General features: G+C 40.0%; 2 protein-coding genes across 3 annotated transcripts in view; both read left to right on the forward strand.

Moving 5' to 3' along the window:
- The first annotated feature begins 11336 nt into the window (after positions 1–11336).
- gje1a (gap junction protein epsilon 1a) lies at positions 11337–30252 on the forward strand. Its single transcript, XM_051919534.1, has 3 exons — positions 11337–11539; positions 18764–18946; positions 29682–30252. The coding sequence occupies exons 1-3, from the start codon at positions 11501–11503 to the stop codon at positions 30075–30077; spliced, it is 618 nt and encodes a 205-aa protein (XP_051775494.1). The 5' UTR covers positions 11337–11500; the 3' UTR covers positions 30078–30252.
- Positions 30253–36777: 6525 nt separating this feature from the next.
- vta1 (vesicle (multivesicular body) trafficking 1) overlaps positions 36778–72089 on the forward strand; it is a 106432-nt gene continuing 71120 nt past the window's right edge. Inside the window, exons 1-2 of one of the 2 annotated variants that reach the window (XM_028820307.2) lie at positions 36778–36994; positions 58570–58664. In XM_028820307.2, the coding sequence (XP_028676140.1) occupies positions 36898–36994; positions 58570–58664 (192 nt within the window). In that variant the 5' untranslated portion in view covers positions 36778–36897. The remainder of the gene's footprint in view (positions 36995–58569; positions 58665–72089) is intronic. The other variant, XM_028820306.2, reaches the window with a different exon arrangement.

Here is a 72089-nt window from a genome sequence, read left to right on the forward strand (position 1 = left end):
AGCTGGACAAAGGTTACACATTTTTCAATGAGGAACTCCTTCATAATTACCAAGGTAAGTTGTCTAATATTCTGTATGCCAGTATCAGCTAACCTCTTTTTTTCTTTTTGTTTTTTACATTTTTATTTAATTTTACCTTACTCAGTTTCAGAAGTATCTTCTGATATAATACGCTACCGTGGCTGTTCATTTGTCTGTCCAGGACACCTGTAGCTCGCAAAACCATTTGTCCTATTAACCTGAAATTTGGTACACATATACTACGTGACGTCTATTGTCCGCTATCGGGATGATGATTGACCTCCAAGGTTATTCCTCTTTTTATTTTTATTTTATTTTATTGTAGAATCAACTCTCGGCAGCAGCCAGCAGGGCGGCCGTGCGGCACATGCGTACGGGTGCCGTTCTCATCCCTACTACCTTTGCCATCACTTCCCCTACCTCTTCATATCTTAAATCATTCCTGAGGCAGATTAAAGACGAAGTGCCAGCTAAAGTGAAAAATTAAGGAAAACGTACTAAGTTAGTGCAACACAAACACTGACTTGATCAGTTTTAACATGAAAAGATGCCAACGAAAGAAGAGAAGAAGCAGCAAGTGCATCAATCTCTGAGCAAACGAATGGTAAACGTACAGAGAAAAAGGAGGATGAAAACTAGGAATGCTCAAGTCAAGTGTATTCACTGCACGTTATTGTGCAGTGCGCTGTTACTGGTTTTTTAATATAAGTAAGTAAACAAGATGAATTTGCTGTAATCTTATGTAATATCTAGGTGGTTCCCCCCTTTTCTGTGCTATGCACCAGCCACTTCGTGTCTCTGCCACTCGTGTTGTGAAGAGGAGGGCTGAATGCACCCCAAGGAGACGCGGCCGCTCCTCCGAAACCCCCTCTTAAACGGTGATACAATGGTTTTTACCTCCTCTTTGCTCGTTCAGCTGCTGGCTTGCTGCTGCTGCTGCCGTGCCGTGTGATCTGCATTTTGCATGGTCTGTGAACATTTAAAAGCCTGTACAGTAGCTGTCTTTGTCATCTACTCTTTGTCTTTTACTTCCGTGGTTAAATCTCTTGGCACAAAGTCTCGTCTCGCGGGATGTGATATTTTTTAGTTTATAATTTAAAAATGGAATACGAATCTGAAAATTTAACAACATCACATTAAAGTAAAAAAAATAAATTCTGAATAGAATGATACCAAACATATATACGTAGGTTTTAAAATAAGCCCGATTTAAAGCGTGGCAAAAAACGTGACATAAAAACATCACATAAAATCGTTACACTTTTAGGATAGGATTTTATATATATAGAGTAGATAAGAAGCAGAGAACATAAAGAGTTGCAGGTATTTCTGTAGAGAAACATCTTTTTAGATGCGACTGAGTCCATTGATTGACGAGATGCTGAGGCGTTGGCCTATTTAAGTGCTCCCATGGCGGAAGGGGTGGGTCCAAATCGTGACATCATTGGTTGTCATGCCAACAGTCTTCAGGTCTGAGGGGGAAAAAGGAACAGGAGAGGCAGTAAGTGGCAGCACCAACCCGTGGTCTGGGGTGGAATTTCCAACAGATGAGCCCTGAAGTTGCCTTCCTATCGTGAGTGTGTGACACTGAATTTAATTTATGTTTATTATACAGGGAGATTCACTTGAAGGAAGCCCCGAATATTCTGTAGTAACTCCTGTTAGGATGAAGAAATCTGAACCAAAAAAAATACACTATACCCCTTCACGTATGTGTAATCGATCGCATTACGTGCGATGCTGGAAGTGGTTTGTGTTTTCTGCCAGACACATTTCGACACGGCGTGCCATGTTCCTGAATGTATCATCAAGCGTCTCAGGGGAATACCAGCCATTTCACATTGGATGTTTTCCTTCAAATCTTCCACAGTGCAAGGCTTGTTCCGATAGACTTTTCCTTTGAGCAGACCCCAAAGGAAGAAGTCTGGTGACGTCAGATCTGATGACCGTGGTGGCCAAAGCCCCTTTGAAATTACCCTGTTGCAGAAGAAGGACTCAATTTCTGCCATGCTCCTTGCCGATGTGTGACATCTTGCTGGAAGTAACCTTCTGTTAACTCGCAATCATCCAGTTGATTCTGACATTGCTTAAATGAATTGGTGACCCAATAGGTTTGCACCATGAAGATGCACTGCTCAATACTGTACACTACCATCCTGATGAGAAGTCGAGTGACTGAGTGACGGGGTAAGGGAGGTAGGCACCCAGACCTTGCAAACGGAGGTTAAACGTTACAACGCCTACCTCATCGCTCCGATGCAGGGGCATCCTGGCTTGTTCGAAGCTCCATATACTGAGGAACACATTGCATGCTGTTTAGTTCAGATTGCTTTGTCCTATCAAGAGATATTACAGAATATTTGGGGCATCTTTCAAGTGAATCTCCCTGTACAACCCCAGTTCCAAAAACATTGGGCCAGTAGGGAAAATGTTAATAAATGCAAAACAGGAGTGATTTATAAATTTTGTTCACCCTGAAAACTGAACTGAAAACACTACACGCATGAATTTATGTGAATTTAATTACTTTTTGAAAATATAAACCTGCTGATTACCATGCACTCCAAAACAGTTGGGACAGTCCGTTTTTCCCCACCATGTCACATTACCATTCCTATTCTCAGCATTTATTCATCATTTTCTGAACTGAAGACACAAGTTGGTTTGGTTTAGCAAGTGGAATCCCCCCCCCAACCCCATCTCCACTCCATTCATTATGCAGGATCTTCAGCTGTGTAATTGTAAGGAGCCTTTGCTTTCCATACTTTGTTCTTCATGATGCGCCACACAGGATGGGGCTGCAGGGAGGCCGATCTCTCTGCTTACACAGCCACGCATTTGTATTCCAAGTAGAATGTGGAAAACGCAGGGACGTGCCTGGAAAAGACGGCGTCTGGATGGCAGCATATGTTGCTGTAACATTTGTACATATCTTTCAGCATGCCGTGGGTACTGACACTCCCCCCCCCCCCACCCCCACCATACCATGGCAGATGTTGGCTTTGGGATCTGACGCTGATTACAGCTTGGATGGTTCTTTTCCTCTTTGGCAATGAGAACATGACGGCTGTTTATTTAAAAAAAAAAATGTCTCGTAGGATCAAAAAAGACAACCATATTGTGCAACTTTCCATCCAAGATGAGAATGAGCCCAGGGAAGTAGTGGGGCTTCTGGACAGTGTTGATGTGTGGCTTCTGTTTTGCACAGTAAAGCTTTAACTTGCATCTGTGCAGGGCAGCGGTGAATGGTGTAGACTGGTAAAGGTTTACTAAAATATTCCCGAGACCATGTTATGATATCCATTACAGACACATGATGGTTTTTAAGACGGTGGTGATTGACAGGTGGCCCTGCCCCTTGGGGAGCCACCCACAAAACACAATGGACAAAACCAAAATAAACCAAATAAACAGTAATACAAATAAATGGCATAAAATAACAAGAAACAAAGTTGGGACAGTCGGGTTTTTCCCCATCACCACTTCTCTTCTTAGCACTTACTCAGCATTTGTGCACTGAAGTCACAAGTTGGGAATCCCCCCAACTCCATCTCCACCCTGTCCTTTATGCAGATCTTCAGCAGTGCAATGGTATGGGGCCTTTGTTTCGATATTTTATGCTTCATAATGCGCCACACAGGATAGGACTGTGGGCAGGCCAATCTCATACCCACACTCTCTGCTTACACAGACACACATTTGTATTCCAGACAGAATGTGGAAAACACAAGGACCTTCCAGGAAAAGGCGGCATTCTGGTTGGCAGCAAATCAAAAGGTGAGAAGGCGAAAGGCACAGCAATATAAGAAACTCTCCACTCCAAGCGCGTTCAACGAACTGCCGGGAACCATGGGAGGCCCTCCGTTAAATGGGATGGAGGGGCCGTTCCTGGCGGTGATTGGTAGGTGGCCCCGCCCCTTGGGTAGCCACCCACAAAACACAAAGGACATAACCAAGGACAAATGAAAACAAAGAAAATGTCCATAAAAAAACCAAATAAACAGTAATACAAATAAATGGCATAAAATCACATGAAACAAAGTTGGGACAGTCAGGTTTTTTCCCATCATGTCACATCACCATTTCACTTCTTAGCATTTACTCAGCATTTGTGTACTGAAGGCACAAGCTGGGAATCCCCCCAACCACATTTCCACCCCAGCCATTATGCAGATCTTCAGCTGTGTAATTGTAAGGGGCCTTTGTTTTCTATATTTTGTTCTTCATAATGCGCCACACAGGATAGGACTGCAGGGAGGCCAATCTCTCTGCTTACACAGCCTCACTTTTGTATTCCAGGCAGAATGTGGAAAACACAGGGACGTTCCTGGAAAAGACGACATTCTGGTTGGCAAGAAGGCAAAAGGCAGAGCAATACAAGCAACTCTCCAATCTGAGCACATTCAATGAACTGCCAGGAACCATGGGAGGCTCTCCCTGAAACGGGATGGAAGGGCCGTTCCTGGCAGTGATTGGCAGATTGGGGAGCCACCCACAAAACACATGGGACATACACCAAAGACAAATGAACACAAAGAAGAATGTCCATAATAGATAGATAGATAGATAGATAGATAGATAGATAGATAGATAGATAGATAGATAGATAGATAGATAGATAGATAGATAGATAGATAGATAGATAGATAGATAGATAGATAGATAGATAGATAGATAGATAGATAGATACTTTATTAATCCCAATGGGAAATTCACATTCTTCAGCAGCAGCATTCTGATACAATAAATAATATTAAATTAAAGAATGATAATAATACAGGTGAAAAAAAACAGATAATAATAAACCAAATAAACAGTAATACAAATAAACGGCATAAAATCACAATTTTGAACACCAGCCAGGGGGAATATGCTGGCTGAAGCAGGACACTAGGCAGCTGTCTATACCAACTACGAGACTGGCTGTGCATTCTGGGAAGGTTTCATGTGTTTGGTTCTTTGGGCTTTGAAAAAGTTCCTAATATGTGAATAGTACTAGGGTGTTGTACCATGTTAGCCATTATGGATGTAGTGAGAAGTCAAGCAACATGTCCCCTTTTACTGGTGTAGCAGTAGGGGGCGCTACCGCTCCCTTGAACCCTCAGGTACCAAGCCAAACACCAGGTAAAAGTGTAATACTTATTATTTTTATTATAACAATGTGCACTAAGCACCCTTCACTCCACACTACTCATACAATATACAAACTCCAACTATAACACAATTCTCTCTCCTCCTCTCCCAGACACTTAGCCACCCTTCCTCCCAGCTCAGCTCAGTGTCTGGGCTTTCCCACAGTCCTTTTATATCCCCTGACCCGGAAGTGGTTCCAACCCTACAGTCCATGATTCGCTATCCCCTCCAAGTCAGGTAAAAAGTCCTTTTCTTCATCCCAGAAGCACGTCGTTCCTTCCGGTCATGTGATCAGGACGCACTTCCGGGTTATAGGGCACGTAGCTCTCTGCAAGCCTCCCTACAGCGGCTCCTGGTGGTCCCCATGGTACCCAGCAGGGCTGTTTATAAAAACTACAAGGTCCATAAGGCCCTGCTGGAATTCGGGGAATTTCCATGCTGCTAGGAGGGCTCCATCTGGTGGCCTGGAGGTGTGGGCTGGAATATTTGGCCGGCCATCCATCACAGTGGCTAACTAGAATGATTACAACATGCAAGCTTGAGAGGCAACTCAGGCCGCTTCTTCTTTTTTGGTCACATCTTGCCTGAAGAAGAGGCCTGAATGGCCTCGAAAGCTTGTATGTTGTAATCTTTTTAGTTAGCCAATAAAAGGGGTCATGTTGCTTCACTTCTCACTAATATGTAAACAAAACAGAAAAATGTAGGCTACCTAACAGGAGGCTAACAGATCAAGAAAACCCAAACTTAGCCTGTGTTATTGTGGATAGGAAAATCGGTTACCATCAGTTCATCGTTATTTATGAAACTTGTCATGGGTCTAAATAAAAGGTTCATGTGGAAGATTCATCTGCGAACCAAAAATGGTTCCCCGATGGCAGGGGTGGCCCACTCTGATCCTGGAGGGCTGCGGTGGCTTCGGGTTTTCATTCAAACCCTTTTCTTAATTAGTGACCAGCTTGTGCTGCTAATTATCTTCATTTAATTAACTCTTTGAGGGCTGAATACTATTTCCATAAATGCAGTTTTCTGAAAAGCAATGGTTTCACACATAAATCAGCATAAAATGTCTGTCGCTGCTGTCGGTGTTTGCTCGGCGTCTCTGACAGCAGCGATTGCACAGCGGCGGCCCGATGGCCAACAGGAATGCATGGTGGGCCGGCTGCCTGGCTGTCGTCACTGGCAAGGTGGGTGGCGGTGACAGCCACAGTGCGACACAATCTGGTTTGTACCTCTTGTCATCGTAAGTGGTGGTCGTCCCAGACGAACGTTGCTGTAGGCGCATCAGCTACACAAATGTGTTCAGCACCACAATCAGCTGGGAACTGATCAGCTGATGCTGGTACCTCACGCTAGTTTTCAATCTCCATCTCCAGATCACTTGCAGCAAAATCGGAGTCCGACAATCCGAAATCGGGATCAAATCAATGAAGCTAACTTTCCTTCTAGCACAAAGAGTCAAACTAAAACGTAATGGAGACTTTTATCGCAGTTTACAGCGCATTATCATCCTCTACCCCTGAATTTTGACAAAAGTCAACATCTGCCTGGATAGAGTTAAGACTCAGACCCTTTAAATCAGGGCTGAGCAACGTCGGTCCTGGAGGGCCGCAGAGGCTGCAGGTTTTCATACTAACCCTTTTCTTAAGGGTGGCACAGTGGTAGAGCTGCTGTCTTGCATTAAGAAAACCAGGATTCCCATCTCTGGTCCTCCCTGCCAGGAGTTTGCATGCTCTCCCCGTGTCTGTATGGCTTTCCTCCTGGAGCTCCAGTTTCCTCCCACAGAGTGAACTGGTGACGCAAAATTGACCCTAGTGTGTGGGGGTGTGTGTGTGTGCCCTGTGATAGACTGGCACTCTCTCCAGGGTTTGTCCGCTGCCTTGTGCCATATGGTAGCTGGGATAGGCACCATGACCCTGTTCAGGACACAGTGGGTTAGGAAATGACTGCCTGACTGCCCCTTTTTTAATTAGTGACCAGTTTTTGCTGCTAATTAACTTCATTGAATTGATTTCCTATATTTAAGACCCTTTAAATCAGGGCTGAACAATGCCGGGCCCTGGAGGGCAGCAGTGGCGGCAGGTTTTTGTGCCAACCCCCGAGAAGTAATTTATTGCTGATGAAGCAGATATTGCTCAAGTGCTTCATTGAAGTCGTCTCGCTTGTTAAGATTTTTGAAACCTTAATTGCTTATTAAAGTCTTAAACAGCTGCATTTGCTGTTTTTATTGACTCCTTATTAGCAATATGATGCAAATAACAAAGGAACCTGCAGTTCTCCATCTAGTGTGTCTCCATTTACAGTCAGTCAGTCATTGTCCAACTCGCTGTATCCTAACACGTGGTCTGCTGGAGTCAATCCCAGCCAGCACAGGGCGCAAGGCAGGAACAAACCCCAGGCAGGGCTCTAGCCCACCGCAGGGCACACACCCACACACTGGGGACAAGTTAGGATTGCCAATGCACCTAACCTGCATGTCTTTGGACTGTGGGAGGAAACCCATGCAGACACGGGGAGTATGATTACAGACTGTAAATAAATAACCAAATATTGGTTAAATATCGAAAAGACAATTTACAAACCCTGTAAAGAATGGGTGTCCAGAAGAGTGGTTTCCAAGGACTGAGCTTGGGAATCAGTGAACCCCACACCACCTCCAAAAAAGAAGAAAAGAAAAAGCTCAAACACTTGAAAGAAAACTGCCTTCTGTGGAATCCTGACACTTTTTATTTATGTTAACTTACAAGTGTATCCTCTACCTGCTGTCCTGCATTGCTTCAGACATCCCTGGTAGCCAACTGAGGTGAGATCCTTTTTAGTAAAAATGACAAGAATAAGTCAAGGAGTATCTACAGTACATTTATTAAAACTGGATCACCGAACAGTACAAAACATGGGCACAGTTGTTTTTCATAGTTTCCACACACCTTTAGAAAATTTTGGTTTTTGACCAGGTAGCATACAGTACGTGCACAGTTTGAGTCAAAGGATGACAATCGGTCAAACAGTGCTTATTAAAATTTGTTAGAGAGGGCTGGTTCTTACACTTTGTCTGTTACTGCTGAAATATGCTCTGGCTTTCTGTGTCCCCTCCATACATCCATCCATTATCCAAACTGCTATATCCCAACTACAGGGTCACGGGGGTCTGCTGGAGCCAATCCCAGCAAACACAGGGCGCAAGGCAATAAACAAACCCTGGGCAGGGTGCCAGCCCACCGCAGGGCACGCACACATCCACACACCAAGCACACACTAGGGACAATTTAGAATCACCAATGCACCTAACCTGCATGTCTTTGGACTGTGGGAGAAAACCCACACAGACACGGGGAGAACATGCAAACTCCATGCAGGGAGGACCTGGGAAGCGAACCCAGACGGGTCTCCTAACTGCGAGGTAGCAGCGCTACCACTGCACCATCGTGCCGCCCTCTGTGTCCCCTAAATATGCAAATAGTTAACATAAAAATTCCCTGAATGGAAAGGTGAATGAGACATAGCAGATTCCTTCCATCACAAAAATCCTCATTTGTCAAACCCACGCAGAGGACATGCAAACTCCACACAGGGAAGCGAACCCAGGTCTCCTTAGAGCAAGGCAGCAGCGCTACCACTGCGCCACCATGTCTCTATTTACACCTGTGGGAATTCTTCGCAATAATAATAAAGCACTCCGAAGGAAACAGAAAACAAAATGAAGGACTGAACATTACTCATCTGTTTGAGGCTTCAGATCATTTGGATGATATCATTAAAACGGAATAAACAAACAAACTGCAATTTAAGAATAACCGGACATGGCAGAGCGAAAACACTAACGAATAAGTCAGGATATTAAATAAAACCTGTTCTAGAGAAGAATTGTAATCTAATAAAGCAACTGGGCTGAAATCTGTAAATCCTTCAGGACAGGACCCATCAACGGCAGGAGCTTATAGCATGTCCGCGATCTTTTCGGATTCGCTTTTACGGCGAACTGCTACAGCGCTGGGAGACTGCGATTGTTTTGGGACGCTCTTCCGCGTGTCGTCCCGTTGGGTGGAATCCCACAAGAGTTTAGAAACTCACGCACACCAGCCATGATTCTTTTCAAAGGTAAAGTGCAGGTTAATTTGTTTTATGTATTTTTACTTTATATTTGAGAGAAAAGCCAAGCAAATTGACAAATCGTATTGGCGAAAAAAAAAGATTACAATATGCAAGCTTTCGAGGCAACTCAGGCCCCTTCTTCAGTACATCTCGCTTGAAGAAGGGGCCTGAGTTGCCTCGAAAGCTTGCATATTGTAATCTTTTCAGTTCGCCAATAAAAGGTGTCATTTTGCTTGGCTTTTCTCTACATTCATAATGGCTAACACGGTACAACACCCTAGTACTACTTTATATTTTGTATTAATCATTTTTGTATGAATAGTTTTGGGTTGTGGAACGAATCATCTGAGTTTCCATTATTTCTTATTGGGAAATTCACTTTGATATACGAGTGCTTTGGACTGCGAGCACGTTTCCAGAACGAATTATGCTCACAAACCGAGGTTCCACTGTACATTACTGCAATTTATTTTATCGCATATCTAGTATTTAAATTCTTAGGTACTAATAATTAGTTTAGATTATGTATTATGCATTTTATTGTTTTCTGGCCGTCGGCATGAGCGATAATTAATGGTTTTCAGCTGCGATTATTAGTATGATGAAATAAAGTTATAAAACACAGGACAGGAATTTTTCATATTAGGACAGAACATTTAGATAGATAGATAGATAGATAGATAGATAGATAGATAGATAGATAGATAGATAGATAGATAGATAGATAGATAGATAGATAGATAGATAGATAGTGTAGTTGGCAGGAATAGATAGATAGATAGATAGATAGATAGATAGATAGATAGATAGATAGATAGATAGATAGATAGATAGATAGATAGATAGATAGATAGATAGATAGATACTTTATTAATCCCAAGGGGAAATTCACATATATATCACATATAGTTTATCGTGGGCGGCGCAGTGGGTAGCGCTGCTGCCTTGCAGTTGGGAGATCTGGGGACCTGGGTTCGATTCCCGGGTCCTCCCTGCGTGGAGTTTGCATGTTCTCCCCGTGTCTGTGTGGGTTTTCTCCGGGCGCTCCGGTTTCCTCCCACATTCCAAAGACATGTGGATTGGTGGTTCTAAATTGGCCCTAGTGTGTGCTTGGTGTGTGGGTGTGTTTGTGTGTGTCCTGCGGTGGGTTGGCACCCTGCCCAGGATTGGTTCCTGCCTTGTGCCCTGTGTTGGCTGGGATTGGCTCCAGCAGACTCCCGTGTCCCTGTGTTCGGATTCAGCGGGTTGGAAAATGGATGGATGGATATAGTTTATCGTTAAGTTAATGGAACATTTCAATAATGTGAGGTTTTCATTATAACCCCGGTTATAATTTATTCATTGTAAATGAGCAGCTACTAGGGTAATGGCACTTGGACATGACGTTAACATTTGACATGTACTCTAATAACGCGTAACTAAATTTTTATTTTTCATTAAATTTTATTTCTAAGCATGTCGTCAAAGTTTAAGTTGTGTCTCTAAACAACAGTATACAGATTAAGTTTGGCAACAGTTTTGGATAGATTTCATATCATAGGCTCATAGCAAAGTAGCGAGCCGCGTATACTCATCACAAATTTTAAGAAAATGACAATGAATAATGGGCCGAGTGGGTCGACCTCGTCACCTCACTCGGTTTTGAGACCTAGTCCGCTCCTGCCTGAGAGTGTTGGGTTTACAAAAGTGGGACACATTGTTTTAGCCCAATCTGGATCCCCCAGTGGGCCTGTTAGGTGGGGGCGGAGAGTCCCACTCTAACATGCAGTAAACCCTTAGCCTCCACACTGGGCGGCACAACGCGTCACACTCTTTATAAGTATAAAAATATCTGTAAGATGAAGTAAATCGAGAAGGTCGCGCTTAACAAGTTGTAATATCATCTTGTTTACGTTTACCTTCTGAAAATAACGGTCCGATGAGCTGCGGCCAACCTGCCCAGCCGCTTTTGTTTTTTTGTTTTTTTTTTATCTTTTGATCCGCGCCAGGGCACCGCTAAGCGCGTGCGTTGGGTGACCACGTGCCCCGCCTGCCCGCACTTTGTTATCTTTATTCAGTTAATTGCCGCTAAAATTCCGCCTCGACATGGCACTTGATCCAGCGCGGTGACGACTTGCTTTCTTGTTCGGGCGCAGAAGTCCAACTTTTAATGTTAAAAAAAAAAAAAGAAGAAGCACGTCGATCATGGTACTCACCCCGCAGGTCTCTCACTCGGCGCTTAAGAGGGGCATGAGGACGGAACCCAGACTGTGATTGAATGGGGGGCATAAACAACTCTCCGCCAGGATTACGGTTGGTGTGTGGATTTCATTTTCATACACACTTGTCTTGGGAGCGTGAGGTTCGAGGGGGCTCGTGGTTTTCGCAGCAGCGCAGGAGGAAGCCGCAGATACGTGAATGAGCATCTACAAGTACTTGCACTGCAGGGTGTGTAAAAATGTGTTACGCTAACTCACGTGCTCTTTACAGAACTGAGGATTTAGAAAAGTAGGGAGAGACAGAGAGAGAGAGAGAGACTGCGCTTTATGTTAAGCTTAGGCATCATTTACTAAGACAACGTTTGGAGAGAGAGAGAGAATGTATTGACTAATTGAAATATTGCATGCTAAGTACCGTAATTATTATTTCAAAAAGCGCATCATGGTAATGCCAATTCGAAGTTTGATAGACTACGTGATTTCACGAATCACTACCATAGTATAAAAAATGTATTTTTCAAACATCGATCAATTAAAGGGGCACTATGCACCATAGATAGAAATCAAAGCGGTACCTGAGATGAATGGGCATCTAAAGGGCACCGAAGACACTCCGTTTATAGATAAATGACATATTTATGGAACTCGCATTCAAGGATCGCATTTCTAGGTCACACACACAACTCTATGTAGAGGATGCACTTAAGTCAGTTGGCTGCTGGTTATTGTATTTTGTTCCATGTTTTCTCGCTCCCTATTGTATTTTATCACAGAGGTCGTTTTCTGCTGACAGGGTTCAAACAGGATTATGGGCAGACCACATGTCCTCCGCTTTTGTTTTTGGCTTTTTGCTGTGTTTTTTTTTTTTGTCCCGCCCGAGTAAAATGGTTAAGGCTTCAGTGATAAAAAGAGAAATATGCATGGACAAGGGCTTTCTACAGCAAAGGGTCATTTGGAGCCGCGGAATCAGAGGCGAGTTTGCCTGATGCCAGCAGATTGGCAATGAAGGGCAGGCCGCTCCAAAATAATTGCTTGTGGACAGCTGCTGCCAAGCCATGTCTTTAAACTACATTAAGAATTTTTATGAAGGATGTGTAAGTATGAGATTGCTAAAAAAAAAAAACACACAATTGTCAGCTACACTGTTGATCAGCAGGTTATTGTTGTAACAAAAAAAGGAAGAGAACATTTTAATTGTGCAGTTAATCCTGTTTAATGAATGAATGTGTGTAGAAGCTACTAAAATTTCCATTCTATCCTTCAGGTTTGTATTTTAGCACTCTTCTGTTATTTGCTGGATATTTCATTGTATATGCTTGGAAAAGCTCACATTCAGGTAAATTATGTGTCATATTTGTGAAGAAACGTGTTTTGTTTTAATATATCTAATATTGTAACAGTTCACCTTATCTCATTTTATTATAATATACCCTTTTGTAGTTAATCTGTTGTAACCTGCGTTGTACACTGTGAAAAAAAAAATCCAATCAAAATACATTATATCAATTGTACATTTTAACAGAAAAAAAAAACTTTAGCACAATTAATGGTTTAAATAATGATAAAGATCTATCTATCTATTCTTAAACAGGACAAATGATTTATTCCTGCGAACGAGTATGTGGTAAACCTAGTGACACAGATCAGATCTAAGATCATTACGGTGCATTATTACTTTATTAAGAGCACGAAAGACACAAAAAACAAAAATGTGAGGAAAGTGCTATCTATCTATCTATCTATCTATCTATCTATCTATCTATCTATCTATCTATCTATCTATCTATCTATCTATCTATCTATCTATCTATCTATCTATCTATCTATCTATCTATCTATCTATCTATTATATTGCCTTTCCTATCTATCTATCTATCTATCTATCTATCTATCTATCTATCTATCTATCTATCTATCTATCTATCTATCTATCTATCTATCTATCTATCTATCTATCTATCTATCTATCTATCTATCTATTATATTGCCTTTCCTATCTATCTATCTATCTATCTATCTATCTATCTATCTATCTATCTATCTATCTATCTATCTATCTATCTATTATATTGCCTTTCCTATCTATCTATCTATCTATCTATCTATCTATCTATCTATCTATCTATCTATCTATCTATCTATCTATCTATCTATCTATCTATCTATCTATCTATCTATCTATCATAGAGCCTTCTCTATCTATCTATCTATCTATCTATCTATCTATCTATCTATCTATCTATCTATCTATCTATCTATCTATCTATCTATCTATCTGTTATATAGTGTTGTTCTTATCTATCTTATCTTGCCAACTACGCTATCTGTCTATCTATCTGTCATATACTACCTCTCCTATCTATCTATCTATCTATCTATCTATCTATCTATCTATCTATCTATCTATCTATCTATCTATCTATCTATCTATCTATCTATCTATCTATCTATCTATCTATCTGTTAAATAGTGCCTTATCTATCTATCTATCTATCTATCTATCTATCTATCTATCTATCTATCTATCTATCTATCTATCTATCTATCTATCTATTGTTTCAATGTACAAGACTATTTGATGAATAATTGTTGTGTTGCAGTAAACTCAGAATGGTACAGAATTCTAAATTTGCATAACGTGAGTATATTTGCATAAGGGAACACCCACTCTTCAGCAAAACTGTACATTTCTCCTTATAACCCTGATATGTTTGCACCGTGAGCAAAAATAAATTAATGATGGTTAGCAACACAATATTTTGGCATGTTTTGAATGTTTTTTTATGGTTTTGTGACTTAAGCTGTGTTATTCTTGATAAACTGGTAAAACTGTAGCACACCCTACATCAGAGAGGCGACTCTTCCTTCTCCAATGAACAACATAAATTTGCATTGCATTGCATCCAATGAGTATAGTAAAAAAAATTTAATGATAATAATTAGATGATGATGTAGGCAGTCAGTTAGTATATTTTGGTGTTGTTAAGTGATATTAGTTTCATGTAGGTAATAGGCCAGTGTGTAGGTCTATTTTAATTTAAACTGTTTAACTTGAGTTGGTTTGGTAATATGGTAAGATATAACTTAAAAATACAATGAAACCATTCAATTCACTATTCACGATGTAAGAGTGATCATTGTTGGCTGTGTTCATTTCGTAGAGACGAGCCTTTCGGCTGCTCTGTGCTCCTTGATGGTTCAACGACAGGCGGCTCCTCTTTACATTTTTCGACGGTGACCTCGTTCTTTTCACTGAAGCTTTGCTGGTGTCAGGTGACGCCTCAGAGTCAGGACTTTTGTGAAGCTCTTTCACTGAGGTACGCTTTATCAGCCCATGTTAAAGTCCTTGTTAGTGTTGATGACTATGAGGAATATTCACACTCTGTGAGGCTTTACATCAGTCTGGACCCACCCATACATTTTCATGTTTTTGATAGAAATTGATGCCTTTTTTATCAAGATAGCATTAAGTTGATTTAAAGTGACATTACTAGTGCTGCTAATGGCCATTACTGCTTGAAATAAGTTGATTTGTCATTTATTATTCACGCTTGACCGCAAAGCCCCACTGTCATTCCTTCAGCGTCCTAATGGTCAGCTCCCTTAGCTTATCCTGTGTGTTTGCCCCCCTGATGGACTGGCACCCTGTCTGAGGTTTGTTCCTGCCTGGGATAGGCTCCAGTACCCCCTGCCCAAGACCCTAGTCCGGATCATATGACTTACCGTGAATGGAAGTTTTCTATGCTACAGGTTATCAAGAAACTGAAGATTTCATACCATGGTGTCCATTACTGTCTTGAGACAAGAGGCAGAAGGGGAAGGCCCAGATACAGAACTGCACAAGAGGAGAAGAACATCCGAGTGTGTGGCGGGAGAAACAAACTCCTTTACGGCAGGGCCACCTTAACAGCGTTATAGGCCCCCGGGCAATGCAGTGCACTGGTAGGAATAAAAATGTAAATGGTCGATAAAATTAAACATATATTTATTGTATTGGTACTTCCAACAAAATCAATGTTTAAACTTTAAAAAACACGCCGAACAGTAAAAATTAATCAACACAAACGTTTGAGTCTTGAAAAACACAAAAATGTCAACTTATGAATGATAGTCAATTGGTAAACCGTACAGATGGAGATGGCCCAGTATGAAATGACAAGAATTATGAATCAAATGTTCACCACAAACATTTCTTTGCAGAGAATTGAGTTGAAGTGACGTCAACATGTACGCTTTTTACGTGATGTCGTGCGTGAGATCCGTAGATATACAGGCACGTGAGGTGGCAGAGGTGACCGTGATACTAAACCAGAGGCGAATGTCCACTTGTCATACAATAACAAATATCTACAGTTTAGTCTAGTAGAGTATTTTCTTATTGACCGCAAGTCACAACATACATAGATTAGCATGGAGCCCCCGGGGCGACTGCCCAGCGTCCCCATGCGTTATGACGGCCCTACCTTACAGGTCCTCGGTTGACTTCTTCCTTAAATATGTGCCAAACTCCATTGCTGTCCACAATGCAGAAGAAGGGGACTCCTGGACACTTTTCCAATGTCTGTGTTCTTTTGCCCATTTTCAATGTTCTCTTTATTTGCCGGTTTTAGAAATGGCGTTTTCTTTGAAACTCTACCTCTCAGAACCTGCATCCCGAAATCGTCTCCTGTTGCCAGTCCTATTTAAGGAAGAAGCCAAGTGAGGACCTTTAAGGTGTCTGTTTCTCAAAGCTACCGACTCTAAAGGAGCCCGAGTGGAGCGGTTCTTCAGAGAGAGTGGACATAGGGGGGAACCATTGTAGGCTCCTGAGAGACCCATCCACATGAAGGTTCCAGAAAGACCCTGCATTAATTTCAGTCCACACAGTAAAGCAACAGACTTGTGAAATACCAGTGGATCACAGTTTTCAAAGAATGCAACAACACAGGCCAGGCCCAGGTTTCCTTAATCTCTTAGTGTTCTTCTAGGTAGCCCACCATACATTACAGATTTCAGTTTGTTTGAAGCATATTAGGAAATTTTCCAAAGCACAAAGAACCAACATCCTATGCAAAGAAGCCGTCCCAGAATGAAATGATGCTTTATCACGCAATGGTTCCATGAGGAACCACACAACCCAGTAAAGAACCATCAAGTGCTCATTACAGAGCCAGCATTTCCAAGGGTCTACCTGCCCTGTCGTGCAGCTGGGCTTTCTGCTTCATTTTAAATCCACTTGGTCACCTTCCCTCAAGACAGTAAAAGGTATGACATCTTCAGTTTCTTGACCATCTGTCCGACGGAATACCTGTCATTCTGCAAGAAAATAAACGATAAGCAGTAGGCGGACATGTTTCTTGAGAAAGTTGTTTCACTTTGCCCATTTGAACTTTAGGTAATGCCTTTGAACTCAAGTCGCATTAGCACTGCTGTTCACTAGAAAGGTTTCTCTAATAACCAACGAGCATATTTACATGACATGTTAAAGATGAGTTAAGGGAGCTGACCATTAGGACCCTGAAGGATGGCTTCTGAAAATGGGGCTTTGCAGTCAAACGTGAATGATAAATTTAAAATCGTTTAGCAACACTAGGAATGCCTTGGCTGTATTTTTTAAATCGGTTTATTGGTATTGTGGCAGGCGGCCGGCATCCGTGCCCAGCCGGGACGCCCCTGCACTCTATATTCAGGGGGAGCAGCCCTGGACACTGCAATACCTCCCCCTGGATGCTAGATGGCTGCCCCCTTGGGGTGGAGCGGTGCCTCAAGGTTCCCGCAGGGCTCCCTGGGAATTGGAGTTGGGTCCCGGCAGGCACCGCCAGGGGTGGGCTGTGTTTGGGACTCCTGAGCCCGTGTGGGCAGCCTATCCCTCACACCCGGAAGTGCAGCCGGAACTTGGTGATCAAGCACCTGGAGCACTTGAGGGTGGACTATAAAAGGGGCCAGCGACCACCACTCAGTGGCCAGAGTCAGGTGGGAGGAGGACAAAGCTTGCTAAGGAGGAGTGGTGGTACCGAGAGGAAGAGAAAAGCGTATTTGTGTGTTGTTGCTATGCTTGGGACTGTGTTGTGACTGTGGGTATAGGGAAGGCGTAGCCCACAGACGAAGAAAAAATAAAAGTTTATTTATTTTACACGTGCCTCCCGTGTCCAATCTGTGTTAGGTCGGGCGCTATATAGCGTCCTTCTTACAGTATCTTAATAAAACAAAGGTGCCACTTTGTATCAAAAATGCATTTCTGGGTGTGCCCAGACTTTTGACTGGCAGTGCATTTAAATAAAGCAATATAAAAATAATATAATATTCTCAAACTCGCTAATCTAGTTTATGGTTACAAGGTGACTGGCAGCATTCGTTGATTGGCAAGAAAAACAGCCCTGGACAGGATGCCAGTCTATCACAGGACCCCCCCCCCCCCCCCCCAACACACACACACACACACACGGGGGAGAACATGCAGACCCCACAACATCCAGGTGTTGCATTTAAATTCAGGACCCTGGATTGACGAGCTGGCAGTGGAGTCCAGAAATGTGAAAGTTAATTCCATGCAGAAGAATAAAAGAAATGCAAAGGTTTATCAGTGTGTCTGTCAGTTTTATTTTTCAGAATGCTATAGACCAAAATTCATTTTTTTTTTCCTTGTTTCAGATACACCTGTTTTTGTTTCTGTGGGTATAAAATTTATATAGGAAGAGAAAAAGCCTATTTCAGGATAAGCAACACAAGTAGAATTGTGCTAAAGATAATATCTGTATGCCTTCTGGCCTGACTGGCACAGCTGTCTGGTTGTATTGCTGCTCTCATTAGTTTGACTGCGCCTTAATTGCCAGCTGCATGGGCTGCCTTCAGGACCACTCGGTTTACCACTTGTCGTCTCAAGACGTATAGCAGTATACGTAACATAATGTGACGGAGTGAGTGAGTGAGTCTTGTCATGGGCAAGTGCCCCTTCTTGGATTGGGTCTGAGCCTGCGCCCAGTGCTTGACTGGGCACCAGCCCTTTAGCACCTTACTCTGGATGCGTCTGCTCGAGACTTGCATGCATTGAAGGGCTTTGTGGCCTTGGATGAGTCACTTTCTAAGACAGAATAATAATACGTGCAATATGTGGTTCATTTCATTGAAACAATGATGGGCATAGAATGTCGACTGTGCACTTTTAACTACTGGAATTTGGATTTCTACTGCTTTAAGAAATCAACTGTTCAGAATTCTATTTATTAGAAGACATGTATAATGCATAGTTAGCCTCGCTATTTTTATTTATAAATATCATATTATTTTAGGAAAACCTTTATCTTGCAACAAAATGAATATATATGTCTTTCCTTCTCTTTCAGCTCAGGCCTCCAACAGTGATTGGTCAGTTTCATACCCTCTTCTTTGGCTCTGTGCGCATGTTCTTTCTTGGGGTTCTGGGATTTGCAGTTTATGGCAATGAGGCTTTACACTTCAGCTGTGATCCTGATAAGAGAGAGTTAAACCTCTTCTGTTACAACCAATTCAGGCCGATAACACCTCAGGTAAAACTGTGGCATTGCTTGGATGGGGTGGGGTGGGGGGTGGGGAGGTTATGGGGGCGATTCATTTGGGGTTTGTCTTCTTTTGTTACATATTTCATGGGACAGAGAGAGAAAGAAGTTATCTTTCTGACTATATAGTGCCTTCTATGTCTGTCTGTCTGTCTATCTATCTATCTAATCCTGCCAACTACGCTATCTATCTATCTATCTATCTATCTATCTATCTATCTATCTATCTATCTATCTATCTATCTATCTATCTATCTATCTATCTATCGATAAACTACAGTTTTTTTTAAGGATCTTTGTAATGTTGAAGGAGGAAGGTTAAATTTATTAACTTAAAATGTGTCTAGAATGTCTATTAAAAATTGTGTACAGTGTTTTGTTTAAGGAAAAAAGTTAACTCTAGGTATTATATTATATTATCCATCCATCCATTATCCAACCTGCTATATCCTAACTACAGGGTCACGGGAGTCTGCTGGAGCCAATCTCAGCCAACACAGGGCACAAAGCAGGAAACAAACCCTGGGCAGAGCACCAGCCCACCACAGGGCACACACACATACACCAAACACAATTTCAGATCCCCAATGCACCTAACCTGCATGTCTATGGACTGTGGGAGGAAACCAACGCACACATGGGGAGAACATGCAAACTCCACGCAAGGAGGACACGGGAAGCAAACCCGGGTCTCGTTACTGCAAGGCAGCAGCGCTACCACTTCGCCACCGTATATTATATTATATTATATTATATTATATTATATTATATTATATTATATTATATTATATTATATTATCAAATCCTATTAATCCAGTTCAGGGGCACAAAGCAGGAAAAATTCCTGGATAGGGTAGCAGTCCAGTGAATCTTCTTATATAATACACCACCGTGGCTGTTCAGGATTTTAAATCACTTGTAGCTCGCAAACCGTTTCGCCTATTGACTTGAAATTTGGTACAGATATACTACGTGACCTCTACTATCCGCTTTTGGGGTGAAGATTTTTATTACTCTTTTTATTTTTATTTTATTTTATTTTAGAATCAACTCTTGGCAGCGAGCAGCAGGGCAGCCGTGCAGCGCATGCGTATGGGTGCTGTTCTCATTCCCTACCACCTTCACTAATCATTCTTGAGACAGATTGAAGACTTAAGTGCCAACTTAAGTGAAAAATTAAAGAAAATGTACTAAGTAATTGCAAGACAAAAACTAACTTAATCAGTTTTAATGCGAAAAGATGCCAACGAAAAAAGAGAAGCAGCGGGCCGCCAGGGTGGAGAAAAGAAGAGCTGCTCAGGAAGTAGCAAGCACATCAACCTCTGAGCAAACGAATGGATGAAAACTAGGAATGCTCAAGTCATGTGTATTCACAGCACATTATCATGCAGTACGCCATTACTGGTTATAATATAATATAATATAATATAATATAATATAATATAATATAATATAATATAATATAATATAATATAATATATATATATAATTCACTAAGGCAAGACAACCATGGAAAGCACGCCGGAAGGGGCGTGGATTCACTAAACCGCCGACAAGTAAAATGCCAATGGCGCACGCAGGAAGGAGCCACGCCCACCAACTCTTAGACCATTGGATACGACGAAAGAATCACAGAGCCACGCCCACCAACTCGGACGCGACGCCAAGGGAAACATGCCGTCATTTCTGTTTGTCTGTGCCACAGTACACTTGCAGCTCTGAGCCACGTTGACTTTTCATTAGTCAACCTCAGTGGAACCTTGGTTCACACAAAGGCAGCGCCAGAGAGAGACAGAGGCACACACAGGCAGCGCGATAGAGAGTGCCGCGCACACACACACACAGAGAGGCAACGCCAGAGAGAGACAGAGGCACACACAGGCAGCGCAGGAGAGAGCCGCGCAATCCTTTAAAACTGAAGTTAAAACACAATGAAGGAAGCAGTCTTTAAAAATCAATAAGCCCTGTGCCTCTTTTTCATTAGCGTCTCACCTGCTTCAGGCCCTGCAACAGTCGAGACGCTCTCTCTGCAGCTGACCTTCTCTGTGCCTGACTCCACTACTGTCAGTCGCCTGATTAAAAATGGCCTTTTGAATGTGAGCTATGGACCCGCTATACCACAGGAACACATTGCCTTCGAGCCTGCTCTCGCTCACTCTAACGTACCGGCTTTCTCTCTCTCTCCTCACTCGCTCACACACTGCACAGGGGAGAAATGCTCGAAGCACGAGTCTACCCGGAAACCGTTTCAGCCACACTTCCACGCCCCTCGCTACACTGTGAGTGCGATGATTATTTATTTAAAAATGGGCTTTTGAAGGGGAGCTGTAGACCCGCTATACCACAGGATCACCTGTGACATTGCCTTCACATTGTTTTCCTTTTATTTATGATCCTGTTGAGTAGATCAGACACCCAGGCAAACAACACTGAATAATCAATAGCTGCAACCACTTTGCCCGCCCCAACTCCTCACCTGAGTCGGTTTCGTCTCTGTTCAGCAGTGTTTCCCAAACTCGGTCCTGGTGAACCCCTGTGGATGCAGGGTTTTTTTCCAACCAGATTCCTAATCATTAATGCCAGTGAAACTCATCCGGGATAAGTCAGTTTTTCAAACGCAGCCGTGTAGCAGACTAGTCTAGCAGGATGTAATAATCCAAGATGAATGCGCGCCCTCTCGCTGAGTGAAAAGCCAATATATATTGAGTCTACAAAACATGGTCAGGAAGTCTTTGATAGGCTGCAACAAAATGATGAAAGAACGGGCGCATTTTTTTCACACAAGCTGAGTGGGTGGGTGTTAGTTAGTTAATTAGCAACTCGAAGGATTTCAAGATATAATATACACAAGAGATAACACTGCAAAAGCAGCCCAAACCAGAAAAGACTGCTGGCAAAAAGTGGCTGACAAATTAAACGCGTGTGCATAGTACTTACTGAAAGCGGCGTTACGGATTTTGCAAATGTTCATTTTTTCCCTTTGCTTAAAAAACATTAAAAAAGCGGCGTGATTATGCGGCGTATACTACGCCGTGGGTTGGTATGCAGCGTGTAAAACAGTTTGTCGCGGATAATTTGCCTTTTACTTTAACACGAAGACAATTTCCTGTTAGATTTGCCTTTGCGATGACAATTGATAAGGCACAGGGCCAAACTTTCAAAAAGATGTGCATGTATCTGCCAAAACCAGTTTTCAGTAACGGACAGTTGTATGTTGCTCTCTCCAGAGTTCCATCTTTTCATTCACTTACTGGTATGCCTGCAGGAACACGTGCAGCGAGCGAGAGAGAGCGAGCGACACATACACGCATACAGGCGCGGGAGAGAGAGAGCGCTGGACGCATAAGAATAATAATACTTCATTACATTGATATACCGGTGTTTTCAGTATTCAAAGCGCTATCCACACAGGGAAAAACCAGGAAGCGAACCCAAAATCTTCCACAGTCTCCTTACTGCAAAACAGCAGCACTACCATTGCGCTACAAGGCAGTTAAAGAATACACCGGCCTCGATTTTGTTTTCACTTCTGTTTACAGCGATCGGATCGTAGCGTGCATTGTTGCAATGTTACTTTTCTTGGTGGCTTATTACATTACGGATGTTTCACATGTTAATTTTTTTCCCTGTGCTTAAAAGACATTAAAAAAGTGTTTATCAACTGTGACTCCGGAACAACTCAGTACGCAAGCTATATTAAGCGTCAACAACGAAGACTCGCTACACCTTAATGAACAAGTGCTGAAACTTATCCCTACCGACGAAGTAACTTTCACCAGCGTGGCCTCCATCATCACAGACGATCCCGCTTTCAGTCACGGACAATTGTATGTTGCTCTCTCCAGAGGTCCATCTTTTCATTCACTCACAGTGGTATCCACAAACCCACCCCATTTGGACAACTGTGTCGTTCAGCAAGTGTTCACCCATCAATACATAATTATGCGGTGTATGTTACGCCGCGGGTTGGCTAGTATAATATAATATAATATAATATAATATAATATAATATAATATAATATAATATAATATAATACGCTACCGTGGCTGTCTGTTTGTCTGTCCAGGATTTTACATCACCTGTAGCTCACAAACTGTTTGACTTATTGACCTGAAATTTGGTACCCATATACTACGTGACGTCTACTATTCACTTTCAGGGTGATGATTGACCTCCAAGGTTATTGCTCTTTTTATTTTTATTTTATTTTATTGTAGAATCAACTCTCGGCTGTGTGGCGCATGTGTACGACCGCTGTTCTCATCCCTACCACCTTCGCTGTCATTTCCCCTAACTCTTCATATCTTTAATCATTCTTGAGGCAGATTGAAGACTTAAGTGCCAGCTTAAGTGAAAAATTAAGGAAAACATACTAAGTAATTGCAACACAAACACTGACTTAATCAGTTGTAACGTGAAAAGATGCCGAAGAAAGAAGACAAGAAGTGGGCCGCTAGGCTGGAGAAAATGAGCTGCTCACGAAGCAGCAAGCGCATCAACCTCTGAGCAAACGAACGCTAAATGTACAGAGAAAGAGGATGAAAACTAGGAATGCTCACGTCAAGTGGATTCACTGCACATTATTGTGCAGTACGCCGTTACTGGTATAATATAATATAATATCCATTTTTCAAACCTGCTTATCTTTGACAGAGTTGCAGGTTAGCTGTAGCCTATCGTATCATATATTGGGCAAAAGACAGTAACAGCACCAGGACAGGGTGGCAGTCCATTCAGGGTCATGAGACAGGAGACATCCCTGGAAAGAGTACCAGTCCAGTTTGTGTTATTATTATTATATTATGTTAGATTAGTTGCATGTTGTCTTCAGGACAAAAAACAACCCAAAGACTCCCTGGCAGTCTGTTTACTGTATTTGTGAACTTGGAGAGGCGACAGCTAACCTCTTAAGAATGACCTGGTGCAGAGGATGTGGGCCCACCTGTGCTTGCTGCCCCACTAGCTTTCGTAAGAAGACACTGGTGATACCTTATCTTAGCCATATCTTAGCCTATGAGTCCTATTAATTTTTGTCTCGAGAAAATACCTCCAGAGAGACAATGTTTTTAGTGAAAATTTCAAGCCGAGGTGTTTCAGTTGCACGTTGTTGATCTGTGGTATTCGCTTCATTTTGACGTTGTGTCTCTTTATCTGTGTCATTAGCACGACGTCTTTGTTGTGCGACGGCGTTTGCTGCCCGCAGGTCTGTCGTAGTGAGTGGTGAGGTGTTTGCATTCACCATTTTCACTAAGTGCAAGTCACACTTGTATAAGCTTCTACATAATCCGTAGAATTCACACCAACTCCCATGGCTGTGGTTAGACGTGAGCAGAGTGGACTTCTCCACACACACACACACACACACACACACACACACAGGTCTTTCATTTATATATGTCTAATTATATTATAGGAAATATAAGCAGTACAATAAGTTATACAACCTAGTTGGGTTCATTCAGTCTTCATTCGGTCCCAGATGACAGTTCCCAGATGGCCCAGTTCCTTAGTTACAGATTATATGTCCTTAATAGAAAAATGAAAAGAAAGAGCTCCATTAACTAAACAGCAACAGATGGCAAGCTCCATTAAGCTTACTGAATCAGAAAAGCAACTAAAAGCTCAATTTTTGAAGCATGGTGGCACTGCACTGAGAGAGATCTTTTTGAAAACAGTTCTGGTAAAACATAGCCACTTTCCTTGCCACTTCTTGCCCAAATAAAGTGCACACACCCAGGTTTCTTTCCAATAACAGAACAATCAAAGTTGATTTCCATGGGAATCAAAAGGTACTCAAAGCTGCTAACAGACTAGTTATACAAAACTATCCTTTTAGCAGCGGTAAGCTGCTGCTATCTCGGTGTCTGATTTAAAGTCCTCTCCAATTATTTTTGAGAATAGTTCAGCTACGAATTTCACTGGGTTTGGACTGTCACGATTTTCAGGTAGACCTTTGATTCTAATATTATTCCTTCTGCATCCTTCAGCCAGAGCAGCAAGTCTGTCTCTGAGTTTTTTGCATTTGGAATTCGCAGCTGTTGCTTTTCCACCAGTGGTGGATGCCAAATGTCTGGCTGTTTCAATTCGAGTTGTGAATGTCTGCTTAACGTCTACCAGCTGATCGGCAAGTGTGCTCAGTTTAATCTCAAACTTAGACGAATTTTCCTGAATGTGTTCCTTAAGTTTTTTCCAGCATACCTTTAAAGGCTGCCTCAGAGCGATTATATACACGTTTCTCCAAGTCTTTATTATCCTGCCACAGCTCCTGCAACTCCAGCCGCAGCTCCACCCGCAGCTTCTCGTTTGCCTTGAGGATACCATTTATTTCTTTCTTTATATCTTTCTGAATATCTTTCTTGAGCTCATTTATGGCCGTGGCCATTGTAGCGATCATTACCTTCAGTTCAGACAGATCATTTCAGCTTTCGTGCTCCGCAGGTGAAGCGGCACGCCCTATTACAGCCGATGCTCCCGGCTCGCGAGGAGTAGATGAAAGCTCTGACTGCAAGGCCATTTCCAGTTTCAAGGGATCTTCTGGAATCGGCGAGCTATCGTGACCCGCATCACTTTCACATTTGCTCCCATTTTTGCTCTCGACTGGAGACGATGCAGCGGAGCGGGGTCCTGGGAAGTCTGTGCTTTCGCCTGTCTGTTCCAGGTCAGTCTCGGAAAGGCCGTACCTTGAACTTGGACTTAAGGACTGTCTAGGCTTGGATGTACAGTAGCTATAGATTTCGTTTCTTTCTGAACCCCTTTCACAGGTTGGGTAGATTCAGGATACCTCGGGATAATAAGAAATAAGAGAAAAAATAACACCGCTGCTAACGGAGCTCCACTTCAGACGTCCATCTCCCGTAATGGACAAGACCAAGTATGCATTTAATTATCTGTTGGAATGACAAATGCAATGCATTTAAATACGTACAAATGTTTGTGATGAGCCATCTGTTGGAATGACAAATACAATGCATTTAATTACTACTAATGTTAGTGATGCACCATCCGTTGGAATGACAAATGCAATGCATTTAATTACTACAAATGTTTGTGATGTGTCACCTGTTGGTATGACAGAGACACAGCAACCGGATGGACACAGAGATACACAGGCAGACAGACACTTGTTTTGTTAAGGTGGAAAGGCTTGCTGGGACCGTGACATTCTGCTCTTCAGGATGACACTACTTACATTTTTTTTTTAATTTTCCAGAACATATCCAGTCATAAGCTTTCAGTTAAGACTAAGTTCAAAGTTTTGGCCCCATTAGTTTGCGAGTAATGACGATATATAGATGGACAGACATTGGCATTATACTGTATATATATATATATATTCACGGCATTCGAAGTCTGTGTCACAATCTGATTGTATGGGTGGTTACCTACCAGGTAACGCTTGTGGTTGGCCAGCAATCTGCTAACATCCGCCACGCCGCCCCCAGTTTGTGAGGAGCAGATCATAGAATGGTTGAAATAGTTTACTGTCAAATAAATGCAAAGAGTACACGACACGTGTTTCGCCCTCATTCTGGGCTCATCAGGTGTACACACTCCACTGCACTCCCTCTCGGGAATTGAACCTCGGACGTCAGCGTCAGAGGTGATGCCCCTAACGTTGCGCAACGGCATGTGATTCGTTTATTTGACAGCATGTAGATCGGGGTAATTACATTCACGGCATTCGAAGTCTGTGTCACAATCTGATTGTATGGGTGGTTACCTACCAGGTAACGCTTGTGGTTGGCCAGCAATCTGCTAACATCCGCATATATATATAAAATATATATTGTGGCAGGCGGCTGGATCCCATGCCTGGCTGGGACACCCTTCTACATATGTTCCGGGGGATCAACCATAGGCATCTCAGTGCCATCTCCCCCCCATGCCAGGGGGTGCTACATGGTTCCCTGAGCCGGCCTGGACAACTCCTCAGCCCCGTCCAGAAGTGCAATCAGAAACAGGTATTCAAGCACCTGGAGCACTTCCAAGTGGGCTATTAAAAGAGCCAGCAACCACCACTCAGGAGCCAGAATTGGGAGGAAGAGGACGAGGTTGCCAGGGAGGAGTAGTGGTTCGAGGAGGGAGTGTTGTGATTGATTTGAAGTGCTTTTTGGGACTGTGTCACTGTGGTAGGGTGATAGCACAGTTGCTTCATGGACCCCTCATCTACAGCTGAAATCTCATTGTAAACTCTGCCTTTATGGGAACTGAATGTTCTTTCAGTGTCTAAGTGTGCTTTGCCCAAGATATTTAGTTTGTGTACATATCCTCTACGTGTACATGTTAGGTGATTTGGCCCCGTGTTAGTGAGTGAGTGAGTGGGTGGGTATTGTGACCGATTAGCACCCCATCCAGGGTTGATTCCTGCCTTGCACCCGAGGTTGCTGGGACAGGCTGTGAGCCCCGGAGAACATGAATTGAATTAAGTAGGTTTTAAAATGGTATCTTTAAAACTGCATACGGTGAATTTTTTTGTTGTAAATTATATTTTAGTGACAGAGATGGGATTAGATTCATACCTAGTGGCATGGATTGTGGACTGTCTTAAAGACAGACCTCAGTATGTGCGTCTTGGGAACTGCACATCTGACATTGTGGTCAGCAACACAGGAGCGCCACAGGGGACTGTACTTTCTCCGGTCCTGTTCAGCCTATAAACATCGGACTTCCAATACAACTCGGAGTCCTGCCACGTGCAAAAGTTCGCTGATGACACTGTTATCATGGGCTGCATCAGGAATGGGCTGGAGGATGAGTATAGGGACCTAATCAATGACTTTGTTAAATGGTGCGACTCAAACCACCTACAACTGAACACCAGCAAAACCAAGGAGTTGGTGCTGGATTTTAGGAGGCCCAGACCCCTCACAGACCCTGTGATCATCAAAGGTGACTGTGTGCAGATGGTGCAGACCTATAAATACCTGGGAGTGCAGCTGGATGATAAATTAGACTGGACTGCCAATACTGATGCGCTGTGCAAGAAAGGACAGAGCCGGCTATACTTCCTTAGAAGGCTGGCATCCTTCAACATCTGCAATAAGATGCTGCAGATGTTCTATCAGACAGTTGTGGCGAGCACCCTCTTCTACGCGGTGGTGTGCTGGGGAGGCAGCATTAAGAGGAAAGACGCCTCACGCCTGGACAAACTGGTGAGGAAGGCAGGCTGTATTGTTGGCATGGAGCTGGACAGTTTGACATCTGTGGCAGAGCGAAGGGCGCTCAGCAGGCTCCTATCAATTATGGAGAATACACTGCATCCACTAAATAGTATCATCTCCAGACAGAGGAGCAGCTTCAGCGACAGACTGCTGTCAATGTCCTGCTCCACTGACAGACTGAGGAGATCGTTCCTCCCCCAAACTTTGCGACTCTTCAATTCCACCCGGGGGTGTAAACGTTAACATTTAACATTATACAAAGTTATTGTCTGTTTTTCACCTGCATTATTATTATTCTTTAATTTAATATTATTTATTGTATCAGTATGCTGCTGCTGAAGAATGTGAATTTCCCATTGGGATTAATAAAGTATCTATCTATCTATCTATCTATCTATCTATCTATCTATCTATCTATCTATCTATCTATCTATCTATCTATCTATCTATCTATCTATCTATCTATCTATCTATCTATCTATCTATCTATCTATCTATCTATCTATCTATCTATCTACAAAACACCCAAATGACCTCAATTGGCTCGCCTCGATCCAGAGGAGCAGCGACTACTCCGAGGCTCTCCTAAATTTGCTGATCTTCTCACCCTATCATGGAGTGTCAGATAAGCCACTCTGTAAAAAAAACTAATTTCTCATTGTCTTTGGTCACAACACCACAGATGGTGACCATAGGTGAGGACAAGGATGTACTCCAGGGGAAAGCCATCCAATATGCCACCTTACAGCATGCCCAAATGACCTCAACTGGCTCTCCTCATTCCAGAGGAGCAGCGACTACACCAAGGCTCTTCTAAATCACTGATCTTCTCACCCTATCATGGAGTGTCAGACCAGCCACCCTGCAAGGAAACCTCATTTTTTGTTTTCTTTAGTCACAACACCACAGATGGTGACCATAGGTGAGGACAGGATTGTACTCTAGGGGGAGGCCATCCAATGTGCCACCTTAGGACACACCCAAATGACCTCAACTGGCTCTCCTCGATCCAGAGGAGCAGTGACTACTCCGAGGCTCTCCTAAATTGCTGATCTTCTCACCCTGTCATTGAGTGTCACCACAGATGGTGACCATAGGTGAGGACAGGGGTGTACAGCAGATCAACTGATTAACTAAAAGCTTTGTCCTTAGACTCCGCTCCCAATTCACCACCATGGACCGGTACAAGACCCCCAGTACAGCATTTTCACTCCATTCTGGTTGCTGACCTTGAGTTACACGTACAACATTCTGAGATACCTGAGCTCCTCCACTAAAGGGGTAACTCACCCTGGAGAGAGATCCGTAACCTTGGAGGTGCTGATTCTCATCTCCTTGAGCGCTTGCTGATCAAAGAGGGACAAGATCTTCTGCGTAAGTCAACGATGCCATCCCCTAGCCTCCCCAACTGGCCACCATCACGTCCTCGGCTGCTATGCTGTCCATGAAAACCTCCACAGGCATTATAGAATATCTCAGCTGCTCTTTTCATGTAGCATTAACACCAAGTATTGTGGACTACCTCCCGAATAACATGGCTTGTTTTTGTTGAATTCCTTTTCAGGTATTTTGGGCACTACAGCTGGTCACTGTGTTGGTTCCCGGAGCTGTGTTTCATCTCTATGCTGCTTGTAAGAATATCGATCAAGAAGAAATCCTCCAACGACCCATCTACACTGTGTTTTATATCATTTCTGTACTGTTAAGAATCATTCTGGAAGTCATAGCGTTTTGGCTTCAGAGTCATCTTTTTGGCTTTCAGGTTCACCCAATTTACATGTGCGACGCCAGCGCCCTGGAGAAAAAGTTCAACGTCACCAAGTGCATGGTGCCCGAACATTTCGAGAAGACCATCTTCCTCAGCGCCATGTACACGTTCACTGTCATCACGGTGGTGCTGTGTGTCGCCGAGATATTTGAGATTCTTTGCAGAAGACTGGGATATTTGACAAGTCAATGACGGCAACCAGTAGTCAGAGCAAAGTTTTAGACAAATTGAATCATTTTTTTTTGGGTGGGGGGCAATCTAGGCTTTAAAAAAATGTTGAGAAAGACCGCATGTAAAATACCTCTGTTCTTCTTCATCTGGGGGTATCTTCTGGCCATTTTCTTTTGTAGATTTTTAATTAGTTTTGGTAGTAAGGTGGGGCAGGTGGGGGCGTCTCATGTTTTGGTTTACCTTAGACTGTATTATTTATTTTATTAGTTTCTTTCTATCTTTCTTTCTTTCTTTTCTCATTTTTTCTTTCCCACGTTAGGATAAGAAGTCCTGAATATCAATACAGTCAAGCGCTTCTATCACCATGGAGGCAGATGCAGAATAGTAAATGTACGAGAACGCACGGCCTTTTCGTTTGCCAGGCACCTCCACAGGAAAAAAAAAAATTGGTATCTTTCCATATAAATTCATAAAGTTTCATTTTCCATCTGGTGCGGATATTGAAAAGTTGAAAGGAAAATGAAGAGAAAAAACGGAGAGAGAGAGAAAGCAAAAGCAGCTTTATATTATGTGTGAGCCATCTTGAAAAGAATAATACAGGCTTATCATAATGAGAGTGTGCTTTCCTTAATTTCTATCGGGAAATACTCCTCGACTGAATCTTTAGCCGCAATATAATTATTTTAAGGATAGAAAAATAACCGTAAACTGTGCACAGAGGCTGCAGAATTACGGCAGTACCCCTTTGGTTTACTTAGCAAACCCACCACCCTGTTTGAAAGGTCACGGCAGCATCCTGGTTATTATTATGCAAGAATAGGCAAAGTTCACCAAATGTCACATATAAAAAGGTAAATAAATACATGCATAAATACGCTTCACATTTAACATTCTGATTGTTTATCAGCTCCTCGTTATAATGGACAGCCACAGTGCATCATCTCTCTCCATCAGAGAAACTCATTTCATTCTGCCCAGCTTGCTGTCCTTTTTTTTGGAGTTGTTAATTCTCTATGGTCATCCAGGCAGGAGCAAAATTATATTTGGAAAAGGACACATTCTTTTGTTTTTGTTATAATAAGTCAGTCAGTCAGTTATCTTCCAACCCGCTATATCCTAACATAGGGTCACGGGGGTCTGCTGGAGCCAATCCCAGCCAACACAGAGCACAAGGCAGGAACACAAAATAAAATAATTCATTACATTCATATAGCGCTTTTCTCAGTACTCAAAGCACTATCCACACAGGGAGGAACTGGGAAGCGAACCCACAATCTTCCACAGTCTCCTTACTGCAAAGCAGCAGCACTACCACTGCTGCAGGGCACATACACCCGGGACAATTTAGGATCACCAATCCACCATGTCTTTGGACTGTGGGAGGAAACCCACGCAGACACAAGGAGAACATGCAAACTCCATGCAGGGAGGACCTGGGAATCGAACCCAGGTCTACTAACTGTGAGGCAGCAGCACTACCACTGTGCCACCCTTGTTATAATAATGTTAAAAAAAAAAAAAATAGAGGGGACTGAGTGAGACATTTATATGGAGATGTGCGTTTTGAAAACTGTGTAAAAACCCTAGCTTTCCTTTTTATTATTTACCTGCTTATATTTTGATAGCTAGATAGACTCTTCATAAAAGAAAGTGCAAGTTAGTAGTTCTTCTTTATAAAATTGTACAGCCCACACTCAATATGTCATACTACAAGTTTCCAAATACAAAATCTTTTTTTTTTCCTTTAAGGAAAAAACAAAAACTAAACAAATGAAGTCACACTCACGCTGCAATTTCCAAAAGAGAAAACAAAACACTTTTCTTTTCAGTAGTTTAGCTAACAATGTTTACGCATTACAATGGCCTGCAGCTTAAGCTATTTAGCACAGAACAATTGATGCGTTAGTTTTCAGTGTACTCAGAAAGAATTCCAGGGAGTATTGTGTTGGAATGACGACTGTGTTTATTTGACCTTGTTTTTAAAACTCTTCCACACAAAACACTATTGTAACAAAAGAGTGATGAACCAGTCACTGTGTGGTGGCCAATAACAAAACAAATACCTCTGCCATTTTGTTTCACAGTATCTGTAAGGAACTATCAACCATCCATCCAACTTTTTTCTATGGCTCTCAGCTAAGTGTATCATCTCAGGTACAAAATGCCTTATTATGTGCAGGTACATCTGAATTCAGATCACCTGGCGTGTAGTTTTTGGATTCTAATTCTGGTGCTCACTTATTTTTATGTATCTCCTTGTTTTTAGGATCGCATTTCATCAAGTTTACACGTTTATATTTGTCTGCTCAATAATAGTTACAATAAAATGATTCTTTATTACATTGTTGTAGCATGTTCCTGAGTCATTGTATCATTTCTCTAGTCGTAGACACGGCTGACTGCTTGTGAAATACTGACGCAGCAGAGTCATCAGGGCTCTCCAATGACGCGTGTTCAGATGTGGCATGTTGTGGAATCAGATCATCTGGGAGGAGAGACAGTGGTCATCAGTCTGAGCTTCTGTCTGTCTGTTGTATTGTCTTCCCTATCTGTCTATTATATAGAACCTTTAATATCTATCATATAGTGCCTTCATTTGGGGTTTGTCTTCTTTTGTTACATATTTCATGGGACAGAGAGAGAGAGAAGTTATCTTTCTGACTATATAGTGCCTTCTATGTCTGTCTGTCTGTCTATCTATCTATCTAATCCTGCCAACTACGCTATCTATCTATCTATCTATCTATCTATCTATCTATCTATCTATCTATCTATCTATCTATCTATCTATCTGATCCTGCCTACTACGCTATCTATCTATCTATCTATCTATCTATCTATCTATCTATCTATCTATCTATCTATCTATCTATCTATCTATCTATCTATCTATCTATCGATACACACATATATTTGTGTGTGTGTGTGTGTACTCGCACATACTTCTTAAGCATTAAGAAGTGATGACCAAATTTACAAACTAGGTTAGTTGGCCCTTTTTCCGATTTATATAGAAGCATTTCTTGTTTGTCATGGCATCGTTCTTACATCAAATATAACAGTGCCACCTAGTGTAAAAAAAAAACAAACAGCATACAGCAGAGGCATCATTACAGTTCAAGTACACATTCAAAAGGTTATGGTCCAGAGTCAGAGTAACTAACATTTTACATCAGTACTCCATTCCGTTATTTTTTTGCAGGTAATTTTTGAGAAAGTGGATTTTAATGAAATATGATGATTTTCCTTAAGCTTTAATATTTTTAAGCATCATTTGAATAAAACTAAAATGTGGCTGATAACAGGGCAGGGGCTCAGTTTATATCGTTTAGATATCTAAAAATTCTTATTGCTGTCCACTTCAGCTGTTAATGCCAAATGTCACCGCGAACAATGACAATCCCAAATTTTCCCTCACTATAGTCACACAGCAAGCTTCCAAGTACTAATCTTTTCCACCTAACAAAACTTAATGGAAGTCACACCTCTGACTAAAGACGCGACGATAAAAAATGTCTCTTTACTGATTAAAGTGGAAATTCCAACGTTAATCTCGCAGTTTATTTTTGCCATTGAAGTAGATCGCCGTAAACGTCACCTTAAAAGCCGACCCAGTTTGTTATTCGCTAAGTGCTGCTGGCAACCCAGCGCATCGGCAGGCAGCGATTGCCACACAGAACACATGAAATGTATGATATTCCAGCTCTCTGCAAATTTAGAATCCTTAGGTTTATACTTGATATCACTTTCACGATGAAGTGTGTTAAAGCATGTCCAGTATGTTAAATTTTACAGGTAAATAGTTAACTTAATTTAAATAATTAATACTGTGGGGGCAGCACGGTGGCGGAGCTGTAGCGCTGCTTCTTCGCAGGGAGTCCCGGTCCCAGGTGTTCCTTGCTTGGAGCTTGCATGTTTTCCTGGTGTTGCTCCACAGTGTGCTGCAGTTTTCTTCCAAAGACATGTAAGTTTTGGGGATGCTAAAATGACGCTAGTGTGTGTGTGTGCTTGTGTTCAGCTTGCGACGAGCTGATGTCCCGTCCCAGGATTGTTTCTGCCTCGCGTCCCTGAACTAATGGATGTAACCGTTAAACATCCATCCTGTTCAGAGATATTGTGGCGTGGTGTCCTGAGAATCTACGGGATGTTTCAGGCAATTCACAACACAGCGGAGCCGAACGTTGTTTTCTCACCGTGATGATGTCTCGCATCGCCACCTGGTGGAATCCTACAGATTTTCGTAAAGTACGCGCGCAAGTATAAACAGTACACCGCTTTCGAAGCAGCAGAGTCCGTGTCGCGTCAAGTATAAACTTGGCCTTATTCTTTTCAGCACACAAGTCAAAGACAAAATCTGGTGCATATTGGAGTTTTTGTAATGGACACACACGCAAGAATGAACTTGTCACACAACACCCAATTATAGGTGGCACCATCTGTCAGATTGTTTCACACATGTGGGCGCAGTGTGGTTGCTGTAACAAAGGTAAAACTTCACAGCTGCCATCCATTCATCCACCCTCTCGACTTTGACAGGTAAAACTAGCACTAGCAGCTTTCATTTCAAGGCATATTGTGTTCCTAAGAATTCACTTCAGTAGTTTTCATCCAGTGCATCTTCACCCACCGGTATGAGAAAAACCCCACTGTTTGAATGATCTTGATGTCTCGTTATGCAGAATGTTGTGTTTTTTGGGGTTTCCCCCCTATTTTTGGACCTCTAGACCTGAAACAACTTCACATTTTTAGGTCATTTTTTGGACAAGATTTTGTGCAGGAAACTACGTACACCCTTATGATAAAGAATAGACTGATAGGTGACGTCAGAAAAAATGATCGGAACGACTTGAAGTTGTGAAAGCCACATCAACCGACCCCAGGGCGTCACCCCCTAATGGGATATGAGGGGTCACAGTTACTCTTTTTCACAAAACTTTTACATAACTTAGAAGAAATGGGAATGGTATGCACATAGGCATGCGTAGTGTCATTTTATGCTACTTTGAGGTTGCTCATCATGAATATGAAAAGATTTGTACAGTATATCTGATTCTTTACCGATGGTCCTAGACCTCTAACAGTAGGCTACCTCTTGAAGGTTTAAAATGACAAATTTCAAACATAAGCGTGTGGGATATCGTTTTAGACTATCTCAAGGTCAGTGATTATGAAAATGATGTTATTTTTGATTTTCGACCCTTTACTAGAGCTCTAGCCCTCCTTGGACCTTCATCAGAGGGTAAAAATGACAATTGGTCAATTTATTTATTAATTTATTGACATACTACGAATGAAGCTTATCCTTCACTTTAACTAACCATCTTAAGAACCAGGTATAACTTACATAAAACATACGAATAAAGAAAAGTGAATATAAGTAAACTGAATAAAAACGAACTCAAACTCATGCGCTGATGGCTGATAGCTGATAGCGCACTGCCGCACCCACCTGGATTGGGACCTGAGTGCTCATGAAATATAAAATAAATTATTTAGGGGTAAAGGAACAATTAAATAACAATGTAAGAGCAAAAATCCTTTAAATTAATGTTAATAGTAAATTTTCCTTAGTCTGCTTTGCTTGAACTTGAATATTTATATATACGGGGTAGGCAAAAGTAGGTTTACAGTTGTGAGAATGTCAAACAGAGTTTATTGTTATATTATTTTTATTTATTATTGTATTATTTATTTGTATTACTCATCTTCTTCTTCTTTGGCCTTGTGCCCTGTGTTGGCTGGGATTGGCTCCAGCAGACCCCGTGACCCTGTGTTCGGATTCAGCGGGCTGGATAATGGATGGATGGATGGATCTTCTTCTTAAAGCTACTCAGTTAATAAAGCTATTGTGATAATTATAATCTGCATGTCTTTTTCCATTTGAACAATGTAAACGTATTTTTGCCCACCCCATATATATATATATATATATAATTATAATTATAATTATAATAAATATGAATTATTAAAGTCAGGATAAAAGAAACCAAATACCTTCAGTTTTAGCAAATATTTCTCCAGGAATATGACGTTTCCTGGTCTTAATAGCATTGAAGCGTCCAATGTCTATAGCTTGCAGACCACCATCCTTAAAATGTTTAATTAAGTTGGCTTTTCCTATATATCCATCCATCCATCCATTTTCCTACCCACTGAATCCGAACACAGGGTTACGGGGGTCTGCTGGAGCCAATCCCAGCCAACACAGGGCACAAGGCAGGAACCAATTCCAGGCAGGGTGCCAACCCAATATATATATATATATATATTTTTTTTTTTCTCCACCAAGTAAAGTCAAAGTTACGCTGATTTAATTATTTGAGCAGTTTCATTTTTTGTGAAATAGGTAACGAATGACCTGGATACATACATCTGAACAGTCGTTCCGTTTCTGTGAAATACACTCGACCTAATATTAAGATTAGAGTTAAATTAATCAAGTGGGCTGTAAATAGTTAACCTTTCACTTAAATCCCCGTCTTTGACAATTTGTAATCCCAGATATTTTAAAGTGCATTCATAAACTGGCATTAGTTCACATTTCTTAAGATTTAAAGTTAGACTAGATGATTTTCAGAAAAATCAACGGACGTTAGTGACGGGAAAAAAAAAAAAAAAAAAAAAAAAATCCGACCCGTGCGCATGCGCTCTGTCAATACTTTCCCTACTTGGTTGCTCCGCCGTGCCACTAGATGGCAATAGACGGATCCTCCTGCAGACCCAGTCGTGTCCAGGAAGCGGAAGAGAGCCCTATCATTGTGTTTTGGCGTTGCTCTGTAATTGTTGTGCACCGGTAGGTGGACAAAAACCAAAGCCGTTTTGGAGATATTGGTCAGCAAGTATGGCAGCAGCCATCCCGGCACCGCTTAAAACCATTCAACACCACCTGCGGACCGCTCTAGAACATGAGAAACGGGACCCCGTAGTCGCTTATTACTGTAAGTAACTTGGGCTTTTGTTATATTTAGAGGTATTCCAGGTGTGTAAGGGGCGGCAGGGTGTCAGTAGCCGCAGAATTGAGACTTTTCCAGGATGTCTGCATAAGACCTAACAGTTGTCACGAGTCTTCCAGCTTTGTTTTTGTACAGAGCCTGCTTTTAGTTTCTTTGAAGTTTAAGTATAAGGGTGTCCTGTCCTGTGATATTGATTGCACTTCAATATTAAACGTACAGTACGACTTATTTATGAGCTCGATTTTTGTGATGGTGTCATCGAGGAAGTGAAGTAAAGACGCTTTTTATACATTTAATTCCAGGGCTTTCTAATAACAAGCGATTCTCACAGTAGGGTGTCTTTATGTATTGATTTGCCCATCTGCACAATTTTGGAAAGCATTTGGTGTTAAACTCTGATTTGCGTAATGGAACAACTTATTAAGTGTTGCAAGAAAGCTATTTTGTTTTGTTACAAGGAAGTTTTGCTCGAATGCATGACCGAGCGTGTCTTGTCGTCATCGAAACTCGTGCGCAGATCAAAGCTGGCATTGTGTTCGGGAGTGCCCAGCCTATGCCAACAATACTGATTATGATAAAGGACGTTTTCATACAGAGGATGCCTCAACAAACAAAATATAAATAACTAGAAATGAACAACAAATTAGAATTGGATAAAAAGAAGAATTAATAAATGGCATAGCAAATAAAAGTGAATTAGGTCCAATTTACCTAACCTATAGGTTAATAGAAAAATTAGAGACCACCTTTACAGATTCGTTTTTATGTCTCTAAATATAAGTCCGATGTAAGGGATCCTCCAATCAGGTTTTATAAGAGCTGATCACTGATTTCATATTGCTAGAATTGGCTGATTGTTCAGTGACCATAGAAGAACATACTAAAATGAGTACAATATCCTTAAAGCATACCCTTTTTAAACTAAAAAGCATATGCAGAAACATGTATCCATAATGCACTTACCATAAAAGACAATATGCATTTTTGCCACAATTCAAATAAAATGTACATGTTTATCAAGACAATACTAGGCTACCGTGCTTAATATGTATACACATAAAACGAACACATTTGACTCTTAAGTTAGCAGGTCTGTGGTTTACTAAGCAGTGAGGGCAAATTCTTCTTTATCTGTTCATTTACTAATTAGAAATGTGAGCTGTTGCATTAAACACAAGCTCGAGCACCAAAGAGTGTCCATTTTAATTACAAAACAAAATGAAAAGGTCTGAACCAGGAGCAGCATCAGGATTGCGCCCTCCTTATTGAACCACCCTAATAATAATAACAATAACTTTATCTATGTAGCACCTTATCATACATTTGCTTCCAAACACAAAGTCCTTTCCACAGATTAACCAACAAAAGCAAAGATATATCACATTTACTTGGATTATTATAATTAATTATTGCTATGATAATTTCTAATAAATATAAGTACACCAAAAATAGAAAATCATCCAGGTATTGTTAAGAAAAATGTAATCTCTAAAGTGCAAAATAAACCTTCACTGTTATCAGAAAAAGATATTCTAATTAAAATATTTATACATTAAGGTTGGCAATAGAACAACCAGATCTAATTAATATATTTATAAATAAATATATACAGTACAGTATATATCTACATTTTGCCTATTTTGTTATTTATTATTTTATCATCATATTATATATAATACGATTAAGGTTGGCAATAGAACAACCAGATCTAATTAATATATATATACAAAATAATTATATACAGTATATATCTACATTTTACCATTATTGTTATATTATTTATTATATTATTACTATATTAAATGTATATTATATGATTAAGGGTTGGCAATAGAATAACCAGATCTAATTAATATATAAAAAAAATAAATACATACAGTTTATATCTACATTTTACCTATATTGTTATATTTTTTATTATTATTATTATATTATATATAATATGATTAAGGTTGGCAATAGAACAACCAGACCTAATTAATATATATAAAAAATAATCATATACAATATATATCAACATTTTATCTATATTGTTATTTATTATATTATTATTATCCATCCATCCATTTTCCAACCTGCTAAATCCGAGCACAGGGTCACAGGGGTCTGCTGGAGCCAATCCCAGCCAACACAGGGCGCAAGGCAGGAACCAATCCCGGGCAGGGTGCCAGCCCACCGCAGATATTATTATTATATTATATGTATATTATATGATTAAGGGTGGCAGTAGAACAACCAGATCTAATTAATATATATATAAAAGATAAATATATACAGTATATATCTACATTTTACCTATATTGTTATTTATTATATTATTTTACCTATAACTAAGGTTTTATTTTATTTTTTTTTTTCTTTAAATGAAAATTCAAACAATCTAATCAAGAATAGTCCATTCAGCCCAACAAAGCTCTTCAGTCCTTTCCACTGAAATCCTCCAACATAACATCAAGTCTAATTTTGAAAGTCCTACTGTCTACCACAATACTTGGTCACTTATTCCGTGTGTCTCTGTGTGCAAAGAAAAACTTCTTAATGTTTCCTAATGCTCAGAAGTTTCCAACTGTGTCATCGTGTTGTTGATGAACTCATTTTAAAGTCACTGTCTCGATCCACTGGACTGATTCCCTTTGTAATTTGAAACACTTCCGTCAGGTTTCCTCTTCATCTTCTTTTGCTTAAACTGCAATGCAAACTCAACCGAAGTGACCCCTTCTATTGGCTAACGGAACAGATGACAATATGCAGGCTTTCAAGGTAGCTCAGGCCTCTTCTTAAGGGAGTCTGCTTAAACTGTAAAGGCTCAGCTCTTTTAATCTTTCCTCATAATTCATCCCCTGTAGCCCTAAAATCAGCCGAGTCGCTCTTCTCTAGACCTTTTTCTAGTGCTGCTTTGTCCTTTTTTGTAGCCTGGAGACCAAAACTGCACCCAGGACTTGTTGTTAATTAACAGGTTTGGTTTGCCTGTTGTAGGCCATTGCCTAATTGATGTGTATTTAACAACCCTCACCCTGCTTAACATTTCAGTGAAACCCCATGGCTGAAACCTATAGCAGTCTAGATCAAATTAATATTAAAAGAGAGAGATAAACAGATTAAATGCAAATGATACCTAATACCTAATTGCCAGCTTTAACTGTTCAGTTATTTAATTCAACTAAAACATAAGAAGATACTATTCTTTTAAAAATTCAGCTGTGAGGACACAGATATGCAGACCTTTCTATCTTCACGGTGATCTCTCTTTATTTCAAATCTCATTGGGTTTTTATTTCTTGGGATTAATTGTCTGTCTGTCTGTCTATCTATCTATCTATCTATCTATCTATCTATCTATCTATCTATCTATCTATCTATCTATCTATCTATCTATCTATCTATCTATCTATCTATCTATCTATCTATCTAATCCTGCCAACTACACTATCTATCTATCCATCCATCCATCCTGCTCAAACTTTTGTGACAGCCAGGAGTTTTCCTGCTGAGCGAGTGTATACATCTTTTGAAAAAGACTCTTACATTTTGTGTCTAATAAGCCCTAACACATAAGGTTAAAATACATATCTAATTCTATTTTCGCATCCATTTGTTGTAATTTTTATACTTATTATTATTATGTGAAAACATTATTATCATTAATCGGTTAATTATTTGGGAGTATTATACTTGAGCAATAAAACCACTTTGTTCAAGAGTTCAGTTTTTCGCTCAACTTGGAGCATAATAATTGAGTAATAAAATCACTTGCGTCTAAAGTTCAACTTTCTGCATAGCACTTAGTAGAGGAATTGTTGTTTTGTGTTTTTTTTATCTTGTAAACCAATCCCTGTTTTCAGCTCATTGCCTAATTTTTAAAAATTTTTTCCAACATAACTCAGGGCTTTACATGCCAGTCTCAAATTTTTTGATATCTGATCTCCTCCAGTCAATTTCTGACCTGATTTGGTTTTTAGGCTGCACTTCCTCAGGTGGGCCAGAGTGGTCTGTTTTCTTGACGGTAGAACTAGAACTGGTTTTCTGCCTCCTTTCTGTGCTAATAATTTTAACGCCTTCTTCTATCATGCTTTTCAATTGCGACATTATTAATAGGTTGATGTTCCATGTTTGGTTTACATCTCACGTCACTCGTGGCATTAAAAATTGAATGTTCCCCAGTTTACATGTCTGTTTCCCGTCATCAGTGCAGTGTAACCTGAGAACACCTTTTCAGAACATATGTGGCACATCTCCAAACTGAGCATTCTACAAGACAGCAATTACAGTAATCATCCCAGCCAGTGCCAATTATATACATACAACATTATCTTAATTTTGGTAGGAGTCCTTATTTCCAGCAGGGGGTGATAGCTCCCTGGTTGGAATAATTTCTTTTGTAATTGCAGTGTTTTAAGTAACCCGAATCTATATAGATATAATGTAAAAAGGTGATATCCCTCCCATAGTGATACGACAGTAAGAAATCACATAAGAGAAAATAACTTAGCTTTCTTTAATGATGATTTACGCGGCATAGCAGACAAAGGAAGCCATGAGAAGAACCCAGTTTGGGAGTGGTGGCCCAATGTGTAGAGTCTGCCATTTTCGTTGCTGCGCTGGAAGGATTTTCAGGATCGGATGACGTTATCTCCCATCCATCTGTCGACTTCAAACGTGTGCCGGGCAATGTTCCAAGGCTTTATACCCTTTCTCCATGTGCAGACCCCTACTTATGTAAATCATGCCATTCCAAACAAGGCAAAGAGAGGATTCAATTTCATGTCACTCAGAAATAGCACAATGCCCATTTTTGTAGTTGTCCCTTTCTCTCATCAAATGCTTGCCTAGCGTTTCTAAATGCTGAACCCCTCTTTGCTAAATCTGGCCTGTACATGTGAGTGAATTTATAAAATAATTTTTCTACAGAACACAGTGACATTAAACTTCTATTCTGATTACAGTCCTTTATTGGTAGAGCTGAACGGCTTCATTTGACATTGCCGGAGCTGACAATTTCCCAAGGGATTTTTAGAGACACATAGAATTTTCTTCTTTTTAAGTAGTTTTAAGAATGATTTCATTCATATTTTTTTGAACTGTTGATTTCAGTTTCACTCCACACTATAGATTCTGCTATTAGTCACCCAGGGATGTTAGAATCTGAAATAGTATTAGTATTGAGCACAGGTAGCGTCTGTTTATCATATATCTTCTTTGACAACAACAGCAACAACAACATTTATTTATATAGCACATTTTCATACAAAAAGTAGCTCAAAGTGCTTTACATAATGAAGAAAATAAAAATAAAAGACAAAATAAGAAATTAAAATTAGGGGGGACAGAAAAAACAAAAAAAAAACTCCAGAAAGCTGGAGAAAAAAATAAAATCTGTAGGGGTTCCAGGCCACGAGACCACCCAGTCCCCTCTGGGCATTCTACCTAACATAAATGAAATAGTCCTCTTTGTAATTAGGGTTCTCACGGAAGGACTTGATGATGATGGTCATGCAGACTTCTGGCTTTTAATCCATCACTGTTGGAACATCACGGTGCTTTGAGTAGATGCCACCACTAAAAGGACACCGGAAAAGGAAACAGAAGAGAGAGTAGGGGTTAGTACAGATTTTAGAGCCACCATGAATAGTTATTATAATGAATTGGATATACAGAGTATCAGGATTAAATTACAGTGAAGTTATGAGAAGGCCATGTTAAAGTAATGTGTTTTTAGCAGTTTTTTAAAGTGCTCCACTGTATCAGCCTGGCGAATTCCTATTGGCAGGCTATTCCAGATTTTAGGTGCATAACAGCAGAAGGCCGCCCGCCTCACCACTTCTTTTAAGTTTTGCTCTTGGAATTCTAAGGAGACACTCAGTTGAGGATCTGAGGTTGCGATTTGGAATATAAGATGTCAGACTTTCCGATATATAAGATGGGGCGAGATTATTTAAGGCTTTATAAACCATAAGCAGAATTTTAAAGTCAACCCTGAATGACACAGGTAACCAGTGTAGTGACATCAAAACTGGAGAAATGTGCTCAGATTTTCTTTTCCTGGTTAGGATTCTAGCAGCTGCATTCTGCACTAGTTGCAAACGATTTATGTCTTTTTTGGGTATTCCTGAGAGGATTGCGTTACAGTAATCTAGCCGACTGAAAACAAACGGTAGTTTGTGGAAGCTGGATTCGTTTAATTTAGTTGTCAGACACCAATATATCCAAGGAATATTCAAGACATGCATTGTGCAGCCACTTTCTTTAGATGGCTTACCTTGAAGTTAATGAAAATGTAATTAATAAACAGGTGACTTGGATCCTAGGACCTGTTTCAGCCTCACTCTAGGCCAGTGTTTCTTAAATTTGTTTTGTTCTTTGCTTGCAACCCAGTCTTGCCCTTCTTAGTATCTTTCAGACCCAGTCCATGATGACCATCAGACCAGGAGGGGGTTTGGGGTGTCCCCCTTGTAGAATTTGTATCACATTGTTTCAGAAACTATGTTGTAGGGCAGTGTCTCTTAAACTCGCTGCTGACAGCTAACCTGGGTGTATGTGGTCTTTGTCTCTGTGTAACATCGCTGCCGACAGTCATCCCCAGTGTTGGTTTAATCCCCCTTGGAGTATCACCACTGGCAGTCCTCCCCGTGGCCCCTTGAATAGTAGCGGAGCAATAGCATTTGCTTAAACGGCCTGTGGTGACCCATCGCAAAACACTCTGCAAACCCTTTTCTTTTGAGAAGTATGGTGAATCAAGACCCCGCACAACCCAAATTCAGACAACACTTAGGTTGTGTCACATAGTTTAAGAACTTATGCTGTAGGCTAATTGAGGGTAAGATGCTGTAATGTTCAACTGTGTTTACAATGAAAGATGGTCGGGTCAGGTCAGGGAGCATGCACTGGTACAGCGCGTTGACACACCCACCACACGATGAAACCGCTCGGGATCCTGGTTGGCAACCCCTCACCCCACCAGGCCCAAAATCTGGAAATGACCTTAATCTTTGCATTTATATAGCACTTTTCTCACTACTCAAAGCGCTCAGCAATTACAGGTTAAGGGCCTTGCTCAAGGGCCCAACAGAGCAGAGTCCCTATTGGCATTTACGGGATTCGAACCGGCAACCTTCCGATTGCCAGTGCAGATCCCTAGCCTCAGAGCCACCACTCCGCCTTCTCTCTGCCACAGCCAGGTGTTACGTGGGTGTCCACTTGGCCTGGTCCAGCCACTTGGGTCCCCAATAATGAGAGTCCTGTGAGCTGATCACACTCAAGGAATCGCGCCACATGGCCATAGTGCTGTAACTGATGCTCCCTCACAATGCAGATCATGTGCCTCATTTGGGACTCCGTGAGCAACACAAAGGCAAACCAGCGGTACCCAAGGACTCTCCGAAGAGACACAGTACCAAAGGAGTGCAGTCTTGGTTTCAGGTCACTGGATAGCGTCCATGTCTCACAAACAGGAAGCACCAGGACTCTGAAGACTTGGACCTTCGTCCTTATGTGTAGATATCAGGAGCGCCACACACCCCTCTCCAGAGATCTCATGACTCCCTGTGTTCTCCCAATCCGTTTATTGACTGCATAGGAAGAGTAAACTTCTCGACAGGTTTACGACAGTCGAGAGGTTTACTTACCTTGGCAGTGACATTCATGTCTCTGGTGACTCTTCCTATGAAGTCAGTAGACTGATTGGGAGAGCATGGGGGGGTCATGCGGTTGCTGGAGAGGTGTGTGTGGCACTCCCGATATCTCTGCAAAAGGACGAAGGTCCAAGTCTTTAGAGTCCTGTTGCTTCCTGTCTTCCTATATGGTTGTGAGACATGGACGCTGTCTAGTGACCTGAGACGAAGACTGGACTCCTTTTGTACTGTGTCTTTCTGGAAAATCCTTGGGTACCGCTGGTTTGACTTTGTGTTGCTCATGGAGTCCCAAATGAAGCACATTACCTGCATTGTGAGGGAGTGTCAGTTACAGCACTATGGCCATGTGGCACGTTTCCCCCAGGGTGATCCAGCTTGTAAGATCCTCATTGTTGGGGACCCGAGTGGCTGGACCAGGCCAAGGGGTTGCCAACGCAACACCTGGCTTTGGCAGATAGAGGGTCATTTCCAGAGGGTGGGACTGGACTGCCTGGGAGGTTGCCAACTGGGATCCTGAGTTGTTTCGTCATGTAGTGTGTGCGGCAACGCACTGTACCGGTGCATGCTCCCCAACTTGACTTGATAAGAAGAGTCACCAGAGACATGAATGTCACTGCCAGTCTGTAAAATAAAATTTAACTGATTTTATTTCTTGTCTTGTAACCTGAAAAATATATTTTTGAGGTACCATATATTGTTTGTGTTCATCAACAAATGAATTTGCCAATACAACAGAAGAACAGACCAGCATTCTTCTCACTACATTCATAATGGCTAACGTGGTACAACACCTTAGTACTACAAAGTTCTGCCAAACTTGCAAACCAAAGCTGCTCCCTTTTAGACACTCATTTATGACAAGAAGTGTATTTGTAGTCTTTACATTGCTTTGGATAAATCATTGTAGTCTTTTAGTCCGAAAGGAAAAACTGAGCAATCATCTAGTGAAGCAGACTTTTATTATCCTTCACCACAAGAGGTCAGTAGCTTCCCATTTTAAAGATTTTTTTTTTTGTAATTTCCATAAAATTAATCTGGGGATCCTGAGTTGATTTGTCATACGGTGGGTGCAGCAATGCGCTGTATCAGCGTGTGCTCCTAACCTCTCTCTCTCTCACTCATAGAATTTAAAATTAAATAGCGCAAAGTTGTCATTTTTATCCTTTCATCCATTTGTAAACCAACCCTGCTCATGATTGCAATCCTATTCCCATCTGGCAGCATATGACAGAGATCTTTATTTATATTGAAGATCTGTGATAATCACAAGATTTCAAATAGACCTGACATATTTAGAGATATGTCCGACATCTCACCTCTGTGTGTTTTTTCTAGTTTTGGTCTAACTAGTATAAGACTACAGAAGATGTGCAGCAAAAAGTTAGTCAAAATGAAAAGCTTGTTATTGTCAAGGACTGAATTGCCTCCTCCTGTGGTGGGTTGGCACCCTGCCCTGGATTGGTTCCTGCCTTGTGCCCTGTGTTGGCTGGGATTGGCTCCAGCAGACCCCCATGACCCTGTGTTCGGATTCATCGGGTTGGAAAATGGATGGATGAATTGCCTCCTCCTAGCTAAACATGAGTCAAAAATTCACTTTTATATATGTTTTGTATTCATTTTGCCCCCGTCAAACAGTAAAAAGTTAAAATGTTCAAAAAAGTTAAAATGCTTTGGTTAGATTTTTGTTATACTTTTATATATATATATATATATATATATATATATATATATATATATATATATATATAGTTATAGGCTCTTTATGAAATTACTGTTTTCTTCCTTTGCAAATAATTAAGTATTGTTTGTCCATCTGTGCACAGAAACATTTTAGATTTTGTTTAAAAATTAAAAACTGAATTTACGGCTAGGTTGTTTGCAAAGTAAATTAGTGATCAGTTTCATAGTGCTACATAGTTTAATATTTATTTTGTGAAGTTATCACTGGTGCCGTCTTCAGAACATTGTGAGAATATAATTTTTTTAGTTTTTCCTAATTGTCGATTATAGTTCTGACAAATTTATAATAATCTGCCATTATTTCTGTGTAATGTAAAGTGCCTTTTGTCTTTGTTTTAATTCCCAGTAAATTACGTGTACCATACAAGTCTCTACAGTTCAGATTTACACTAATTGGGATTGGCCACTTTCTGTTCTTTATGTAGGATTTCCTATGTTAGTTTGTGAGTGACATTTTTGGTTGATTTTTATGACACAAATGCACATGACTGGAACCTCAGGATTGCTTGGCTATAAACATACGTTGACAAATTCTAGTGTGGACTTTTAAAACACAAACTATTTTGAAAGGTATCATACGGCTCTCTTCTGAGGTGCTACACCATCTAACATAGCATCTTCTCTGTGCTGGATTTGGGTTTTCAGCCTTTTCTGAGAGAGGAGACTGACCAGACATTCGGGTAAGCTATGGTTTATGACCGAACTGTTTTCAGATCTATAGCATTATAACCCAGACACACTGGTGTGCTGTGACACTCCAGAACTTTCTCTGTTCTCTTTGATAAAGCTTTAGCAAAGATCTTAATATGGTGTTCATCGGGAAAACTAGCCTGTAGGAAGCACGGTGTAATATGGTTTCAGTTTTCCTGGGGAGTGGTGGTTAAGGATTGAGCTATCCAGTTCTGGTTTCAATAAATATAATTACCTTTATTTCTTGGGGGGGGGGGGGGATATAGGGGCTGGGGAAATTAAATTGATTTTTAGTTTTAAGGTATATGCTTTTCCGTATTTCTTTGCATAGCCCAGACCTCACTTAACCCTTTCGGCCCTGGATTTTCTGTTTTTATGGGGAAAATTATTTTGTGAGATATTTTATCTTTAGGGTGTCTGGGAAGCTCAAAAATTAAAAAAAAAAAAAATTATCACTATTATTATACAATATCTGCCAAATACTTCAGTCTTCTTGAGGAAATAAAATTGAAAGTGGAGCCACTAACTATGTGGTGAGCACAGTCCAGAAGTGTCCATTTTCACTTCTGTGTTCAGTGGACTATATGCCATTCTCTCCAGTCTGCACTAATAGTAGCACACGCCCGGTGCCAACAGCTGCAAATGTACCTGTGCTTTACAAAAACGGCTGCCTATTTATGTACCAGTAATAGGAAAGGGTTAAAAGAGTTTTTAGAGAAGTTTACTGGCTTGCCTTATGGTCCTTTGTTGAGCTATGACAGACAGGGGTGGGCAATGTCGGTCCTGGAGAGCTGCAGTGGCTGCAGGTTTTTGTTCCAACCCAGTTTCTTGATGAGAAAACAATTATTGCGGATGAAACACTTATTGCTTAAGTGACATTTTGATGCTTCATTCAGTTTCCCCAACCTCGATTGCTTATTTCAATCTTGAAGAGCTGCATTCACTAGTTAATGGCTCCTTATTAGGAATAAGATATAAATGACAAACAGCCAGCAGTTCTCCATCCAGTTTGTTTTCATTTACATCTGTGTGTGTTCATCATGCATTGTTTGACTTAATTAAACATGTAATAGAAAATGAGACAGACTGAAATGGGACAGGCTTCAAATCATTTGGATGATATCTTTGAAGAGGAAAAAATCTACGATATAAGAACCTTGCATTGCAGACTAACAAGCCATAAAATTAAATAAGGCGCGAGACTGGCAGTTATTGGTTTCTAATTAAGCAGTTGGGTTGGAATGAAAACCAGTAGCCACTGCGACCCCCCCTCCCCAGGACCGACATTGCCCACCCCTGAGCTATGACAACCCCTAAGATTTCAGAGAGTTCTGAAAGTTTATTCAGGTTGTTTATGCTTGACACATTAAAGCATACCAAGTCTACATTGTTACAAAAAAATATTCGAGTAAAGAGTTATTTTTCATCCATCCATCCATCCATTTTCCAACCCGCTGAATCCGAACACAGGGTCACGGGGGTCTGCTGGAGCCAATCCCAGCCAACACAGGGCACAAGGCAGGAACCAATCCTGGGCAGGGTGCCAACCCACCGCAGGACACACGCAAACACTCCCACACACCAAGCACACACTAGGGCCAATCTAGAATCGCCAATCCACCTAACCAGCATGTCTATGGACTGTGGGAGGAAACCGGAGCGCCCGGAGGAAACCCACGCAGACACGGGGAGAACATGCAAACTCCACGCAGGGAGGACCCGGGAAGCGAACGAGGTCTCCCCACTGCGAGGCAGCAACGCTACCCACTGCGCCACCGTGCCGCCTGTTATTTTTCATTACATTCCAATATTTCTCTTTACAATACAGTGAAAAGTCAAGCAAAATGACACCTTTTATTGGCTCACTCTTTACAATGCAAAAATTGATCATGACTTTATGGCCTTCTATACCTTGGGACTTCAGTGCTTGTAGCACTTCATCTGAGAAGACCAAGAATTCTGAAGGTCCAGTGATTTGGCCGTTGTAACAAATCTTTATTTTTCTGTAAGCAGATGTAAGTCATGAGGTGTTTTTTTTAGCTTTGAATGACTCGTGTATCTTGTTATAAAGAATGAAGGTAACATGCCTGATTCATAGTGGCGTGCTCCCCATTCTATAATGAGCCATACGGTAGTGAAAGAGAAAGCCTTTTTTCTTTATTTTATCAAAAGTAGTGTTTTTAGTGACAATTATTTGCAATCTCAGTGGAAGGATTTTAAAAGCAGAGTGACTAGGAACCACATGCAAATGAGTCTTCTGAAGCGACATCAGTTGAAGCTCTTTGGACGTATCATTACATGCTTAGTTGGCAACTGTCAGAGTCTCACAGTCTGTATTAACATCTCTCTTGATGTCTTCATTAGGAACAAAATTCCCCATTAAGAGTTTCTTGTCTGCATGGCCTGCTCTGCTCTTAGCACAAGGCTACCATTATGTCGAGTCTGGGGGAGGGGGGGCTAATTTGAAAATTGGAGACCATCCAGATGACAGAGGAAAATTACAAGGCCAGGCAATGGCTTTTCTGTACATCCGTGTTTTACAAAAGTCGGCTGAAACTGAATTTATAAAACAAGATTTTATTTAAGTGAGACATGCGAGTTGTGCCTCTTTTCTTTTTCCTCTTTTGCCTTTTTTCAGTTATAGGTGCTGTATGTAAAAGTACAATTTATATATTTCACATAAATACATGTAGAATGGGATGGATTTTTTTTTCTTTTTCCCCTCCACTGTTTATTTAATCATCCAAGAAGTGTGTAATTTCTGTTTTTACATATTTTTCTTTGCTACTTTTTGGTATGTGTTCTGGTGTATTCCTGGGTAGCTAAACTTTTAGATAGCAGGCTGGCAGGCAGAACAGGCATGTAGATTTAGAAGTAAATCGATGTATTGTAGATGTGTAAAAATGTAGATATAGAGGTCAATACACGTTCATCATGCACATATGCGTATAAGGAAGGCAGGCTGTATTGTAGGCACGGGGCTGGACAGTTTGACATCCGTGGCAGAGCGACGGACGCTGAGCAGGCTCCTGTCAATCATGGAGAATCCACTGCATCCACTGAACAGGATCATCTCCAGACAGAGGAGCAGCTTCAACAACAGACTGCTGTCACCGTCCTGCTCCACTGACAGACTGAGGAGATCATTCCTCCCCCACACTATGCGACTCTTCATTTCCACCGGGGGGGTAAACGTTTACATTATACAAAGTTATTGTCTGTTATACCTGCATTTTTATTACTCTTTAATATTGTTGCTGCTGGAGTATGTGAATTTCCCCTTGGGATTAATAAAGCGAGTGAGCAAGCGAGTCTGTCTGTCTGTCTGTGTCTGTCTGTCTATCATATAGCACCTTTTCCTATCTATCGTATAGCGCCTTTTCCTATCTATCTATCTATCTATCTATCTATCTATCTATCTATCTATCTATCTATCTATCTATCTATCTATCTATCTATCTATCTATCTATCTATCTATCTATCTATCTATCTATCTATCTATCTATCTATCGTACACTCAGTTACAGCTATCAATTATTAGGTTCAGCTGCCTTTCCTTATCAGACCAGCTTGACTTCTTCATGGCAAGGATTCAGTGAGGTGATGATAACATTTCTTTGGGATTCTGGTCCATTCTAGAAAGCAGAACACATTTTCAGCAGTTTTTCTTTTTCTTTTTCCAGTCTCACATTGATACAGCAAACCTCCCGTTTTACCTCGTCCCAAAAAAGTTCTCTTGGAATGAGGTCTGGGAACTGTGCAGGCTATTGGAGTAGAGTGAGGCTACTGTCATGTTCGAGAAATCCAGTGTGAAATCATGCATTCTTAGCATAGCACATCACTCCAGCTGTTTTAATTTTTCACACCATTCTCTGTACCCTCTAGAGACCGCAGTATGTGAAAATCTCAGGAGGGCAAAGAGTATAGAAAGTTGCTGCCATATGATTCGATTTTTGGAGGATCTGGCTTTTGAATTAGTGGAAAGCTGTCCTAATAAAAGTAGTCACTAAGGGTATATGTATAGTGTACATATTACAAAGTCTGCCTACAGTCTTAATTGAAATGTCAGCATTTTCTCATGTAAACAGACTGAAATTGTGACAAATCTTGTGAAACTTTTTTCACCTTTAATAATAATGACCATTGTTTAATTAAAAAGACACCAGTGAATCTGTTTTGAGAATAAAAAGAAAAAATATCAATTTCATTGATACCTTCTCTTACCGTTTATTTTCTTCATAATATTCAAATTAAACTCCATGCTTTTGTCATTATGTCAAATGCAAAGAACACAGAGGCCAACTTCATCAGTTTAGGATACACAAAAATTAAATTTAAGAATTAAAACTGACTGCCCTGTGTCTGTTGCTAATTTAAACAGACTCCAGGTCCCCATAACTTGTGCCAACACCTACCTGCTTTTAAGTGGATTTTTAGGGCTTTGTTGCACTCTGCCGTGTATTTAGCTTATATGCTGTATGTGCTGTGGTCATTTTTGAGAAAAGCTGTCATCAATACGTCCATTTTGTATGCCCACCTTTTGTTGAAAAAAATGATACCACTCAAGTTAGGCCATTTTTGATGTTTATTAATGATTCTTTTAACCTACGCTAAAATTGAATATTTTTGGAAAAATATTTAAAAACAAAAACCTTCTAGTGCTTACTTCATGGCAGCTCCATTTGTTTTTTGTATATGGCTTTATGCCTGCCTTGCTGGCATCTGTGTCTGCCAGTCAGTAAACATTGCCCCCCCTCCCACCCCAATCTGTGTTTGACGGTTATTTAAGGACTGACAAAGCCCATGATTTATTACCGCACTAGTCACAGATCATAATACATGTACATACTGTATGTACAGTGGGGGAAATAAGTATTTGATCCCCTGCTTAATTTATAATTCGTCTAGAGTCCAGAAAAAAACACATTACATAAAAGTTGATTTGCATGTCATTGAGAGAAATAAGTATTTGATCCTGTACAACCCAGCCAGAATTCTGGCTCCCACAGATCGGCTGTGTTCCCATGTGGCACACAGATTACAATCAATCAGCCAATCAATCAATTCCAGATACTCCTGATCTCAGCTCGTGATGTGTATAAAGCACACCTGTCCACACCATCCATTTCTTCCATTCCAACCTCTCCACCACCATGGGGAAAACCAAAGAGCTGTCAAAGGACATCAGGGATAAGACTGTAGACCTGCCCAAAGCTGGAATGGGCTAGAAGATCATCAGCAAGAAGCTTGGTGAGAAGGCGACAACCTTTGGTGCATTTATTTGGAAATGGAAGAAATATAAAGTGACCATCAATCTCCCTCGGTCTGGAGCTCCATGCAAGATCTTGCCTCATGGGGTGAGGATGATCATGAGAAAGATGAGGGATCAGCCCAGAACTACTCGGGAGGACCTCGTTAATGATCTGAAGGCAGTTGGGGCAACAGTCACCAAGAACACCATTGATAACACGCTACGCCGTAATGGATTGAAATCTTGCAGCACCCGCAAGGTCCCCCTGCTCAAGAAGGCACATGTTCAGGTTTCTCTTAAGTTTGCCAGTGAATATCCGGGCCAGTAAATACTTATTTCCCCCACTGTATATTAAGCAGTTTATCTATTTATTGTTTTGTGATTTATATAAGTTGTAATGGTTCCAATTTATGTATCTTCATATATGTCATTTTTTTCTTACAATCAGGCAACTTGTATTTTGCATAACAGTTTCTTGCATTCATCTCACACAGCTAGTGCCTTAGCAAATTCAAAGGTCACCAAAACAGGGTATTTGTAAATTTTAATGCAAAATGAATACATTATACTCTGAGTATTCATTTTTGCAGTTAGCTCAATTTACCTGCTGAGTAAAAATACAGACTTAAAAGAGGAAAATAAAATGGTCAGTAATGCAGTTTACCCTATAACTGATACTTGAAAATTGAATTATTCACACAAAAGAAAACTGCCAAGGATGCTGTTTTTATTTCTACTTGTGGCATTTCAGTATAAAGTAGAGACAGTGTGAAATGGATTGATAGGGGCTTAGGGTGTGTGGATGTCTCATGTGTGGTATTGTTTTTAGTGGTCAGTTTAGTTATTATCTCCACCGGCAAAGTACAAGTATAGTATTTTTAGGGCACAAGTTAAATCGGCGAAACTGGGTTTTGTTGAAATATGGTAAGACATTGCAGCTCTTCTCTCCTTCCTCCTTCTGCTTGTTCTCTCATCCAGTATGAAACAGGACAGTGAGTATTCTGTGGTACTTTGCTAAGAAGAGACCCGTTTTTGTCTAGGAGATGGGCCGTCACGTTTGCAAGGAGCCCCCTCATTGGTATGACCTATTCATTTTGTATGCAGTAGCGTGTTATATCTTTAGATGTTGTACCACTTTAACAGTCATCTATGGTAAAACCAAACAATTACAGATTATCACTGCTGAACTATACCTAGCTTTTGTAAAATTTTCCTCTTCTGATCCCTGCTCAGTTGTTTTATTTTTTTTTTGTTTCACGCTCATCACCATCAGTTAACAGTGACAGTCAAACTCAGAAAAAAAACCAGAAATTTTCCAGAGTCTATTTACACTTACTTAATTGGCTGACATCTCTATCCAATGCAACTTACAATATTTATGATACAATTGGTTGGCAGGTCCAGTGACTTGCTGATGGTCACACAGTGTCAGTAGTGGGATTCGAACCCACAGCCTCAGGGTTTGAAGTCCAAAGCCTTAACCACTACTTATTTAATGTTCAGAAAAGGTTGTGGGGAATCAAATAAAAATAAATGAAGATTGAGATATTTTCTTTTGTATATTAACTTTTCTTAAATATCAAATGGAATTGAAAGTTGAAAGTATTATCCAAGCCTACCATTTCTCCCCACATACTCTTTTTAAGGCTTGAACATTCTCCTTATGAAAAAAAGAAAAAAAAAAGACTTTTGTGGTGGTTATTTCATGGACCAAGTAACAGGGTGATTTTCTATAAACAAGTAGTTTTTCAATTAAGTATAAAAAAAAACCCAACTTGTTATGTACTCGCCTTCATGGAATAACCACCCCAGAAGTGTTCAAGTTTTACAAATAAAAAATGGCTCCAAGCCGCTGATCAGTTTTTTTTTTTTTTTTTTTTAACTTTCTCGTATACGAAGTATAGGGAAAGTATTGTAATCGTCCAAAGATTTTTTTTTTTTTTTAATATTTTTATTTTATTAATTTTCATTGTAATCATTCCATACAAACAGATCAATTTATAACCCAACAAATTTGAAAACAAATCAAACCCCACCCCTGAGAAGGAGAGCTTAGCTAAAGGAAAATTTCTTTAAGCTTTTTAATAAGGCAACATTAGACAAAAGAAGGGGAGAAGTAAATATCTATATAAATAAGAGATGGAGAAGGGAGTTAAATGCAATAATAGTTATTTCTCTTATTCTAAAATAATATTGATTAAATCCTGCCATGTTTTGAAAAAATTTTGTACAGATCCTCTAACTGAAAATTTGATTTTTTCCAATTTCAAATAATATAAAACATCGGTTTCCCACTGACTTATAAGAGGAGAATTAGGATTCTTCCAATTTAACAAAATAAGTCTGCGTGCCAAGAGTGTAATGAATGCAATCACCGTTTGCTTGTCCTTCTCCAATTCAAGTCCATCTGGAAGGACACCAAACACAGCTGTTAGTGGGTTAGGAGGGATTGTGATACTAAGGCTGTCTGAGAGGCACTTAAAAATTTTTGTCCAAAATGATGTTAGTTTGGTGCAGGCCCAGAACATGTGACCCAGTGAGGCAGGAGCTTGGTTGCAGCGCTCGCAGGTTGGATCCTGGCCTGGAAACATTTTGGACAGTTTTAAGCGAGACAGATGAGCTCGATATATAATTTTTAGTTGAATAATTCTATGCTTTGCGCATATAGAACTCGAGTGAATTCACTGCTTTGCTACCTTCCACTCCTTTTCTGATATATTGATTAAGAGATCTTCTTCCCAATGTCCTCTTGGATCTTTGAAAGGTAGGGACTCTAATAAGATTTTATATATTGCGGAAATAGTGTTTGTTTCCTCGGAGTTGAGCAGTATTTTTTCCAGCATTGTGGAGGGTGCAAGGTGGGGGAAATCGGGCAATTTCTGTTTAACAAAATTTCTAATTTGAAGATAGTAAAAAAAATGTGTAGCTGGGAGGTTAAATTTTGAACGTAATTGTTCAAAAGATGTAAATATGTTGTCTATATAAAGATCTCTGAGCATTTTAATCCCAAAACTTTTCCAGGTATTAAAAACTGGATATACTTGCGAAGGTTGAAAGAGGTGGTTCTCTTGCAGAGGTCCCACTGATAAAAGATTTTCCATCTTAAAATGCTTCCTAATTTGGTTCCATATTCTGAGTGAGTAAAGCACAATTGGGTTATTAGTATATTTGCGATAACTTTCATTTATTGGAGAGCAGAGCAGGGAATATAAAGAAGTACTACAGGATTTTACTTCTATTGCGGACCAAGCCTGTGTGTGTTCATTTATTTGTGTCCAGGTTTTTATGGCTAGTATGTTTGCTGCCCAGTAATAAAACTGAAAATTAGGTAAAGCCATGCCACCTTCTGCCTGAGGTCTTTGTAGGGTCGCTCTTTGGATACGTGGGTGTTTTGAGTTCCAAATGAATGAGGTTATTATTGAATCTAACTGTTTAAAAAACGATTTATTGATATATATTGAAATGTTTTGAAATAAAAAGAGAAGTTTAGGAAGGATATTCATCTTAACAATGTTAATTCTCCAAAGATTTGATGTCGAGATTTTGATGAATCTGGATGTTTTAGACATCCCTGGCTTTCTCGTATACAAAGTGTAGGGAAAGTTTTGGAATCCTCCAAAAATTCAGTTTTTTTTTTTTAGACCTCCCTGAATATAATTTTTTGGAATTATGTCTGTGTGTCTGTCTATGTATGTGTGTAAACACGATAACTTGAGTACTCTTTCACTTAGGTTAACCAAATTTTGCATACAAGTATTAGGAACAAAACATAGATTTCTATCAACTTTTAGGCTATTTCCGCTAACTGGAAGTGGTAGTTTACCTTTTTTTTCCATGCAGCTGCAGAGTCTGATTTATTCAACTTTACTTTTATAGTAATTGTTCAATATATTAGTTTGATTTGATTTGTGGTTGATGGTTCTTTAATGTACATAAAATAAACATATAGTCATTGTCTTGTGGTTTACTCCTCAAATATCCATCCCCATATCTGAGTATACGAGAAAGTCGAGGGGAGACCATGCTCGAATTTTTTTTTTTTTTATAACCAAATTTAGTTAAAAAAGAAAATGTTAGACTTAAGTTAAATTTGACAATATTGTTGTAAAACACTGTTCCATGCTCGATATATATTTTTTTTATATAACCAAATTTAGTTTAAAAAAGAAAATTTTAGACTTAAGCAAAAGTAAAATTTGACAATATTGTTATAAAACACTCTTTTCAAGTGTTGTAGTTGGCTTTTACTGACCAATATAGCTTTGACAGGAACAAGGTTACCCTCTAAATGATCGTTTTTTTTTTTGTCTCTGTTTTTGTCATTCCAAAGTCAGTTTCTCTAATAGCTGATCAACTGGCAATGTGTGGAAGATCAACTAGTCAATGATGACTGTGTGGCAGCCCACTGCTTTGGGTATAACTTGAGTTGGGTTATTCTTTCTGTACTGTTTCCTCCATACACTCCAACAGGCTGTTTGAATCCACTTTCTTATCTTATCTTATTGCATTATATTATTGCCTGGTTTTAAAATTTAAGGAAGTAGGGGTGAATTTGAGACCACATGTATAAAAGAAAGGTCACACAGTATTTTGCTCCAATTAAATAACTGGAAAAAATACAAAATGACTCTTGGATGACATACTGCAAGGGACTCCAAGACTGGAGACAAAAATAAATTAAGATGAAAGTTAGGAAGTTTTAAGCTTGAGAATGCCAAGTTTTTTTAATAATACAAAAAAATCAACAAAAAGACCCTTCAACTGTAGAAACATCTTCAAATCAAAACAGTACATATGAATAAAAACATGTATTCAACACCTGATTAACTGTTGTAATCAAAGGAAACAGTCATTTAAAAAATACTATTGAATAGATAATCATGCAATTTTTTTGTATCTAAGGATCAGGCTGATGTTGAAGTGGTTAGCACTGCTCCCTTAAGGACCCCAAATCCTGTTTTTTTCAGTTCCACACTTGGTCTGTAGTTGCCCCAGTATTTGCTTTATCCAGGTATCTTTGTATCCCACGTCCCAAAGATAAGTTAGTCGGTAATTCAAAATTGATTCCATGTATGTGTATGAATGGTCCCTGCGGTGGAGCGGTACCCTATCTGGGATTGGTTACGAGGACAAGACAAAACCTTTTATTCTGCTGGAATCTAGGCAGGTGACCTGCAAGTGCATTGAGAAGGGTGGAGACTACATTGAGAAATTACATTATCTGTTTTGTTAAGATTCGTTTCATTTACTGATAAGTCCCATTTTCTAACATCACCTTGACTGTCCCTTGTGTATCCATTTGTTTTTTTTTCATTCTCATTAACCCAGCTTCAGATTTACAAGGATTTTAAAGCCCGTCCTTGTAGGACTTAGGTGTAAAACCGTAACCTTGGACAGGGTGACAGTCCACTGCAGCACACGCTCAACAGTTTGTCTTCCAGATTTCCTGTGAACACTTCCTGCTTTATGTGTTTCTTTATTACTCTGAGTCATCATTCATTGGCAATTAACTACATTATTCTACACAGAGCGGTATATTATTAGAAAGCCAATTTTCCTTCTGTGGATTTGTTACATAATTTCCTAATTGGTCCAGTGAACTGAATCACAGTGTGTGATTTCTGTGCTTTTGTGCGTGTGTGTTTTTGTAGCAAACATGAAGTCACTTGCGTGTATTTTAACAGAAGTTTTTGTAGTTTTATAAAACACATCTCAAACTATTGACTTTGGAGATTTATTAACTTTAGTTTTAATTTTTTAACTGTTTTTGTAACTTCTTTATCAATACAATTATAAAGCATACAGACTTCTTTGTAATTATACAGTGAGATTGTGTAAGGACTTAAACCCATTTTGTTTCAAGTTGAATCTTTCTTCTCTGTCATGTTAAATACCGTTGCTGTATGTATTTTATATTATAGCCTTGACCTGGTTCTAATAATTTAAGTCTTTTACAATATGGCATTAAATACAGTTGGAAATGAAGTAGCTTTTTAGGGTATTTTGATTTTGTTTTTTTGAGAGAGCTGATCATTTTTTCCACATGACCAATGCTTAACATTTTGATGAAAACAAGATAATTAATATAAGTGGCTGCCGCAGTTCATCTAGTGACTTCAGACACTATGTGTATAGTAAGCGGCATTCAGAAAGAGAAAAATAAAATTTTGAATATATATTATCCTGTATGGTGTTTTATACATTAGGAGTTGTAATAAGTGTTTTAATTTTGTTTTATTATGTTTTGTAGGTAAGCTTTATGCTGTGCAGACAGGAATGAAGCTGGATAGCAAAAGCCCAGAGTGCCGCAAGTTCCTGATGAAGTTAATGGACCAGTTAGAATTGGTAGGACTGTAATTAAATATGCATTTGATTTGTTGTGGTGTTTTGTTTTTTTTTCTGAAAGTGTGTGTTTTAAATAATGCTTGATACAGTCACATTCATTTGTACAATTATTGTTAAAGCCATCTTACTTTGTAAAAAACACCACTAAAGATTTAAAATTAATGTTCAAAACTGAAAATAATGTTTTGGTTTAAAGTTATTGGAAAGCTTTGTAGATTTGACATAGTAAGAAATTAAAAAATTCCAACTATAAAAATCAGTTGAACATAGTTTTTTTTTTTTTTCTAACACATTTCTAATATAGGGCGGCACGGTGGCACAGTGGGTAGCGCTGCTGCCTCGCAGTTGGGAGACCTGGGTTCACTTCCCGGTTCCTCCCTGCGTGGAGTTTGCATGTTCTCCCCGTGTCTGCGTGGGTTTCCTCCGGGCGCTCCGGTTTCCTCCCACAGTCCAAAGACGTGCAGGTTAGGTGGATTGGCGATTCTAAATTGGCCCTAGTGTGTGCTTGGTGTGTGGGTGTGTTTGTGTGTGTCCTGCGGTGGGTTGGCACCCTGCCCGGGATTGGTTCCTGCCTTGTGCCCTGTGTTGGCTGGGATTGGCTCCAACAGACCCCCGTGACCCTGTGTTCGGATTCAGCGGGTTGGAAAATGGATGGATGGATGGATTTCTAATATAAACATTTCACTTGTACAGGAAGATTTAAAAAAAAAAAATACATGTTTATGGCATTGATTCAGAGCAGTGAAATATTGTAAAATTAATTATACGGAATGAAAATGTACATAATTTTAAAAATGTATAAATGCTCAAATATAGATGAATATTGATCAAATTATAAGAGTCAGAACAACAATAAAGATAAATGCGGAAGTTTTTAAAAGTCTTCAGAGAAAACAGACAGCTAATCAGGATCTCAAAAAGGATAGAAACGGATTACTTTCCATAAAGAACTGTGACTGACAACAAGCGGATGTGAATAAAGGCAGACTGGAAGACAGAAGAATAGGAGGAAAGCGAAAGCAGATTAAAAGAGTACCATATGGAAATCCTAGGAAAAGGAGAGTTTTGTTTAGAACAAGGTTATACAATTTTTCCACGAGAAGCATCCTCTGGAATTGCTTTTTGTTTTTGAGGATTTGTAACCTTTAAAAATGGCACACCAGCTTCCTTTCACAATCCAAAGACACATAGTCACAAGTAAACAAATAATAGCTACTTACATAATTTCGGTCTATAGTGCACACAATCCCACACACACACACACACACACACACACACACACACACACAGTGTCTCTGTGTGTATAATATAGAGGGATGCATCATAGTAGCAAGCACTGCTTCCTCACAGCTCCATAGTCCTGCATTTAGATCCTATCCAGGACACTGTTTGCGTGCAGTTGGCCTGTTCTTACTGAATACAGTTTTTTCCCCCAGATAATTTAATTTTTACTTCTGTGCCCCAAAACGTCAAATCTAATTGACCCTGTTTAATTACAGTCATGGCCAAAATTATCGGCACCCCTGGAATTTTCCCAGAAAATGCATCATTTCTCCCAGAAAATTATTGCAATTACAAATGTTTTTGTATATACATATTTATTTCCGCTATGTGCATTGGAACAACACAAAAAAACAGAGAAAAAAAGCCAAATCTGACATCATGTCACACAAAACTCCAAAAATGGGGCGGACAAAATTATTGGCACCCTTTCAAAATTGAGGGTAAATCGTTTTATTTCAAGCATATGATGCTCGTTTGAACTCACCTGTGGCAAGAAACAGGTGCTGGCAATATAGCAATCACACCTGAAGCCAGTTAAAACGGAGAAAAGTTGACTCAACCTTTCTGTTGTGTGTCTGAGAGTGGCACACTAAGCAAGGAGAACAGAAAGAAGAGCAGAGAATTGTCTGAGGACTTGAGAACAAAAATTGTGGAAAAATAACAACAATCTTAAGGCTACAAGTCCATCTCCAGAGATCTTCATGTTCCTTTGTCCACTGTGGCAACATAATCAAGACGTTCACAGCTGCAACCAGCATAAAATTGTAATGTAGTCCAGTCCAGGACAATAGTAGAGCTCAGTGCATCTTACGTTTCTCTCATCTATTAACAGTTTTACTTTTAGAGGGTAGTATGGGGTAGCAAAAAAAAACATTTGGAATGAACTCCATCACACTCTGGAATTTGCTTCTGCGCTAAATTCAAGGATATTATTTTTTTTAATGGCAGACTTCATTCAGTTTTGTATGACTGATGCTGCATTTTGTCCACATTGATTCTATTAACATCTACCTGAAACACTGACAAAGTTCGTAAGTAGTGTAGGGTATGGTGGGGTATTTTAGGGATGATTTTACTATTCGTTTTAAATTAAATAATAGCTTTTAAAATGTTATACTACTGGAAAATTTTAAATTCTGGTCTTCTGCAAAATTGGGAAACAAAATGAATTGTATTTTTAACATCTGAAATAGCAGACTCTTTTTCAGACAAAAACACAAAAGAATGATAAATTAAAATTATATCCTGCCAAGAATTTTTGTGGAAGTGGCTTCTGTGGACAACTTGCGGTTTGATGTTCAGGTCAGAAGAGGTGTAACCAGTTAGGCTTGAGCTTCCTGTGGTTTTTTCTATCTACAAATTATTTTTGGATTTTATTTATTTATTTATTTTTACATTTTTGTCAGTTTTCAACAGTGACTATACTGTAAGACTTAATTTGAAGGGTGTCAGCAGTAGTTTTAGTTGCCTGTATTTTAATTTTCTAATAAAAGTCAAAAACGTTTTTTGTCTGACAGAGTAGGCTTTTGTGAAGTACCCAAGTTTCAGGGTACTTTCCCTGTTCAGAAAACAAAAAAAATAAAAGGCTCTAGCAAAATGTCACAGTAGTCTTCCAAGCTCGAAACAAGAGCTCTCTATTTGTGCCTTCCTATTCCTTCAGCTTGGAATTCAGGATGGTTATCCTCTACCCCAATTTTACAAAAACTGTAATGCCATGAGATAGAAATTAACAAGCGTTTAAATTCACACTGACAGCTGTGCTATTCAATAATATATCCTCAACACATCGCATGGACTAACTAGAACAGAAATATTCTTTTTCATGACTTCAGATTGTGCTGATTATTTAAATTATGCCAGCCATTACCACATGGAATAATAGAGAAAATTGTTTTGTAGCTCAGTAAATCATTCTTTGCTTAAAAAAAAAGACTTTTTTTTTGTCAATGGTAGATACAATAGATTATTCAGACCGTCTTGGGAGTTCATTGCGGTAGTTAATAACCTTGTGTCCTGAAACTGCCCTTCCTCGGCATCATCCAATTGCTTTTTGTGTGAACTTCCATTTCCTGCAAAAATAAACGTGTGTGCAGTTTTTCATTGCTGCGTTTTTTTTTATTTGACCAGTGAATTTATAATACTTGCACTACTCAAACTATTTTGTTCTGTTAACCCATTGAATAACACCTTCTCCTGAATAATCCTATCATTAAATTTGAGATATTAAAAAGTGCTGAAGTTTTGGACTTGCCTTATTTTATTTGAACTTTACATTTTATGATAGGTTCGCTTGTTGACGGTCTTTTCTTGATGGTATTATATTTTAGTTTTATATGTATTTCTCTTAAATGATGTTTCTAATCAGAAAATGCTTCTGGACTCTTATCATGAGGAAACCATTGTCATAAATTGTCCGTCTGTCTGTCCCATTCACATTCTGAATTAAAACACCTTTCAAGTGTTGGGGGTGCTAGTCTCTCTCTTAATATCTTATTTTTGCCTGCAATCATTAAAACTGTTATCAAAATCTGACATTTCGGAAATGAGCATACGAGGCTGTTGAATATATTAGGACATTTTACCATAAACAGTAAGCTTGATCTTCTTCTTTTTTTGGCTGCTACCGTTAGGGGTTGCCACAGCGGATCATCTTGTTCCATATCCTCCTTTCCTCATCATCTTGTTTTGTTACTCCCATCACCTACATGTCCTCTCTCACCACATCCATAAACCTTCACTTATGCCTTCCTCTTTTTCTCTTGCCTGGCAGCTCTATCCTTAGCATCCTTCTCCCAATATACTTAGCATCTCTCCTCTGCACATGCCCAAATCAACGCAATCTCACCTTTGTCTCCCAGTTGTCCAACCTGAGCTGACCCTCTAATGGCCTCATTTCTAATCCTGTCCATCCTCGTCACACCCAATGCAAGTCTTAGCATCTTTAACTCTGCCTCCTCCAGATCTGTCTCCTGTGCCACCGTCTCCAACCCATATAACATAGCTGGTCTCACTACCGTCCTGTAGACCTTCCCTTTCACTCTTGCTGATACTCGTCTGTCACAAATCACACCTGACACTCTTCTTCACCCACTCCACCCTGCCTGCACTCTTTTTCACCTCTCTTCCACAATCCCCATTACTCTGTACTGTTGATCCCAAGTATTTAAACTCATCCACTAGTGCTGGGCGGTATACCGGTTCATACCGAAAACCGTTTTTTATTTTTTTTTTATGATATGGATTTTTCTTATACCGAAACACCGGTTTAAATTGCCTAAACGACGTTTGGAACGTGGCGCAGCGGGAAACTGTTCAAGTGGGGACCTTTTTCACTGCTACACCGCTAAACAAAGATTTGTTGCACTAGGGCTCTTTTTCACTGCTACACCACTATATAGTGGGCGGTAGCATAGGTATGCCGCACGGTGAAAATGGACAGAGAGCATTCCGAAAATAGGCTGACGATAAAGTTGAACATAATGACACAGAAGAACTTTTGCCGATAAAAAAGGAATCACGTCCGTTTCCTGGAGATACTTTTGTTTCAAAAGGTCAAATGTGTAAATACTGTTTCTATACTACTGGATAACACTGCAAGCCAAGTTGTACTTGTTTTTGTTTCTTGCTAGTGTATATTTTGCTTGTATTGATTCTGTGATGTGCTGGCGACTTGTTCAGAGATGGACGCAACTCTGAATGGATGGCATAATTAAACATGTATAACGAAGATATTTTTAAAGTTCTGAACACTCCGTCGGCTAAGTTAATAACTAGTTTTAATTTCACAAAGACATTTATCTGTGCGGTGATTGCTGCAGGCGCCTGCTCTTTGTGCGGAGGAAGTCAGTTTAAGAAGCATAGTGATTAACGACTGGGTCGGGGAACACTTAACACAAAGTATTTGATGTGCTGCATTAACTTGTGACGGGGTTTGAGAAAATCTAGTAAATTAAACATTGATTTTAGGGTGAAGTTTAGTTTACAACATTCTACTTTAATTATAAAATAAACTATGAGAATAAAGTGGAAATGTCGACTTTAATCTTGACATAGTCAACATGTCGAATTTATTCTCGACATATAGTTTGTTTTTTTCTTCCGTGTCCATATTTTTTTTTCTTCACAGTGGCCCTAATGCGCTTCCATAGGGCTATACCACAAACAGCATTATAAATGCAAGTTGCAGTTTTTATTATTTATGTATATAGCTTAGCTTGAAGCAAGGCCCATATTAATGCAGTTTGCCTAAATGATGGTACAGTTGGTAAGATGTCATCACCAAGTTGTACTTGTTTTATTTTATTTTAATTTGGTGAATACTGTGTAATGCACCTGGGCTTGAAGCCTTGAAGTAATGGTGCAGCTATCAGTAATACTATTATGTATTTTATTGTTATTATTTATTAGTTTAAATATTATTCAGTTTAATGATGGTAAAATTGTTTAAAAAGTCACTTAAACGTGTCAGTGGACAGAGATTGTTAACATTAACAGAAAGTGTAGTTGGTTTACAAAAAATATTTACTATTTATTCCTTTTCTAAGACGTGTTCAGTGCAATCCAACTTTTGAGAAACACCTCTGGATATCTTACTAAGTCTAAATGCCTCTTTGGATGGTTGAAAATATGTTGTCAAAATCATAGTTTAAGCTTTTGCAAAATTTGTTCAATTAAAGGTTCTATATTTTGACTGCATCTGTCATGCAATGTGATTCCTTCTCTTTAGTGCCACCCCCTTGAAAACTATCACTTTATGGGGCCATGCAAACCTGGATTAATACTTGTGTGCACATTAAAATGTCTTTTTGTACGATGTACAATTCTCATAACAGTCTAATAGGTTATTCTTAGCCAGTCTACTGCAGTAATTGCAGTGGGAAATGTGGTTAACATCCACTCATGCATGGGGAAAAAAAATACCGTCTAATACCATGAAACCGGCAGAATTTAGAAAAATACCGTGATATAGAATTTTGGTCATACCGCCCACCTCTATCATCCACCTTTGCCAACTCTACTCCCCTCGTCCTCACCATTCCTCTGCCCTCCCTCTCATTTGCACACATGTATTCTGTCTTGTTCCTACTGACCTTCATTCCTCTCTTCTCATATCTCCACCTCTCCAGGGTCTCCTCAGCCTGCTCCCTACTATCTCTACAGATCACAATGTCATCAGCAAACATCACAGTCCACAGGGACTCCTGTCTAATCTCTTCTGTCAACCTGTCCATCACCATTGCAAATAAGAAAGGGCTCAGAGCCGATCCCTGATGAAATCCCACCTTCGCCTTGAATGCATCCGTCACTACTACCGCAGACACTCACCACAGTCACACTTGTTGAAAGCTTGATGAAAACTTAAAATTCTTTTGAACTCTGGGAATTGTCCAAACCAAATTTTACATATGTTTGGTGATGTGGGATAAAACCCCACGTTCACTTGAGGAAAACGTGCAAACTCCACATGAACAACCGGGCACAAGTCCATGAAGCAACAACATAGGAGTTACTCATTTACATGGTACAGTCGGGCGTCGATTCATGGATGACCAAGTCGAGGCCATATTCATACTTAAAGCCGAAGGTCATAGGATAACTGTAGAGTAATTATGTTCTAGATATTAACAAAACCAGCTGCTACAGGCCACACACCTTTTGTTTATCATGTACTTGAGGCAGCGCTGCCAACCATGGAATGATCCACTCTGCACAGAAGCAGTGGCGCAGTTGCAGAGTTAGCAGCCTCTCAGCTCTCTGCCTTCCTGTACTGATGCTGCAAGCAAAAAATGGCCACAGGTGTGTTTTTGAAATGAGGAGAAATGCATCAATCCTTAACTTTCAACGACAGTGGCAGTGGGCACTATCTATAATTACTGAAGAATGTATCATATCAAATGAACTAGCCATCCCCCTGTGGCTTCGCCCGCATATTAGTGAAACAGGACAGTGAGGAGGGCCTGGCCCAGCTCTCTACTCCTGACGTCACACTTCCCTTTCCCCTCGGCCTGCAGCCTCTGTCTCAGATTAATGTGAATATATCTCTCCTGCAAGCAAACTATACGATTCTTAGCACAATGAGAGAAGTCGCAAAATCAACTGGAATATTCAAGCAAATTATATAAAAAAAAAAAAAAGATCTAAATCTGTTAAGTAGTTCTTTCCTTCACTAACTAAGTGAAGTTAAGGTACACGCCCCCCTCCCGATGAGTCTCTATCGGATTTGCGCTAATAAATCAATACCGTAAGTGAACTATGATACTTGGCGCGATAAGAAAGTCGCAAAATCAATGGAGTGTTCAAGCAAATTATAGAAAAAAATCCGATCTAAATCCGTTAAGTAGTTCTCTCGTGAAAAGCGGACAGACATGGAAACGAATCTAAAAAACTAAGAAATTTCGCGCTTGGACCATGAAATTTTTAAAACCGTTTCTTAGCGAGCACCTATGGGCCAAGGGTAACCTACATTCCAAATCCCAAGTCCTCATGGTATATATATGTGTATGTGTATGTGTATGTGTATGTATATGTATTTATTTATTTATATATATACTAGTTGATTACCCAGTGGCTTCGCTCACTGAGTGCAAGGGAAAAAAATAAAATGTAGTCTATAAGTTATTAAACAGTAAAACATTAACATTTAAGAAGTAACGATACATTGAGCACTACTGGAGTGGTTTCAAGTAAACTACATATTAAAGGAGCTGTAACACAACAGGTAAGTAGTAGATCCCTTGTGAAAGGCGCTACATGACCGCTGTGGTATAGAAATTACATTTTTTATGTGAATGTCCAAATTTGTGTCTGACAACCTTGCACTGCATGTCTGTGATTTACTTGTTAAAATAATTAATCACAAAAGCAACCTTGAGTGTTGTGGGGTTTTAGTGAACCGAACTTACCTTAAGGGACAGTAAGTAGTTGTGCAGGGCAATTTACAGAGTCCTGCTTCGATGGCACCGATTACACTCATTCGCAAAGATTTCCACTCTCCCAGGAGCCGACGGGGGACTTTAAGGGTCACAAACAGTGCGAGAAGAGAGGACGCTGCCCAAAACTGCAAAGCTCTCGACTCGGTGGAGCAGCCCGACATTCCGCGCCTCCCAGCATCCACTTTGTTCTCATGACCCCTCGCAGCTGAAGGCGGTCTCGTCTTCACATTGTTTACAGCTCGGTGTAGTTAAAAAGTAGAAAGATGCAACTCTGTTTTCCTCATCTCTTCTACTATCAAGTACTGCCAACTAAAAAAACTACAATGTGGCAGTTTCAGCGGCAGTCACGTGGACGAATAAATAAAACTTCTCTGTCAGAACGCACCTGGCTAGTTCCTGTATTATAATATGTTCTATGGTCATAGGTAATTTCCATATCGTGTGGTCATACGTAATTTCCGTTTCATATGTAATTTCCATATCACGTGGTCATACGTAATTTCCGTTTCAAATGCGAAAAGAATTTTATATATATATATATAGATGATTATATTTATTTATTTATATATATTTATATATATTTAGATATGTTTATATTTATTTATATATATTTAGATATATGTTTATATTTACTTATATATATATTTATTTATTTTTATATATATATTATATATATATATATATATATATATATATATATATATATATAAAACCGTTTTTTATTTTTGTTATGATATGGATTTTTCTTATACAGCAACACCGGTTTAAATTGCCTAAATGACATTTGGAACGTGGTGCATCAGGAAACTGTTCAAGTGGGGACCTGTTTCACTGCTACACCACTAATCACAGCGGTGTTGCGCTAGGGCTCTTTTTCACTGCTACACCGCTAAATAGGTAGTGGTAGTGTAGGTATTGCGCGGTGAAAATGTACAGAAATCATTTCCGAAACTGTAGCTGTAGCTGACGATTAAGTTGAACATGATAACACAGAAGAACTTTTGCCGAAAAAAGGGAGTCACGTCAGTTGCCTGGAGATACTTTGGTTTTAAAAAGTTGGATGTGGACCATTATGTTCAAATGTGTAAATACTGTTTCTGTACTACTGGATAATACTGCAAGTCAAGTTGTACTTGTTTTATTTGTTTTCAATACAGTGTAATAGTGTGACGACATGTTGACTTTATTCTCGACATTTCCACTTTAATCTCGACGCTTATGTCAAGATTAAAGTTGACATGTTGACTTAATTCTCGTAGTTTGTCATTAAAGTAGAACATTGTAAACTAAATTTAATCGTAAAATGAATATTTAATTTACTAGATTTTCTCAAACCCAGTCATAAGTTATATAGCACATTAAATGCTTTGTGTTCCCGAGCCATGTTAAATCGGTACGTGCTTCTTAAACTGACTTCCTCTTGTACTGAGGAGGCGCCACAGTGATCGCTGCACAGAATACATTCACTTCATGATATTCCTGCTCTCAGAACATTTAGAATTCTAAGATAAATACTTGATATCATCATTTTCATGATGAAATGCATTAAAGCATGTATTAGTCATGTGGGGGCACGGCGGCATGGAGGTTGCACTGCTGCCTTGCAGCAAGGGTGTCTCGGGTGTACCCTGCCTTGAATTTGCATGTTTTTCTGGTGGGTTTACTCGGCGTGCTTCAGTTTCCTTTCAAAGTCGTGTAGGATGTGGGGGTTTGTTATGCTATATTGACCCTGCTAGTGTATGTTTTGCTCGTATTCACCCTGCGATGTGCTGGCGACTCGTTCAGGATTTCTTCCTGCCTTGCACACAATGCTTACTGGGATGGACGCAACCCTGAATGGATGGCATAATTAAACATGTATAATGAAAATATTTTTTAAGTTCTGAATACTCCGTGGGCTAAGTTTATAACTAGTTTTAATTTCACAAAGACGTTTATCGTGTGGTGATTGGTTATGTGGAGAAAGAAAAAGGAAGTATAGGAACTGGGGTTTTGGTACGTCAGACAGACAACACACGTGCAATAAACAAAGCCCGCTCAGAAGAACATGCATTGAATTCTGTGTTCGTGTCTCCAACCACCAGATCACAAACCCAACATTTACACAATATTTAAGTTAAACCTTTGCGATACCCATTCATACATCCAGTTTTCTGGAGCCTCGTCACACCTGCCATAAAGTTCTCTACACTGAACATACACCTGGGGACCCCGTACTGCGAGGGAGCAGCACTACCGCCTCACTACCGTGCATGTTTAATACCCGCTTTAATGCATTTCATCATGAAAATGATATCAAGTATTTATCTTAGCATTCTAAATTTTCAGAGAGCAGGAATATCATGACGTGAATGGATTCTGTGCGGTGATTGCTGCCGGCGCCTCCTCTTAGTGCAGAGAAAGTCAGTTTAAGAAGCACGTAGTGATTTACAACTTGGTCGGGAACACTTAACACAAGGCATTTAATGTGCTGCATTAACTTATGACGGGGTTTGAGAAAATCTAGTAAATTAAACATTGATTTTAGAATGAAGTTTAGTTTATGACATTCTACTTTAATCTATACTAATAAAAGGCAAAGCACTCACTCACTCACTCACTCACTAATTGTCCAACTTCCCGTGTAGGTGGAAGGCTGAAATTTGGCAGGCTCATTCCTTACAGCTTACTTACAAAAGTTAGGCAGGTTTCATTTCGAAATTCTACGCGTAACGGTCATAACTAGAACCTCTCTTTTGTCCATATACTGTAATAGACTGCAGCTCGATGGCCGTGGGAGGCGGAGTTGCGTATCGCGTCATCACGCCTCCCACGTAATCACGTGAACTGACTGTGAACGCAGTACGTAGAAAAGAAGGAAGAGCTCCAAAGAGCGTTGAAGAAAACATTCATTACACAATTGAGAAGGCAGAGTAAACAATAAGAAGCGAGCGAGTGACGCATACAGGCATATTCATAAGTGCAGCTACTGCGGAAACAAAGCACGGTGTAAACCGTAAGTTTAAATTAAGTTTATAGAAACGCTCCCGCTGCTGTTTGCAATACCATATTCGCGACATACAAGTTTAATGAGAAGACACAAGGTATAAACGAGACTTTGGATCACTTTGTAACGGAGTTAAAATTGCTGTAGCGAGAAACTTTTAAGTGCCGGGTCTTAGCTAACATTAAATAAAGCCATGGACATCGCAGCATCACACAAGAGAGCGGCTCACGTGAACTGACTGAACGCAGCACGAGTGATCACTTCGATGAATCAAACCTGTTCAAAAAACACATTACACAATTGATAATGTAGGAAAAGAATATGAAGCGACTGACGCATACAGACATTTTCATGAGTGCAGGTACTTTGGAAACAAAGCACCGTGTACACCTAAAGTTTAAATTAAGTTCATAGACCTACAAAAGGTTGCCATTGATTTGAGGCAAGATTGCTTTTCTCCTGTACAACTATACGTTGCATTCTCAACAGTAAGCTTGCACAGCTTGGTCATATTACAACCGGAGTGCTGAACTGACAACGTGGTATACAAAGAGAACTATAACAATCGGAATAAACGAACAATAAAACAGCGGAGAACCCGTGGATTAAATAAAAAGGTTGCTTCCTTGGCGAAGCAAGGAAAAAGGATGACCTTATATGGCGTTCATTTATAAAGCAGCGGAGAACCTGTGTAAAGGCTGCGTCACAAAAAAACAGCAGAGCGCCTTATATGAGCAGGCAGTCAGCTAGAGAAGAGAATCAATAAATAACTATAATCGTAATAAACAAACAAAAAATAGCGGAGAATCCGCGGATTACATAAGGGAAATGGGTACCTGAACAGAAAAGTGAGTCTCAAATACCTACACAATAACTATAACAATCGTAATAAACGAACAATAAAACAATACAGAACCGCTAAGCAAGGAGAAAGGACGGCCTTATATGGCGTTCGTTTATAAGACAGCGGAGAGGCAGTGTAAAGGCAGCTTCACAAAAAAACAGATCCTTAACAAATTGTTATTGGTATATTTTCCCTCAATTTAAAAAGGTTTTCTTTTCTTCTTAATAAGAATTTAAAAGCAGTACTTCGCCGCTGCGAAGCGTGCGGAATTGGCTATTTAGATATATATATGTATGTATATGTATGTATATGTATGTATGTATATATGTATATGTATGTATATATATGTATGTATATGTATGTATATATATGTATGTATGTATATGTATGTATATATGTATGTATATATATGTATATATGTATATTTCTTTGTCAAATTTTGCACTCTCATTGCAGAATATTTACCTGTGATTGAAGTGTATGTGTATTGTGAGTGTTTGGGGCCTAACTAGTTTCTCTAAAATAGCCCATCTTAATTTTTGTTATATCAGTGTGTATATATATATATATATATATATATATATATATATATATATATATATATATATACAGTAATCCCTCCTCCATCGCGGGGGTTGCGTTCCAGAGCCACCCGCGAAGTAGGAAAATCCGCGAAGTAGAAACCATATGTTTTATATGGTTATTTTTAGAATGTCATGCTTGGGTCACAGATTTGCGCAGAAACACAGGAGGTTGTAGAGAGACAGGAACGTTATTCAAACACTGCAAACAAACATTTGTCTCTTTTTTCAAAAGTTTAAACTGTGCTCCATGACAAGACAGAGATGACAGTTCTGTCTCACAATTAAAAGAATGCAAACATATCTTCCTTTTCAAAGGAGTGCAAAGCAAGCAGTCAAAAAAAAAATCAATACGGCTTTAAGTATGCGAAGCACCGCCGGTACAAAGCTGTTGAAGGCGGCAGCTCACACCCCCTCTGTCAGGAGCAGGAAGAGAGAGAGAGAGAGAGAAGAGAGAGAGAGAGAGAGAGAGATAGCGAGAGATAGCGAGAGACAGATAAAAAAAATCAATACGTTGCCCTTTGAGCTTTAAGTATGCGAAGCTCCGTGCAGCCTGTCCTTCAGGAAGCAGCTGCACACAGCCCCCCTGCTCACACCCCCCTACGTCAGCGCAAGAGAGAAAGTAAGCTGGATAGCTTTTCAGCCATCTGCCAATAGCGTCCCTTGTATGAAATCAACTGGGCAAACCAACTGAGGAAGCATGTACCCGAAATTAAAAGACCTATTGTCCGCAGAAACCCGCGAAGCAGCGAAAAATCCGCGATATATATTTAAATATGCTTACATATAAAATCCGCG

The sequence above is a fragment of the Erpetoichthys calabaricus genome, chromosome 15, assembly GCF_900747795.2.
Source record: "Erpetoichthys calabaricus chromosome 15, fErpCal1.3, whole genome shotgun sequence".
Taxonomy (NCBI): domain Eukaryota; kingdom Metazoa; phylum Chordata; class Cladistia; order Polypteriformes; family Polypteridae; genus Erpetoichthys; species Erpetoichthys calabaricus.

What these genes read in the sequence shown, in the direction of transcription:
- gje1a (XM_051919534.1), top strand. Translation starts at nt 11,501, where the DNA reads ATGGGGGGCATAAACAACTCTCCGCCAGGATTACGGTTG. An exon ending in CTCCGCCAGGATTACGGTTG is followed by an intron (nt 11,540 to 18,763) that starts GTGTGTGGATTT and finishes CTTCTCTTTCAG; the next exon opens with CTCAGGCCTCCAACAGTGAT. An exon ending in TCAGGCCGATAACACCTCAG is followed by an intron (nt 18,947 to 29,681) that starts GTAAAACTGTGG and finishes ATTCCTTTTCAG; the next exon opens with GTATTTTGGGCACTACAGCT.